This window comes from Asparagus officinalis, chromosome 1, assembly GCF_001876935.1.
Source record: "Asparagus officinalis chromosome 1, Aspof.V1, whole genome shotgun sequence".
Classification (NCBI taxonomy): Eukaryota; Viridiplantae; Streptophyta; class Magnoliopsida; order Asparagales; family Asparagaceae; genus Asparagus; species Asparagus officinalis.
Window position 1 is genome coordinate 17,614,975 of NC_033794.1, and position 72,089 is coordinate 17,687,063.

General features: G+C 38.6%; 3 protein-coding genes and 1 pseudogene across 4 annotated transcripts; 1 reads left to right on the top strand and 3 right to left on the bottom strand.

The window, feature by feature from the left end:
* LOC109819938 (coatomer subunit beta-1-like) lies at positions 2,985–10,717 on the top strand. 2 transcript variants are annotated; one of them, XM_020385944.1, is made up of 5 exons: positions 2,985–3,990; positions 4,194–5,416; positions 7,352–7,861; positions 9,319–9,404; positions 10,254–10,717. In XM_020385944.1, exons 1-5 carry the CDS (start codon positions 3,183–3,185, stop codon positions 10,456–10,458), a joined length of 2,832 nt encoding a protein of 943 aa, XP_020241533.1. In that variant the 5' UTR covers positions 2,985–3,182; the 3' UTR covers positions 10,459–10,717. The 2 variants fall into 2 exon arrangements, with proteins under 2 accessions (XP_020241533.1, XP_020241527.1); XM_020385938.1 differs by having other exon boundaries at positions 2,986–4,196; positions 4,442–5,416.
* Positions 14,600–17,450, bottom strand: LOC109819948. The gene is made up of 5 exons (XM_020385957.1): positions 17,220–17,450; positions 16,872–17,022; positions 16,714–16,780; positions 16,390–16,624; positions 14,600–15,161 (listed from the first exon to the last, which is right to left on the bottom strand). Exons 1-5 carry the CDS (start codon positions 17,282–17,284, stop codon positions 14,951–14,953), a joined length of 729 nt encoding a protein of 242 aa, XP_020241546.1. The 5' UTR covers positions 17,285–17,450; the 3' UTR covers positions 14,600–14,950.
* On the bottom strand, positions 24,998–35,939 carry LOC109819953. The gene is made up of 3 exons (XM_020385968.1): positions 33,874–35,939; positions 25,606–25,696; positions 24,998–25,445 (listed from the first exon to the last, which is right to left on the bottom strand). The coding sequence occupies exons 1-3, from the start codon at positions 35,698–35,700 to the stop codon at positions 25,252–25,254; spliced, it is 2,112 nt and encodes a 703-aa protein (XP_020241557.1). The 5' UTR covers positions 35,701–35,939; the 3' UTR covers positions 24,998–25,251.
* On the bottom strand, positions 36,803–40,583 carry LOC109819961 (annotated as a pseudogene).

A 72,089-nucleotide genomic window follows, 5' to 3' on the forward strand; every position in this document is an offset into this window, starting at 1 on the left:
AGCTGTTCGTGGAGACCTATAGGCAATTTTCGACGCCTACAGAGACCAGAGGTAAATAGAGAGAGAGAGAGAGAGAGAGAGAGAGAGAGAGAGAGGGAGAGGGAGAGAGAATCATTATTGTGAGAGGAGAGAGCATCAGTTAGTATATATAAGCGGGAGGGCCCCACCATAAATAGTCGGGCTTGGGAACCCTGACTATTTGGTCCCTTAGTCGATTGTGCATCTTCGAGTGAGGGGGATTTGCCAAATGATCGGGGTTGGCAACCTCGACCATTTTGGTCGGGCGGTTACCAAATGATCGGGGGTTAGCAACCCTGACCATTTGGTGGGCATATTTGAGGAGGATGTTGGCCCTATGGTTTTGATGATGATTTGTCAAACAATTTATAGCTAATATATTTTCTTGTTTTTGTGTTTTTTTTCTCTTTACAGGAATTCAAAACACAGCAATCAAGAGCTAAAGATTCAAGTTCATGTTTGTACATTCACCTAGGTATAATAGTAGTTTGCTTACATATATCGTATGATTATATTTAAGCTCAATATGTAAACACAACACAAGTTTGACTTTCATAGTTCAATTTTCATGTTCACGAAAAACAGGTTTTCTGAACACTTTTCAAAAACAGTGAGTTTTCATAAACGAAAATTGCATATCTGAAAATTCCTTTTCAAACATGTTTATTTTATCATTTAGAAACTTTTCTCAAAGTTTTACTATTTTTGGAAATGATTTGATATTTTTTATGTATTTTTAAAGTCAGCCAAAAACAGGTTCAAAACCTGATTTCAGCATGTATCAGTTTGGGGTCGACTGCCACGATCGACCGCCAGTAGTTCTTTTTCAATTATGCCTTTTATTAGATCGCGGTCAACCGTGACGGTCGACCGTGGCTTAATCCAGAGACTTTCACGGTTGACCGTCACGGTCGACCGCCTGTGTTTCATCTCACTGTCGACCGCCGAACTGATGATTGCTTTTCCAACGGCTATATTCTGATTTGATTCTCTGGGGGTATTTTGGTCTTTTCAATGTTATTTTGGCTGATGTCTTGAGTGGGTATAAATACCCCATTGCTCTCCTCTTTCAACATCCAAGAGTTTGTTTTACAGTAAGTTTTTAACAAAATATTAAGAGGTGTTTAAGAGTTGTTTAAGCTGATTTTAGTTGTCTGTTTCAAAAGAAGTTTTCTACAACAAGAAGAGGCTTTTAATTCCAATTGAGGATCCTATCATCATCATCATCTACTGTTCATTTTGTTTATTGAGAAGTTTTCTAAACTCTTTCTTATATAGCTTATTAATTCATTTCATAACTTAGCTATATTGAATTGAGTTGCATATTTTCATTCACTGGTATCGCACACACCTTATTGAGCTTATAATATTTCCATACAATATATTGTTGGGTAGTGGTGTGTGATTTAGTGAGATTGAGCTTCATTATGTTCTCATCTGTTATCGAGAACAAATCATTGTATTTAATCATTATTGTGAGTATCACTTGTAATACACTTGTACACCGAGAGAAGTGTGATGCGTGAGACGGGGTCGAATCCAATAGGAGTGGCGTCGGTTGACGAACCTAGGGAGAGGTTGTATCCGAACACTTGATGAGGAGGACACGAGCTAGGTTCCTACACTTAGTGTGTAAAGTGTGATTGCATAGTGTTTGTTGTGTGAGAGTTTTCGGTAAACTTGTAAACCGACTGTGTAGAAGTTCCGGCTTCCAAACCGGATTGTGATAGTGGAGATCTCCTCGAGGTGAGGAGCGGGGACGTAGGTCGTGGTGACCGAACCTCGTAAACATATTGTGTATTTGTGTTTTACTTAGCGTATATTTTATTGGTGCTTATTCATATCATTCTTGTTCATATCCATATCATATAATTTTAGCAAGAACAAATTAATCAATATAATTTTAATTGGTATTTAATCGGGATTAGATTAGCATAAGACCCTAATCACCCCCTCTCTAGGGTCTAACAGAGGAGTTGGGGAAATGTCTGCCAAATAATCAGGGTTGGAAAGCCCGACCATTATGGTCGGGGTTATCAACCCTAAAGAGTTTGGCCCCTAAATCTCGTCGCTAATCCCGCAAGGAATGAGATGTGCTCCTAACCGCGACAAGTTAGGAATTTAATTTTTTTTTTAAATGACCCCGTTTCTAACCATGATGTTGACATGACTAGATAGTGGGTCGATTTCTGTAATAAAGTTTGGAACAGATCAATTTTTGGGATAAAAGTTTAGATTGGATCTGTTTTGAAAATTTCTTCATTTTATACTTGGTTAACAAACGCCTTATTTCTTCAGTCTAAAGGCCGAACCAGTTTTCGATTAAGGGCCCGTTTGGTTGGTTTCCTAAAATCAAAGAAAAGGAAATCGGTACAAGGAAATCAATAAAATAATATTTTTATCTATTTCCATCCCTAAAACTCACCCATAACATCCAATAAAATATTATTTTTATCATCCAACTCATCTCATTTCATCTCATTTCTTACCTTTAAAAATAAACCAAACACAAGAAATGTATCACATCATCCAACTCATCACATCTCATCTTATCTCATTTTTAAAAATCACACACATTATCCAATAATATTATGATAACTCATCTTATCTCATTAAACCTTCATTTTCATCCATTTCCTCAAAAAAAATAAGAAATTGATTTCCTTAAGTATGTGTCACATCATCCAATAATATACCACCAACTCATCCCATCTCATCTATTTTCTTATTTTTAAAAATGAACCAAACACAAACAACCTCAAAACATCATCCAATAATTTACCTCCAATTCATTTCCTTATTTTTTAACCAACCAAACAACCTCAAAACAATATTTTTTTAAATCACTCACATCATCCAATAATAAGGTGACAACTCATCTCATCTCATCTCCTATTCTATAATTTCCTTCTTTTTTTAAACCAACCAAACATCCTCAAAACAATTATTATAGGAAATAGATTTCCTATTCTTTCATTTCCCATTTTTTTTTCCGAAACGAACAGCCCCTAATCCTCAAACGAAATCAAACTCCATCGCCCTTCAATTACTCCCTCCTCCTCTCTTAAATCCCTCTCTCTCAGAGATCCCCAAATTCCCCTCAAAATCCTAGGGTTTCATCGTCCTCTTCCTCCAAAATCCAGATCCAGATCTCGCATCACAAAATGGAGAAGGAAAAATCCTGCACTCTCCTCGTCCACTTCGACAAGGGAACTCCCGCACTCGCCAACGAGATCAAGGAATCGCTCGAAGGCAACGACGTCGAATCCAAGATCGACGCCATGAAGAACGCCATCATGCTCCTCCTCAACGGCGAAACCCTACCTCAGCTCTTCATCACCATCGTACGGTACGTTCTCCCTTCTGAAGACCACACCATTCAAAAGCTCCTCTTACTGTACCTCGAGATCATCGACAAGACCGACTCCAACGGCCGCGTTCTCCCTGAGATGATCCTGATCTGTCAGAATCTGAGGAATAATCTTCAGCATCCTAATGAGTATATTAGGGGAGTTACTCTCAGATTCCTGTGTCGGATCTCGGAATCTGAGATCGTTGAGCCGTTGATTCCTTCAATTGTTTCGAATCTCGAGCATCGGCATCCGTTTATTCGAAGAAATGCTGTGCTGGCGATCATGTCGATCTATAAACTTCCAAATGGAGAGCAGTTGCTTGCTGATGCTCCTGAGACAATCGAGAAGCTTCTGGCGACGGAGCAGGATTCATCCACGAAGAGGAACGCTTTCTTGATGCTGTTCAATTGTGCGCAGGATCGAGCGGTGAATTACTTGTTATCGAATATAGATCGGGTTTCGGAGTGGGATGAATTGCTGCAAATGGTGGTTCTTGATTTGATTCGAAAAGTTTGCAGGTCGAATCGAGGTGAAAAGGGGAAGTATATCAAGATTATTGTGTCATTGCTTGCTGCTCCATCGGCGGCGACGACTTACTGTCAGCTTTTATTGTCACAGAGTGATAACAATGTCAAGCTTATTTTGCTTGATAGGTTGAATGAGCTCAAGAGCTCACATAGGGAGATCATGGTAGAGATGATAATGGATGTGCTAAGGGCTTTATCGAGCCCGAATCTTGATATTCGGAGGAAAACTTTGGATATTGCTCTTGAGTTGATTACTCCAAGGAATATTGATGAAGTGGTTCTTACCCTTAAGAAGGAGGTGCGGCGACGACTTACTGTCAGCTTTTATTGTCACAGAGTGATAACAATGTCAAGCTTATTTTGCTTGATAGGTTGAATGAGCTCAAGAGCTCACATAGGGAGATCATGGTAGAGATGATAATGGATGTGCTAAGGGCTTTATCGAGCCCGAATCTTGATATTCGGAGGAAAACTTTGGATATTGCTCTTGAGTTGATTACTCCAAGGAATATTGATGAAGTGGTTCTTACCCTTAAGAAGGAGGTGGTTAAAACTCAGAGTGGGGAGCTTGAGAAGAATGGGGAGTATAGGCAAATGCTTGTGCAAGCTATTCATTCTTGTGCAATGAAGTTCCCTGAGGTTGCGAGCACTGTGGTTCATTTGTTGATGGATTTCTTAGGGGATAGTAATGTGGCTTCTGCTATGGATGTGGTTCTTTTCGTGAGGGAGATTATTGAGACTAACCCGAAATTGAGGGTGTCGATTATTACTAGGCTTTTGGATACATTTTATCAGATTCGGGCTGCGAGGGTTTGTTCTTGTGCTCTTTGGATCATAGGAGAATATTGCTTGTCTTTGTCTGAAGTGGAGAGTGCCGTATCGACGATAAAGCAGTGCCTCGGGGATCTCCCATTTTACACCGTGGCTGAAGAGGGTGATGGAAATGATGCTTCAAAGGGTTCTCAGCAAGTGAACTCTTCGGTTACTGTTTCTTCTCGTAGGCCTGCTGTTCTTGCTGATGGGACATATGCCACGCAGAGTGCTGCATCTGAAACAATCATCTCAGCACCTGCGATTGTTTCTGGATCTTTGTCTTCAACAGGAAATTTGAGATCTTTGATCCTTAGTGGAGACTTCTTCTTAGGAGCTGTTGTGGCCTGTACTCTGACTAAGTTGGTTCTGAGGTTGGAAGAGGTGCAGCCATCAAGGGCTGAAGTGAACAAGCAGACTGCTGGGGCTTTGTTGATCATGACGTCTATGTTGCAATTGGGGCAATCTTCATACCTTCCGCATCCAATTGATAATGATTCTAATGACAGGATTGTGCTTTGCATAAGGCTACTATGCAATACTGGTGACGTGGTTAGAAAGATTTGGTTGCAATCATGCCGTCAGAGTTTCGCGAAGATGCTTGCAGATAAGCAGTTCCGGGAGACACAGGAAATCAAAGCAATGGCTCAGTTTTCTAATGCACAACCAGATGATCTTATTGACTTCTACCATTTGAAGAGCAGGAAGGTAAGAGAAATACAATCTCTCATGCATTTTGTTACTTTTATTATTATTATTCTCTATGAGCTTTCCATGTGTTCTCCGATCATAAAGTTTGTTTTAATGCCTATACTGGTAAAATGTTGCTTTCTAGCTAGTTTCAAACTTTTGCTTATAACCCAGTAAGGTGTTCCTGAGTAGATCTTGTTATCAGAATTGTAGGATAGTTGCAATATGCACCCACCCACAAAACCAGCAAGGTGAAAATGCAAATGAAACTGGATGGATAATTTGAAACAACGGCCATCCTTCTATAATCAGGTAGCAGGTTCTGAAGATGTCAAATATGTTTGAAGTATCCCTAAAATCATTGAATAAAAGTACTTCAAAGATGTAAACATGGTGAAACTCTCTTCATAGCAGTCTCAAATTTCATTTCATTGTCAGAGGGAGACATGAAAGGAGATGTAATGGACCAGAGGATTTGTCTGAAGATAGGAGTTTGTTGATTTTGCCATGAAACCCTTTTTCCTAAATAATTATAACTAAGTTTTACGCCTCATTACTTCTTTCTTTTTGCTTTTTTGGGGTGTTTGGAAAATTGTTAGTGGATATGGAAGTGCATAAATCACTTTGTTTTTTACAATTGTGAAATTGCGTATATAAAAGCATGCAAGTGAAATATAGTGTTTGGATGCAACAAGAGAATCTTTAAAATAAGAAAAATAAAGATGATCTGGCTGTATTATATATTATATTTTTTTACTTATTACACTTTCAATGATAAATTAATAGATAAAATATTTTATGAAAGAGTGGGCCCCACTTGTCCACTTCCAAGGTGACTTCAGCGCCGTTTCAAGTGCAGTTTTGTTTTCTTTTTTCCATTTTATTTTCACATAAACTTTCAATAAAACAAATACCTAAAGCCACAGGAGCCACAAATGCATACTTTCACAATTCAAATTTTCACTTTCATGCAAACAAACACCCCTTAAGGTAAAAAATGGCACATTGTAGATAGTGATGGTAGGAAGATGGAAGACAATTGGATTTTAGGATTTGGGTTTGTAAATGGGTATACAAATAAGTTATAACAAGTTTGGAGTATTTCGTGGGCTAAAATATTATAAAACCCCCCTTAACTTTCAAATATTGGAAAAACCCCTTAGGTTTAGAGGTTATTGGAAAACCCCATGTAACTTTGAGATTTTATCAGCAAACCTCCTAAATTAAGGGGGTTTCAGATAAAATCTTAAAAGGCCGTTTTCTAATAAAATCTGAAAGTTAAAGAGGGTTTTGTGATAATTGCTACATTTAAAAAAGGGGGGGGGGGTTAAGATATTTTGAAAGTTAAGGGGGTTTCCCAATAATCATCCACAGTTAAGGGGGTTTTCTGATATTTACCCTATTCCGTGTTTGTCCCTTTGTGTACATGCATGGTTATGGCTGGCTTGTGTACATGGATGCTTATGGCTGCGTTTCGCTGACCTACCTAACAACAAACACTATGATCTGAACCCGTCTTATGGAGGGATCACTTTGTTGCACCCTCTTGGGACTCATGATCAAAGATCTTTATGTAGGAGTCGGTGATGCCTGCTAAGTTTTCTTTGTTAGTAAATTTGAAATTTTGCAGTTGTAGCTGTATTCACAATTATTTGTTTATTAGGGATCTTGAATTCTTTCATTTTATTATTATTATTATTATTATTTTACTATTTTTTTTTGCAATGTTTTGTGGCCCTGACCTATTAAATTAAGGTGATCTTTGATGCTTATTTCCTTTTTAATCATTTAAACGTTTTCTGTACTTATTAGGCATATAGAGAAATTATCTCACAAATGTAACCCCAGTTCTGGTTATATTTAATTATTTTGTGCTCTTAAGTTCCCAACAGAAGCTAGCTGCTATAGATAATTTTCATTTGCTTTCCTCTTGAGGATCTTTCTCTTTTGCAGGGAATGAGCCTGCTTGAGTTGGAAGACGAGGTCCATGATGACCTAAAACGTGCGACAGGAGAGTTCACCAAGGATGGAGATGATGCTAATAAGTTAAACCGTATTCTTCAATTGACAGGATTTAGTGATCCTGTTTATGCTGAGGCCTATGTTACTGTCCATCATTATGACATTGTCCTTGATGTTACAATCATCAACCGAACTAAGGAGACACTCCAAAATCTTTGTCTGGAGCTGGCAACCATGGGAGACCTTAAACTTGTGGAGCGTCCACAGAACTATACGCTAGCACCAGAGTCTAGCAAGCAGATTCGAGCCAATATTAAGGTTTCTTCGACGGAAACTGGTGTTATATTTGGAAACATTGTTTATGAGACTTCAAATGTTCATGAGAGAACAGTCATTGTACTCAATGATATACACATTGACATCATGGATTACATTTCTCCTGCCACTTGCACCGACGGAGTATTTAGAAGTATGTGGGCAGAATTTGAGTGGGAAAACAAGGTACGTTTACTCATAATTGCTGTAGTTTTTAAACTTATTTGCAATAATATATGCAGGAAGTTTATAATCTCTTGATGGAGTGGATGAAAAGAGATTATATGTTATAATTTTGCAGTACACTGACTCGTTATTTACCTGTCATTGCAATAATTAAATTCCCAAATTCTCCATCCTGACTCATTTGCATGATATTATAAAATACTTTTTTATAAATCATGTGTGAAGTGTAATCCTAATCAACTCAGGACTAGTTAGGGAGCTGAACTTGGATCCTGATACAAAGATACATGCTGCCAGTTGTACTTTATTATTCTATGTAGTGAAATAATCTCTTACATTGTGCAATCAAAATATGACGAGTTAGAACGTTAATAATGCCATGGCCCAGGCCTGCGAGCTTGTTGGCGCATTGCAAGGAATGGGACCCACTAAATGTAGCACGTTGTTTGGCTCAAACCACTACCAAAATCTAGTAGCCGATGTTACACTTGAACCCCATTACTTACATTATAAAGCCCTAAATTTCTCACACTCCCGCCGATGTGGGACTATCTTGGTGGGGTATTACAAATAAGATGCATAAGCTGAAAAGGGGAAAAAAGAGAATTTTTCATGTAGTTTATAACTTCAAAGTGGGGAGAAAAGTTTGTGCATGTCATGATCGACATAATAGATATTTATTGTTAGACCGTTTCAAGTGTTTGTGGTTGGAACTTCTAATCTGTGTTCTTCAACTCTTCTTATGAGTGGACATCTGATGTCCCAAGCCTTTTGCTATCTTTTATGTTAACTAGTTATGAAGGTTAACAAGGTTGACCCCCTCTTTTAAAGACCTTCATTAGTCTAATCTTCTGCTCACTTATAGCATATTTGCTGTTCCTTAGTTTTGATATTCCTTGTTCAACTCCTGCACCTATGATTTATTCTTGTCCTCCTTGCACTGTTGTACATGATATCATGTAATATGACGTGCTTAATGTTACCCTGCGTCTATCATTCATCATTTATTGTCAGATGAATACATAACTATATATTCCTTTGGCAATTAGGTTTAAATCCATCAAAGATTGAAGATCCAAATATGTTGTCAGACTGGAATTTTGTGTTTGACTATTGTTATCTCGACTTGATTCACCTGTATGATGGTATTTTGCCTTGTTTAGGCTAAAATCTGAGTGATGTATATTTTCGTCACCTCTATTTGCTTCTGTATTCAGCACCAGTGTAAACAGAGAAATAGATTAACATGCGTGAGCATAGTTGCATATATCAAAATATGTAGGTGTATAAGAGCATAACAGTTCCCAATTGGAAAACCATCTTTTCTTTCTTGCTGTTGGATATCATGTGCCGCTGTTACTCCTTTGTTTTATGTTAGTATAGTCTTTGATGCCATTTTTTGTAATATGCCATTTTTGTTTGAGGAGGAATTGATCATATCATGGTGTATATTTCAGGTGGCAGTAAATACTATAATTCAGGATGAGAAGGAATTCTTGAACCACATCATCAAGTCCACAAACATGAAGTGTCTCACAGCTCCGTAAGTATTCTCAACCCCTGGCTCTTATTGTTTAAGGTAGCCTATTTTCAATCATTATAAATTTTTTCAATTCCATTGCAAGGTACTCAAATTATTCAAATAAAGAACTGAAATTCTCGAAATTTGCTCGAGTTTCCTTCTAGTTAACTGCTGCTTTTAAATTACTCTCCCATGATAAATTTTGCAATCTTGCACATGATTAACTTACAAATACCAAAACTCATGATGACATGGCTATCTTTTGCTGGTCATGACGATGCTATCTTTTGCCGTGGGGATGACTGCTGTCATCTATAATATCTTTTTTTATATAATAGTTAGTTCCTTATTAAAAGGAGGATTGACTGTAAATACACCCCATAAAGTATAGTAGTGTAGCCACTTATGCCCCTCTAGACTATTTTATTAGTATTTACACCCCTGAATCATATACTATGTTACTTTTTGCGCTCAAGTTAGATACTTAGATGGCTATTTAGTACTTTTTTCCCATGTTAAACTGGGAACGAAGGATTCCCACATGACATCTCATCTGGAGTTTAGGGTCCCACATGACATCTCAACCAACCAAATGAGAGAAGTAATGGCGTATGGAGCTTAGACGGTGTAAGTGCTATAACATAGTTTAGGCGGTATAGTCTGATCGTTTACGGATGTATTTGCAAATAACGCTTAAAAGAACTATGATCGCCCTAAATTTACGTACTTAAATTCCAACTTTTCCTGCAAACACTCTCGTTTAGTTTACTATGCAAATTATTCCTAAACACTAAACTTTTGATTATTTGAATTGTGGGCACTTGTCCTTTGGACTTTGTGTATTCCCCTTAAAACAATTATCTTCTACAGCTCTGCCCTGGATGGAGACTGTGGGTTTCTCGCAGCTAATCTGTATGCAAAGAGTGTGTTTGGCGAGGACGCTCTAGTGAATGTGAGCATCGAGAAGCAGATCGATGGAAAGCTCAGCGGTTATATCAGAATTAGGAGCAAGACTCAAGGGATAGCCCTCAGCTTAGGAGACAAGATCACCCTCAAACAGAAAGGGGGCAGTTAAAGAGTACAGATGAACCTTTCCATTTTCTTAGTGTTTACTTCTCTGCTCTAGTTTGTTATCTCATATTTTTGCCGGCATTCTGTTATTGAAAGTGGAACTGATTATTTGTTAATTATTTGTTATTTAGGTTTCGAATGCGTAGTCGATCCAGATTATATGTTTGTGACGTTGAGGTCTCGTCTTTATTTAAGGCTGTGTTTGAATTGCGAAATTCATGTTAATGACATCTATGTTGTGTGAATGTAAAGGTTTTAGTGGGTTTTTTCCCCGCGACTGAAAGCAATCCCTAGCCTACCACCCCATTTACTATTTTCCTCCCTTCATCTTTTGGTGATTTTTGAGGGATGTAGCTTTTATGCTAAAAAAGAATACAAAAGAGCGGGTGTTATTACGGTGGGATGGATGATATGAGGTTGACGTGAATGGCAAGTTTGGATGTGAATACCGTCAATATATACCTTTAGTTGCAGTAAACCCCCTCAACTCATTTACTAGCACTCAGCGTTTCTCAAATGTCATCTTTAGAAGGATAAATTGCAAATAAAGCACCTCCTCGTTTTGAATTGACAGGGCTATGCCTTAGTAAATGCGTCAAGGTTTAGATGAGTGGGATTTATGTTCATGCAGGGTGCGAAGAAAAGAATAAGGATCCGTCCCCAAGCAGGAATTAACTGAGATGACTCTGGGTTCTTTTGTAAAAGTTTTGAAAATATTCATTGAAGTATCATCAGTCCATAGTAGCCCAGGACAGAAAACATTTCAAAATTTTCTATTTTTTTAAACCATTATTTGGATTGAATTTGAATCCTTAAATCATCAGAGGTTCACGGACAAAGATTGTGAAATACAGCTTGTATCCACCTTTGATTGTTTTCAATGTGGTACATAATTTATTTCTAGCTTTGATGCACTAAATAGATTAATTTCTTTTTTCTTTGGGAAAATTGTGTCGAGGCCCCAAAATTAGGGACTTCATGTGAACAGCCCTCTTGTATTTTGGTGCATGTGATTCAGCCCCAAAAAGTATCATTTAATATTTCAAGTCCCCCCACGTCAGCAGTACAAAAAAAGACATTATATTTATAAAAAAAACCGAAATTGTGCCCCTATCTTCCCCAGATGCATGGTCCCCAAAAACATGAAAAGTCGCGTCCATTAATGCGATCTGACGGAAAAAATGAAGGAAAATTTCCCGCCTTTTTGTAAACTCTATCATGAGCAATAACCTCTTATGTTAATTCTAACCCGTGCATGTTAGTTCTAACTCACCGCTTGTTAGTTCTAGTTCTAATTCATATTAGTTCTAGGCTCTTGGGCTCTTATGTTAGTTCTAACCTGCGGCATGTTAGTTCTAACTCACCGCTTTTTAGTTCTAGTTCTAATCCATATTAGTTCTAGGCTCTTGGGCTCTTATGTTAGTTCTAACCCACAGTATGTTAATTCTAACTCACCGCTTGTTAGTTCTAGTTCTAATTCATGTTACCTTTAGGCTCTTATGCCAGTTCTAACCCACGACATGTTAGTTCTAACTCACGACATGTTAGTTCTAACAACCGCTTATTAGTTCTAGTTCTAATTCATATTAATTTTAGGCTCTTGGGCTCTTATGTTAGTTCTAACACATGACATGTTAGTTCTAACTCACGACAAGTTAGTTTTAACTCACTGCACGTTAGTTCTAGTTCTAATTCATGTTAGTTCTAGGCTTTTGGGCTCTTATGTTAGTTCTAACCCACAACATGTTAGTTCTAACTCACTGCACGTTAGTTCTAATTCATGTTAGTTCTACGTTCTTGGGCTCTTATATTAGTTTTAACACACGGCATGTTAGTTCTAACTCACCACTTGTTAGTTCTAGTTCTAATTTATGTTAGTTCCAGGCTCTTGGGCTCTTATGTTAGTTCTAACCCACGACATGTTAGTTCTAACTCATCGCTTGTTAGTTCTAGTTCTAATTCATGTTGATTCTAGGTTCTTGGACTCTTATGTTAGTTCTAACCCACGACATGTTAGTTCTAACCCACGACATGTTAGTTCTAACTCACGACAAGTTAGTTTTAACTCACCGCACGTTAGTTCTAGTTATAGTTCATGTTAGTTCTAGACTTTTGGGCTCTTATGTTTGTTCTAACCCACAGCATGTTAGTTCTAACTCACTGCATTTTAGTTCTAATTCATGTTAGATCTAGGCTCTTGTGCTCTTATGTTAGTTCTAACTCACGGCATGTTAGTTCTAACTCACCGCACGTTAGTTCTAGTTCTAATTCATGTTAGTTCAAGGCTCTTGGGCTTTTATGTTAGTTCTAACCCACGACATGTTAGTTTTAATCCACGACATGTTAGTTCTAACTCACCGCTTGTTAGTTCTAGTTCTAATTCATGTTTGTTCTAGGTTCTTGGGCTCTTATGTTAGTTCTAACCCACGTCATGTTAGTTCTAACTCACAACATGTTAGTTCTAACCCACGGCATGTTAGTTCTAACTCACGGCATGTTAGTTCTAACTCACCGCATGTTAGTTCTAGTTCTAATTCATGTTAGTTCTAGGCTCTTGGTCTCTTATGTTAGTTCTAACCCACGACACGTTAGTTCTAACCCACAGCATGTTAGTTCTAACTCACCGCTTGTTAGTTCTAGTTCTAATTCATGTTAGTTCTAGACCCTTGGGCTCTTATGTTAGTTATAATCCACGGCATGTTAGTTCTAACTCACCGTACGTTAATTCTAGTTCTAATTCATGTTAGTTCTAGGCTCTTGGGCTATTATGTTAGTTCTAACTCACGACATGTTAGAACTAACATGATATCCATTAGAACTTATACTAAATCCACTAGAACTAACACAGATATTAGAACTAACATGATATCCATTAGAACTTATACGAAATCCACTAGAACTAACACGGATATTAGAACTAACATGATATCCCTTAGAACTAATACGAAAATAATTTCTTCTTTTTTAAATATAATAATATTATACATAGCATAATTTTTGACCGAGGAATTTATGCACCTAGGAATAATTGTTAGAACCAGCGTCAACTTAACACATTCTAAATTTTTCACATTTTTCCATCCAAACATCTCCCATAATTTTTACATACAGACTAATAAAACTAAAACAAAAAACATCCAAAAACCCCCAAACCCCCAATTATTTCTAGCCCTTGCCGTTCTTCTTTTCCGATCTCGCCATTCTATTGTTTGCCTTTGCATTTCTATAAGGGTTTGAGTGACTTCCTACGCGCGGCCAACCGCAGATGGACCGTCTTTATCCTTCAGCTCGCCGTAATGAACGAATTCGTAGTCGTTAACGGATTCTGCTTCCCTGGACGATATTTTTCTGGCGAAAAACTTAGCATTATTGAAATCCGACGAGAAAATTGAAAATTCGAGAGTTTCGAAGGCTCCTAAGCGGTGGAAGAGAGAGAGAGAGAGAGAGAGAGAGAGAGAGAGAGAGAGAGAGAGAGAGTACTTGAATAGGGAGGGGGCGCAATAACCGAGTTCAATCTCATCAAATGAGCAAGTTCGTAACTTCCACTAGGTTTTTTTTGAAAACCGATACTTTGGGACCTCGTCACAAATACTGTGTGTATTTGGGGTTTATCCACATGAAGCAGAATACAAGAGGTCTCATCACATGAAATTTCCGCTTTTGAGACCCGGACACATTCCCCCCTTTTTCTTTTATTTGAAGAATCAGACTACATACGAGTTTTTATAAACGTTCGTATTTCCTATTCTGAGGAACATATCATTATATTTCTAACGAAATGTTGTGGGCTCAGACCTTACCATTTTTCTTAAAGAAGAAAACGACACAGCATTGCTTAGTTCGAACTAGAAGCGTCTAATTTTTTTTAAACGTAATACTCTCCTTGTAGGAGAATAGATAGAAAACCTATTACATAAGCATTTTGATTCTCCAAATCAATATATCAGTTATTTCTACATGAAATTGACCGAAAATTGTAATATAATTCTTTTTTAAATAAATTTTAATGGAAAAAGGAACTTGCACTTCCAGAACTGTTTGATATCCAAAACTAAGAAACTATTACTGTAATTACAAATTGCAAAAAGCAGTTGCACTTCGGAACATGAACCGCCTTTTGCAAATATGATTTATAACAAGTATCATGGACGCAATCCATCAGCTAGTTTCTCTAATTTGAGATGCCAAAACATCAAAGAAACATCATACACAGTACACAATAAAGTCCAGAAATGTAACGAACTCTACAAATATACATCGATCAGGTTAAACAGAGACTTTGGCACCATAACATGGAACTACAAAAACTATACAAACATTTACAATAGCCCTTGCCCAAATATACAGACCACACTTCCCTGAATTCTTAAGCTAAACTAGAAGCAACAGAAATCGTAGGCACACTTAAATCGATCAATCAGCCAGAGTTATGACTCTTTAACTGAAAGAATGATCAAAGCTATGAGAAGCAGCAGCAAGGACCACAGTACCATAAGTTACTTGACATAAGAATCGTAGGCATCAAAGACAGAATTGGGAATTATAAGAGGGAGCTTATCTATATACATGAAGAGGCACCTCAGGTTTTCTCTCGACACGGTTGACATATCTACAATGTCTCTGTTGTCTGTAAACATCCATAAGTCGCCAGAGTTTACTCTCTTGAGGCTATCACGACAGAATGGACATGACTGTGATCTTGAGTGCCTGTAATAACAAATTCGGTAATAAAGTTTAGTTTGTAACAGGCCATCGACCATAATTAAAAGTAAACGCATCAGTAACAAACTCTCCAATGCGAGAGCTGAAGGCATGTGATTTTGAGCAACATGGTGAAAGACCAATATTCAGTAATAACTAATACGATTATTTACGAATCACGAATTGTACGGGAGTGCATTAACGAGAGTAATTGCAAATATATAGTGTACTATAAGCAGTTAAGCACTTATCCTACTTAGTAACTTAAAAGTCTTTATTTATCAGCACTTAGACCACTGATAGCCAAATGGAGCTCTCTGTTGGCTATATTTATCAATGCATTGCAGAAAGGTCTCTTTAAATTTACGTGTGCTGCAGAGAGACCACCCCATTCCCCGTCACACAACCTACATTACAAGTGCAAATAATGGAAAGATACTGTGTTTGGACCCAGGGTCCTAAGTATTAATAAAAATGTTTGGGGAAGAAAGTGGCTAACCCCTGAGTTCAGAGGATGTATTTGTAATTAAACCTAAACAAGAACTTTTAGTCAATATGTACCAGTAACAAGAAAAGGCATGCCTTCTAAGAATAAGAGATGAGCTTTGTGACAAATTGGGTGTCGTAACTAGATTATAAGCAGTGTACGCCATGTAAAATCAATGAGAATAAACAAGCGTCCAAATTTTTGGGACATACTCCGAGGTGGTCTTTTGCATTGGGGAATGGTGCGGGCAGATTTTTCATTGTGTTACTTAGCTAGGTTGAAATTGAGCCACTGATTTGCTGATGCTAGAAAATGATCTTGGTCGCTTCTCTCTACCCGGATGCTAGAGATAAGTTATAAAATGGCAATTTTCATCTTAATTTGTTCTTCATATTGGTTTAAAATATTACTTTATATGAAAATTAAAGTTCTTATGAGACAGTTGCTTCATTACATAATCAATTACATTACATATACATATATGATACTGAATTTTCCAGTATTCTCGAAAAATGATCACTTTTTTCCAGTTTCAGGTTTTTGGAACTTTAAACAACCTCCACAAGTATTAATTATCCAATTCCAAACAACTCTGCTAACTGGATACGCAGGACACAAGCAATTAAATGCTATTGCATTGCCCGACTCACACAACGCATAGGCAGCCCACTTCACAAGCAATCAAAAAAGTTTAGGAAAAAAAAACAAGAAGATATAAGAAGTTTTATCTGGTGAACAGATACACACCATTCACGATAGCATTTCATGCACATGGCATGGCTGCAGTTGGGTAGCACAACCTTGCTGTTCACTTCCATGCAGATCCCGCATTCTTCTTCACTCTCATCATCTACATCGGATGGTAGCCTCATATCACCACCGTCCCTCCTTCTGTACCTTTCCATGCACACTGCTTTTTGTTTTTTATCTTCCGTATCAGTTATCCCCTTGTGCAGTTGCATCAGGGAGGGGAAAATGACAGCTGACGTTAACATTATGATCAACAATGTGAATTTAAGAGTTTAAAAATTAAATTAAGTTCTTAAGACGAATGCGAGCCGAGTGATTTACCATAAAACTCCTTGATGCTCGCTTTTCTTTCATAGATTGACATGGTCGTTCTTCCGTCGACATAAACCTGCAGATGAAAAGTCCTCAGCCTGCAATACGTTAGGAATCTGGTGCTCGATACAAAAGAGGACAAATCCTCGGGTTAGGGAGATACCAACCTTATACATTAAGATCCTCATCAAACCCAGAGCCCCCGCGAGGCTACAGTCTGTCCACTGGACCAGAAACAGAAAGATTTGGGCAGCTGGGCTGTATGATATACGCATTTGAAGACAAGCACCGTCATATTCCCGCGGGAAATCCGAAGCCCTGCACATCAAAATTAAGGGTCGGCAACAGTGAGACGCTTCACGCTACCAACAAAAAAAAAAACCAATCTCGTTTCGGTAAAAAATTGAAACTTCGCACGGATCAAGAGTAAATCCTTCAGAAATCGTCACTCCAGTGCACAGAAATTCCAAGTAAAAAAAAAAGCAAGAAAAATCCACATCAACTCCAACACTCACAGGGTATTAGCGTGCTGGATATCGGCTTCCAGAGCTTTGAGCGAATCCTTGAACGACCTCCTCATCCTTGGCGAAAGCAGCGTAACCAATGAAATTTCATCCAAAATTTCCCCAATTCAAAACCCCGAGTCCCCTTCTCCCAAAACCCTAATTCCTCTCTCCTCTCTCTCTCTCTTCTCTCTCTCTCTCTCTCTTCGTTGCCTTGAAGAAGAGGGGGAAAAGGACATGACGGCCGCGTGTGGGTTAAAATTCTGAAATGGTAGTTCCACCGGATCGAAACGGACCCAGGTTCACATGGCTTTTTGTGGTTGGGTGCAATTTCGGGTGTCTACGGAGCAAAAAGAGTGTTGCTATGGGGACCTAAAATAAGGGACATGTGAGTTGTCCTTCTCTATTGCATAATGAGTTGAGATGAGTTGGCATGAGCAACTCATTATGCAATAGGGAGGGGACACCTCACATATCCCCTACATTAGTCCCATATTTTGGGTCCTTAAAATGGACGTGTCGGAGTTTGGCGGGGCCCACCTTATCCAGCATCTAGTGTAAATATCTGAGTACTTTATTTATTTATTTATTTTTATAAATAGTCCCTGGATGAGGATGGAAATATGTCCGTAGGGGGATGTACTTGACATTGCGGACTAACGTAATAAAGTTCACTTTTGTGGGGGCGGCCAGCCGCTGTTTATACTTTTTATAGAGGGAGGTATTCCGTCAGGTTAGCTGCTGAGAATTAACAGTCGTATCACGTTCAGAGCGATAAACTCATTTTCTAGATGAACAAATTTTCAAAACAGCCCCAAATGATTTTTTATTTTTCAAAATCGACCTATTTTTTTTTTTTATTAAAATCGACCCGGTCTTTGCCACGTGGGCTTAATGACGTTCCTAAACAGTCGGGGTTGGCAACCCCGACTGTTTAGGAGGGTGTTAAACCCCAATTAATATCCTTAAACCCAAAATTTGCATGTCCTAAACAGTCGGGATTGCCAACCCCGACTGTTTAGGAACGTCATTAAGCCCACGTGGTAAAAACCGGGTCGATTTTGGTAAATAAAAAAAAACGGGTCGATTTTGAAAAATAAAAATCTTTTTGGGGCTATTTTGAAAATTTGTTCTTTTCTAGGTCTGTTATTCGAGGTAAAATGTTATTTCAATTCCCATGCTTCATAGTACGTCATAACATATCTGGCTAAAACTATGGAAATCAATCATTAGGGGGTTTTGCTTTGAAATACCTTCATTTGTTTTTAAACCCACCGCGTTTTAAAATGTACTCTTAAACCCAAAATCTCTAAATGAGTTAAATCTTTAAAATCCAAGCAGTACCGTATTGAATACGTAAAATCCACTATTGAAACTGGAACGCCAGCCCTGTTCCTATCCTCCTCCTCACCATTTCTCAGCTTTCGACTCCACTGACACCAGCATCGCCATGGCCTCATCGGCATTGTTGGCAGCGGCCCGAGTCGACTGGATTTGGGATCCATTTTCTATTGCATTTGATAGGCTGGTTGAGGACTAATCTATGACCAGCCTAATCCAATTTAGTTTACGGACCGGAAGGTTGGAATGTTCATGTTTCCATTATTGCCAAAAAAAATTGGCCGAACAATCCTCGTTAAGTTCTCGCGGAGTTGTTTGCCGAACTAAGATTAATTAATCTCGATTATGGTTCAACTTAACTTGGTTCACTTTTGCCGAACTAGGCATGTTTGGCAACTGATCACTTTTGTGGCTTATAAACCCCCGTAACATGTTTGTCAACCGGCTTATTTTGAATTATAAGCAAAAAAAAAAAGTTGCCCTAACTCGGCTTATTTTTTTTTAGTGGCTTATAAACCATATAGCTTGACCAAGGAAATATTAGGTTTACCCCTCAACATTTGAAATAATCCTAAAGTCTATTCAATGTTTAAATTTAAAGCTATGTTTTTTTTTAAAAGATCATGTTGACAACAATGATGGATTACAAACCACCCGTTTATCAAACACTCTCCTATCGATAGAGACTTATAATCCAATTTTTTCACTAAACCTTTTGGCTTAAAAAATCCACTAGTGGTAGCAAAACAACTTGCAAGACTAATAGTTGCGTGTAGCAAAACAACCTGCCGAGCAACTTGCCAAGACTACTAGTGGTAGCAAAACAAACAGTTGCGTGTAGCTGGCACTGCAAAATATAATTGAGCTACAGTCGAAATGTAGCTGCCATGACAATGGAAATTTAACAATTTCTCTCCTGCTCTACATATTGCATTTAGTGCACTTGCTGAAAGCAAAAAAAACAACACCACCATCCATTATCAACTAGATTATAGAATAAGAACTCACCAATATTTTAAGGAACAAACCATGGAATCAGACATGAGTAGTTTGAAAACTATATGTAAAAAAGAATTGGAATTTTCTTATTACCTATACCACCAAAATTCCTGTTTGATACAACACTTCAACTCTCACATTGCAGGTCTCCACTTACATTGAGTGTTTGGTGCATACATACCCCTTGAATCATGGGTATTTGTAAAAAAAAATAACATGAAATATCAGTATTTGCAAAACCACCCACATCCTCAGCATTGCAAAACTATCTCCAAATCATCAACTTGATGGGGGTGTGTGTGTGGTGTGTGGGGTGGGGGTGGGGGGGGATCCATGCAATTTTGATATGTTAATTTTTAATTGCAATGTAAAAATATCGACTAAATAGTCAAAATTTTACTCACTATATCTAAAAATGTTGCAGCAGGGGGCTACACAGACACAAATTATGTCCACACAAAGTGAATAATAACATAGTACTATGTCATCACAATGGAGACAGAAAACAACACACAATGATTTAACATAGTTCGGTCACTATGACCTACGTACGCGGGCAAGAATAACAGAGAAATTCACTAATCACAAAAGAAAAAAAATTACAAAAGGAGACTACTCTAATATCTCCCCAAACTCACACAAAAAAGAGAACACTGAAGAATTTTTTTTTTCTCTTTTCTCTTTGACTCTCTCTCTCTCTCTTTCTTCTCTCTGTCCCGAATGCATTTAACTCTCAACTTCATAGGTATTTATATTTTCACATATACAAGGGGATTGGTGAAGTAGTGAAAAGGGTTGGTGAAATAGTAAAAGGGGTTAGTGAAATAGTGAGGAGTTTGGTGGGTCAAATACATGATTCAAAGTGACATTTAACAAATCTTACCTTGAGTTTGAATATGAAGATCTTCTCTTCGTTCTTGTTGTCTCGCCGGAAGCTCCTTACAGGCTTAACCTCCGCTTTTTTAAACTCCAAACAATTCGAGACACTGCTCGAACTTGCGCGAATGTATGTACTTCATCATCATCTCTGCTAGATTATCTGCGGCACCAATTTTGTTAATCTTAATGACTTTAATTTCTCTGATAAAATATATTTGATATATGACGCTTCGTCAAATGTATAGCACTCTGGCTGTCACAAAATACCGTAGTAACACATTGGCGTAAACCAAGATTTTCAACCAAACCTCTCAACCAAATGGCTTCTTTCACTACTTCTATCACTACCATATACTCTGCCTCTATGGCAGACAAAATAATTATCAACTGTAGAGTCACCTTCCACCTAATGACATTACCTGAAAGAGTGAATACATAATCTGTCAGGGATCACCCGCATAATCTGAATCTGAATTTGTGTTTTTGTCAATATATAATCTAATATTAGCAGATCCTCTCAAATATCTAAGTACCAAAGTCACAGCCTACCAATGGACATTTCTAGGCTTATCCATATACCGACTCACAACACTGACTACATGTGAAATATCTCAATGGGTGCATACAATAGCATACATAATGCTTCCTACTACACTGGCATAAGGAACACAAAACATGTACTGCTCCTCTTTAGTCTGAGACGATAGATCTGCTGAAAAACGAAAATGAGCAGCAAACGGAGCCTTCACAGGCTTGGCATCAAGCATGCCAAATCTCTCTAACACCTTCTTGATATATTTCTCCTGGGATAAAAATAAACTTCCTTTTCGTCTGCTCCCGTGGATCTCTATCCCTAAAATATTCTTCGTTGCTTTCAAGTCTTTCATCTCAAACTCGTGCTTAAGTTGAGATTTTAACTTGTTGATTTCTGACATGTCTTTAGCTACAATCAACATGTCGTCAACATACGAAAGCAAATATACGAAGGAACTATCATTAAGCCTTTTATGATAAACACGACTATCATATTTACTCCTAGAGTAACCATGCTCAAACATGAAAGTATCAAACTCAAATACCACTGCCTTAGAGACTGTTTCAACCAATAAGGAGATTTCTTTAACTTGCACACATTATTTTCTTTACCTTCAACAACGAACCCTTTTGGCTATGCATAAAATCCTGCTCCTCAAACTCACCATGTAGAAAGACCATCTTCATATCAAGTTGTTCAAGTTCCAAATTAAAATAAGTAACTATGGCAAGCAACAAACTGATTGAAATGCGTTTTACAACTGAAGAGAATACTTCATTGAAGTCTGCGCCTTCCGTCTGACTATAGCCTTTAGCTACCAAACGTGCATTGTATCTTATAGAATCTGTATCGGGAATTCCTTCTTTCTTCTTGAAGACCCATTTGCGGCCAACGATTTTCTGTCCCCTTAGTGGCTTCACTAACTCTCATGTCTGGTTCTTGTGAAGAGATTTCATCTCTTCAGTCATCGCAACAGTCCAATCTGCAGCCTTACTATCATTAATAACCTCCTTGCAGGTAGAAGACTAAGGAATCTCAATCGATTTTGCTAAACTCAAAACGTAAGCAAGTGTGTCGACATAACATTGAGGTGGTCGGATTTACCTTTTTGTTCTCCCGGTGACAACATTATATTGTTGCTCTTGCGGTGTATCAGTATCTAAAGTTAAAACTTTCCACCATCAAGTGTTCAACATGAGCGCCCTCAAGCACTCCCTTTGAAGCAGAGTTGTCTAGCTTTACCTGCTTGCTAGACTTCTTTTCAGTGCATGTAATATCAACAACAAGCTCCTTTCTTGGGTGAAACATGAATTTCTTATCAAAAGTAACATCCCTACTAATAATAAACTTATGTGATTTTAAATCAGAATACCACAATCTATATCCCTTCACCCCAGTAGCACTTCCTATAAAGATATCTTTCTTTGCTCTTGGTTCAAGCTTAACATCATTAACATAAAAATAAAAAGAGCAACCAAATACTTTTAAATGAGAGTAATTAGCAGGGACACCTGACCATACCTCTTCTAGAGTCTTAAAATCAATTAATGTAGAAGAAGATCTGTTTATCGAATAGCAAGCTGTATTGACTGTCTCGGCCCAAAAGTCCTTTAACAAACCGACATTAGAGAGCATGCATCGAGCTCTCTCTCTAAAAGTGTTATGTTCATCATTTCTGTAACTCTATTTTGTTGTGGTGTATACCGAACTATACGATGGCGCACAATACATTCATTCTTGCAGAACTGGTCAAACTCCGTGGAACAAAGTTCCATCCCATTGTCAGTTCTGAAGCGCTTCACTTTCTTTCCCGTTTGCTTCTCAATTATAACATTCAATTGCTTGAAGGTTACAAACACATCACTTTAATGCTTCAAAGAATATACCCAACTTTTTCTGAAATAATCATCAATCACTGTTAGTAGAAAACGAGTTCCACCTTTTAATGGAACCTGAGAGGGGCCCCAAACATCTGAATGGATATAATCTAAAGCACCCTTAGTTTTGTGAACACTGGTAATCTATGGTGTTTGTTGAAAACACAATGCTTACAAAAGTTTAGATTGCTAGTTTTCTGACAACAAAGCAGACATTGTATGCTGAATATATCTAGTCCTCTCTCACTCATATGCCCTAACCGCATATGTCACACACGTGTAGTGTCAATATCTGAATCATGTGAAGATGACACTGCTGCAGCACCTGTTACTGCACTGCCTTCAAGGATATAGATCGTATTTACCTTCTTTCCATTCATCACAACAAGAGAGCCTTTACTAACTCTCAAAACTCCACCTTCAGTCGAAAACTTAAAACCATTTGAGTCAATAGTGCCTAAAGAAATGAAGTTCTTCTTTAACTCTGGTATATGCCGAACATTGCTCAGTGTTCTAAAAATATCATCATGTGTTTTAATTTTAATTTATTTATACCAATAGTCTTGTAAGGCACGTTATTTCCTAACAAGACATTCTCATCATCAATAGACTGCTATGTGACAAACCAATTCCTATGCGAACACATACGATAGGAACAACCCGAATCAAGAACCCACTCATCTTATGAATGAGTATTAACACTAACTGAAATAACTTCATGTAAACTAAAAGACTCTTCAATTACAGTGGCAACTGAAGGTTTTACCTCCTAAGACTTCGATTGAGAATTATCATTTGCTTTAACCGCTAGACAATTAGGTTTTATATGCCCAAACTTATAACAGTAATAATACTCAATATTTTTTCTTGACATTAACTTTGACCTACACATATCAGATTTTTTCTGTACTACCAAACTCCTCACTATTTCACCAACCCCTCTCATAATTTCACCAATCATTTTCACTATTTCACCAACTACCTTATATATGCGAAGCTATAAATATCTATGAAGATGAAAGTTAAATGCATTCGAGACAGAGAGAAGAAAAAGAGAGCTAGAGAGAAAAGAAAACAAAAGTTTTCTTTAAGTGTTCTCTTCTTTGTCTGAGTTTAGGGATAGTCTCCTTTTATAATCTTCTATTTTATGATTAGTGAATTTCTCTGCTGTTCTCGCCCGTGGACATAGGTCATACTGACCGAACCACGTTAAATCCTTGTTTGTCGTTCTCTGTCTCCAATGTAATTACATAGTACTGTGTTATTATTCATTTTGTATAGAAATCTTTTGTGTCTATGTAGCCGCCCGCTGCAACAAACTGGTATCAGAGCTCCAGTGTTATTCTTATAGGCTTCAAGATGTCTTCTGCAAAATACGAAGTGGCAAAATGCAACGAGAGCAACAGCTTCAGTTTGTGGAGAGTCAAAATAAGGGCTCTCGTAGTATAACAATTATTATTCAAAGTCATGTACGGGCATGACAAGTTGCCGAAATCCATGCCCGATAATGAGAAAAAAGAGTTGGAGATGAAGATGCATAGTGTCGTACAGCTCTGTTTGGTTGATGAGATCCTGCGAAAAGTTGTTAATGAAGATACCGCCGCATGTGACTCAAGTTAGAGAGCTTGTACATAACGAAATCTTTAACGAATAAACTCTACCTGAAGCAACGCCTTTTCACCCCTCGCATGAAGGAATGTATGCGAATTAAAGACCACTTAAATCAACTTAACACTATTCTTATGGATTTAAAGAATATCAATGTTAAAATTGACGAAGAAGATCAAACTCTTATTTGTTATGTTCATTACATGAGAATTTTGTCAATAGTATGCTTTATGTTCGAGATACATTTTCTTTGGAGGATGTCTAATCAATTTTACATTCAAAAAAATTAAGGCAAAAAGCGTCTATTGTAGAAGGTGAGATCAAGCTGATGGCTTATTCATCTGTGATCATCCTGAAAAGGATGGTGGCGGGGGAGGAAAATCTAGACATGTCTAGGGAATGGTGAAATAATGAAAAGGGTTAGTGAAATAATGGGAGGAGTTGGTGAAATAGTATAGAGTTTGGTGGGTCAAACACATGATTCAAAGTCACATTTAACAACAAAGTTGATGATTTGTTGACTTGGGAGATATTTTTTTCCAAAATTGATGAGTTGGGAAGTAATTTGCAAATACCTGTGATTTAAGCTGTATATACACAAAAAAAGCCTTACATTTATTATCTCTTCCTCTCTATAATATTATACATGTAAGGGACTGCGTCAGGAACCCTGATTAGCATGTGTAGAATAAACACTTGGGGTCTATACACTCTAAAAACTGTCGCCCCTTAAGCCCTCAGCCTTCATACATAAGCTTTAAACTGCTTATTTCTGGATTTTAACTGGACCCATAGAGGTCTATATCTACCACTTGTCATCATAGCTGAGCTCTGAGACACATGAAACCAGAGCTTCTCTTACCTGAAGATTATCTGAATCCACGGAGAGCACATCTTCAAAAAGACTCTTAGCCTGATGCAGAAGTTTCACTTTCTCTCTGTTGTTCCGTGGACGGAGGTAAGATCGCTGCTGCAGCACTGTGCCCCATCGGTATAGAGCTGCAAGTAGGAAATTCATGTTCAACTTTCGAGTCAATAAGATCATGTGACGCTAAATACCAAATATATGCATGCACAGAATAAAGGACAAGAATATTACGAGGTGACATTGTTTTTTACTCTACAGTTTACTTGGACATAATAGATTGTCTAGTCATACCATCTGTTGCATAAAGGTCACTTCTGGACATCATAGCATCAAATTTATCAATTGCCGCCAAATATATCTTGTCAGCATCAGGAGCAGCTTCCTGCAAATGGAAGTTAATGAGAAGTTGCATAATTGAAGTTAAGAACTATCAAAGAAACATGTACATAAGCCATGAATAATATCGAATCTACAAATCTTTGTATGATGGGTGTTTACTTCCCTTTCCAACTTAATCTTGGAGTCAGAATTGAATCTAACATTTTCTCATGTCTGAACAACTAATGTAAGCAAATGGCAGTTTTATGATATAGAAGGCTATTTAACCTTTAATATTCATGATTACATGCACTGTTTCATATTGATTTCATAATTAATCAAAAAAGAATAAGAGGTTTGACTGCGTAAAAGTAATAGGATACACCCATCATAGAATTTAAGATTCAGATTTTATATTATCATATCATAGAACTGGATTACAATTAAGATACAATCGGATATACTAAAACTACATAAGAATCGAAGGGCTGCTTCATATTTCATATTGCCCAAGGGAAAATCATGTCATCATTCACTTTTTTATCATCTCTGAAATATAGAGAATCACCTTATTAGCATAACTTACAAGGTCAACTTCTCAATACTAATATTCGCAAGTTTATATTTCTGGTTCCTCCATGCTCGAAGGCTACCCAACTACCATCTTCAGCTTAGTCTCACATAATATTGGAAGTAAACTCCAATTGCATACCACAAACTTCTGAATGTAGTCATGAATGACACTGCTCCTTTACTCTGTTAACTTGCCATACATGTATACACATAATTATGGACATTTGGACTGCTCACAATTGTTTTTCACTAAGCAGATGAAAAAGTGGATCATGTAGCAGATTGCTCATAAAGTGTCCTGCTCATAAAGTGTCCTAGATATAGTCAGTCTCTCTCTCATACACATAATTATGGACATTTGGGCTGATCACAATTGTTTTTCACTAAGCAGATGAAAAAGTGGATCATGTAGCAGATTGCTGATAAAGTGTCCTGCTCATAAAGTGTCCTAGATATAGTCAGTCTCTCTCTCATAAAGTGTCCTAGATATAGTCAGTCTCTCTCTCATAAAGTGTCCTAGATATAGTCTCTCTCTCTCTCTCTCTCTCTCTCTCTTGTTGGCCTTCTTGTTTTGATGATGTTTAACAAACAATTTACCACTAATGTTGTTTGTCTAGTATTTGTGTTTTCCTATGTATTGTAGACAAACAACGTCGTTGGAGGTTGGATGGATTGCGCCATAACGACGATATCAAATGGAGGTTGGCGGAATTGTGGAGTGAAGCAACATGCAATTCATAGTTAAAGATCAAGTTCAAGCTTCATCCGCATGTGTACCAAGTTGAGCTACAATGAAGATCAAGATCAAGCTTGGGTAATCTAGTTTAGATTTTATATTATGTGTGTGAAGTACCTTTAGCTCAATATCATATACACACGTATTTGGTTTCTATGTATATATATAGTTATATATATACATGCATGGTTTTGGGTTTTCATGTTTTGAACACTTTTGCAAAATAATGAGATTTCACAATTGGGAAATGCAAATTGGAAAATTCTTTTTGTAACATGTTCAAAATATCATTTGCAAACATTTCTCAAAGTTTCATCAAGTTTGGAATTGATTTGTTATGTTTAAAGGAATTTACAAATTCACGTTTTCGTTCGTGCACATGTTCGTGCATGTTTTACAAAACTGATGAGTTTTCTCAAATGGGAAGTGATATTTGAAAAATTCTTTCTCTGACATGTTTACCTACATGTTTAGAAACTTCCCTCAAAATTTTACTATTTTTTAAGTTGATTTACTGTGCCTACTTGATTTTACAAAATCGTGTATCTCAGCAGATTTTCAGAAACTGTATTTTTGTGTTCAAACATTTATTTCTCTCAACTGGGAAATGATTTTTTAGAAATATTTTCTCTAACATGTTATTCCACATGTCTAGAACCTTTTCACAAAATTTCATATTTTTTGAAGCTGTTTTACTATTTTTAATTGATTTTATAAAACTGATACGCATTGCTACAGTACCCACGGTCGACCGGTACGGTCGACCGCCAAACTCTCTGGACGTTACTCAGCTTTGCATATGGCTGGACGTCTCCTGCGATTCTGACCTTGTTTCCGGTCGACCGCGATTTTCATCGGTCGACCGCTGGAGTCCCAACGGCTATTTTTAGAGCCGTTGCATGTGGTTTTTTGGTTTTTTTGTAAGGGGTTTTGGTCTGAGGTTTTGAAAGCTATAAAAACCCTCTTTGATCTCAGTTTTCAGTCATCTAAGAAATGTTTTAAAAGAAAAGAAAAGTTTAAGCAAGGGTTTAGGGTTTTACAGTTTGGTTGAGTTTGGGTTTCTGTTTACAAAGGAGGAAGTTTTCACTGCAGATTGAGGGATTCATTCTCAATCCCATTCATCCTCTTCTTGTGTTCTTAGAGAAGTTTTCTAACTCTTTTATCTAGCAATTTCTTTATTGATTTTCATATTCTATTATTACTAGTTTGATATTTGAGTTAGATTTTATTTTACTCATTGTTACACACACCCACATTGAGCTTATAGTATTTACATACATAGTATAGTTGGGTGGTGAGAGATTGTAACTTTGAGTTGTGCTTTCATTGTGTTCTCATCCATAGTAGAGAACAATCACTTATTGTATTTGTGCTTTATTGTGAAATCACTTTGTAAACACTTGTACACTGAGTGAGAAGTGTGTGGTGAGAGTCGGGGATCGTCCCAAGAGGAGTGGCGTCGGTTGACGAGCCTAGGGAGAGGTTGTAACCGAGCACTTGAGGGAGACACGGCTAGGTCCAACACTTAGTGGGTGTAGAGTGTGATTGCAAGAGTGTGAGTTGTAGAGTTTTCGGTTAGCTAGAAAACCGAGTGTATAGAAGAAGTTCCGGCTTCCAAACCGGATTGTGTTAGTGGATTTCTCCCCGGGAGTGGGGAGCGGAGACGTAGGACGGAAGGTCCGAACTCCGTGATCATATTGCTTGTTTGAGTGTGCTTTGGCGTTCATTCATATTTATGTTCATATCTTATATCGCCATTGTCATTAGCTCATTATCTATATCATCCACTATCTTGTTTACATTGTTTACCCTTGTGTTCATATATCCTTGCATATATACATCGCTATCTCTTTGCTAGGATATATCATATTGTATATTGCTTATTCTTGCTTATAACTCTTGTATATCTATCTTGCAAGAATACAACTTGTTAATTAATTTTAATTGGCATTTAATCGGATTAGATTAGCATAAGACCCTAATCACCCCCCCTCTAGGGTCTAACAATTGGTATCAGAGCTTGGTGCTCTTTGATTTAAGGTCTAATCGCCTTGAGTTAAAGATCCAAGTTATCTCTTTGTGCTAATCTTGTTTTGATTATATTTGTATCTTGCTTGCATATTTTTACAAATTATGTATATTATGGATATGCATGGTTTAGGCTATGATTCTAGTATTGCTCCTAAATTCAATGTTTTTCCTTATGCTCAATGGTGTTTTAGATTCAAAATATTTGTTCAATCTAAAAATATCGATTTATGGGAAGTCATTGATTGTGCTTATATTGTGCCCACTTTGGAGAAATCCAAGTGGAGCAAACATGATAAAAGGATGTTTACAATGAACAAGATTTTATTAGAATATTTGCTAAATGCTTTGTTAGAATATTTGCTAAATGCTTTTAATTCATCTATGTCTAACAAGTTTGTTCATTTTGATAGTGCTTATACCTTATGAAAATTTATTGAAGCACATCAAGGGGACTTGGAGGCGATCCGACAAGCTTTGGAGGATCCGGCTTCAAGTTCATATGGAGCATCATGCACACGGCCACTAGGCGATAGCCCTAGTGAGGTTTGCAAGTTTGAAACCACTAATGATTTATCTAGTGATGAAGATTTTAATGATTTAAAAAGCAAGCATGATGTTTTAAAATCCGATCATGAGAAGCTAGTGTCCAAATTTGATGTCATTGAAAATGAAAATACTATGCTTAAAGAAAACAATGACTTATTAAATTTGGAAAATGGAAATTTGATCTCATCTATTGCTAGCCTATCTCATGCTAAGATTGATGCCATGTTAGAAGTAGAGAACATAAAGAATGATACAGCTTCTTTTATAAATAACTATTTATGTTCTACTTCTAAAAATGTATATGTGCCTAAAAATAAAGATTTAAATCTTATGAAAAATAGTATTTCATCTTTAGATTTAACTTTGAAAATATGCATTAATAATCATAAGAGGCTTATGGACATGTGTGCCAAGACTAAGTCAAAATCATCCACTCATTATGCACACATGTATAGCAAAACTTATAAGTGTTCTATTTGCGGCCGTCAAGGTCATTTAGCTAAGTTTTGTTATGATGCACACAAACATAAGAATTCTAATGTTCCTTGTGCATCTCATGTAGCTTCTTCATCTTGTACACTTACACATTCACATGCTCATTCTCACAAAGTTCATTATAAGCATGCTAGTGTGTTCAAGTGTGATCATTGTGGTCGTTTTGGTCATTTGACCAAATATTGTTTTGATTTGAAAAGAAAATCTTATTTGACAAATGCTTCCAATAGACCACATGTTTGTAAATGTGGTGTTTGTGGTAGGTTTGGACATCTTGCAAAATTTTGTTTTGATATACAAAAAGCTTCTAAATTACAATATGTTCCAAATAGACCATTGTTTAAGAATGTTTCTCATTTGTAAAATAATTTTAAAAGAAAATCCTTATTTGCAAATGATTTCCGTGCACGAGCTAATGGTCCACAAAAATAAATGGATCTCTTTCATTGCACAAATTACAATCGGAAGGGTCATTTGAATGAATATTGTTTTGACCATGTTAGTGCACCATATGTGCCTAAGAGGGTTCATAACCCTAGGGCTTTGAGCTTTAATGGTAGGGGTCATGTCCCTAAATCTTTTGGTACCAAGAGTTCTTGGGTACCAAAACAAATTTGATTTTCAAACTAAGAATTTTAATGTTTTTATCCTTCTTTATCTTGGTTTTGAATTTTTAATTGATCAAATCCTTTGTCTTCATGATTTTATACTTCTAAAAGATTTTTTATCCATAGTTCATGATTCTAGTACGTTTTGTAATCTTATTTTTGAACTATGAAAATCTTATTTTGATTTGTTCTTTTGAATTCATTATATAGCACAAATAGATAATTCAAATTTCAAATATGCTTTATAATGTATTCTTTATACGGTTTGATCAAGTTTTTCAAAGAAAGTTTTCTTTGTTGATCAAACATTGCTTTTGGACTTAAAATTTGATTTATGATTTCATTTGAGTAATTTGTTTTCTTTTGAAAACTTTTTACATGATTCTCATGTATTCTTTCATAAATCTATTTTATACATAATGTTTATGTTCTTTGATATGAGACATTTGTTTTAAATGATACATTTATATGTGTTCTCATTATCTCTTGAATGTAAGTGATTGTTAGCATATCTTTTATGCTTACTCACATATGTTTGCCATGATCTTCATTTCATACATTCATGAGGCATTTTGATAGGGGGAGCAATCCCTATATCCTTCTATGTGTTATACTCACCCATGCATATTGGTAGGGGGAGCTTTCGCTCTCTTATTCTTTTTGTCCCCTTTTTGATGTTGTCAAAGGGGGAGAAATTGTGAGTATATTCCTTCTTGTTTATATGCATGTGAATTATAAATTATACATTCATTTCCATCATGCATATATTCCTTTTTGTAAATTGTTTGTCATCATCAAAAAGGGGGAGATTGTTGGCCTTCTTGTTTTGATGATGTTTAACAAACAATTTACCACTAATGTTGTTTGTCTAGTATTTGTGTTTTCCTATGTATTATAGACAAACAACGTAGTTGGAGGATGGATGGAATAGAGCTTCAACGATCATATCCAAAGGAGGTTGGCGGAATGTCGGTGAAGCCTTGCTATTCAAAGTTCAAGATCCAAGTTCAAGCTTCATCCGCGAGATTACCAAGTAGAGCTTATTGAAGACCAATCAAGCTTGGGTAATTTAGTTTAGGATTTATATTATGTGTGTTATATACTCTAAGCTCAATTATCTATACACACACATTTATTGGTTTCTTCGTATATATATAGTTATATATATATATACATAAGTTTTGTACTTATGAAGTGTTGCACAGTTATGTATTTTTGACCAGTTTACAAAATAAATTATTTCTCTCAAATGGGAAGTGATATTTAAGAAATTCCTTCTCTAACATGTTCATATACACGTTTAGAAGCTTCCCTAAAAATTTTATAATTTTTGGAGTTAATTTACTGTGTCAAATTGATTTTAGAAAATCGGGTGTTTCAGCAGTTTTTAGAATCTGAAATATCTGTATTCAAATATTTATTTCTCACAAATGAGAAGTGATATTTCAGAAATTATTTTTGTAAAATGTTTATTTACATGTTTAGAAACATCCCTCAAAATTTCATAATGTTTAGAGTTGATTTACTATTTTTAACTGATTTTACAAATCCAGATACGCATAATTTTCAGCATCTGCCAAAAACTGTATATGTCATAAGTCGACTCTAAGTCGACTTATCAGAGAGCCGTTGCACAGTAACGGCTAGTTTTCTGTTTTGTTTGTTTTTGGGTTTTTGGTCATTTCCTTGGGGTTTTGGCTGATGTCTTGGGTTGTTATAAATACCTCATTGCATTTACCTCTCCCTCTCTAACAAGAGAATGGTTTAAAAGATTTTAACAAGGGTTTAAACTTGTTTAGTGTTTGTTTAAGTTTGTTTTAAGAAGCTTTTAAGCATTTGAGTGTTTCGGTTTTGTGATTCAATTCTACAAGAGCTTGAGGAGATCATCTATTGGTGTTTGGGCATTCAACTATTCTCCCTCCAACTCTTGATATATTGAGAAGTTTTCTAAACTCTATTTCTAGCTTTTTTATATATTTGATTATCATTGTTATTAAGCTAGAACTACATTGAGTTTAGTTTTGATTTATATCTCTTTGTTCACACACAACCTATTGAGCTTATTGTATTTACATTCATAGTATAATTTGGGGTTGTGGGTTTGTGACTAAGAGTTGTGCTTAATTGAGTTCTCACCTTGTTTTGAGAACAATCATTTGTCATATTTGTGCTTATTGTGAGAATCACTTTGTAATACACTTGTACACCGAGTGAGGAGTGTGTGGTGAGAGTCGGGGATCGTCCCAAGAGGAGTGGCGTCGGTTGACGTGCCTAGGGAGAGGTTGTAACCGAGCACTTGAGGGAGACACGGCTAGGTCCAACACTTAGTGGGTGTAGAGTGTGATTACAAGAGTGTGAGTTGTAGAGTTTTCGGTTAGCTAGAAAACCGAGTGTGTAGAAGAAGTTCCGGCTTCCAAACCGGATTGTGTTAGTGGATTTCTCCCCGGGAGTGGGGAGCGGAGACGTAGGACGGAAGGTCCGAACTCCGTGATCATATTGCTTGTTTGAGTGTGCTTTGGCGTTCATTCATATTTATGTTCATATCTTATATCGCCATTGTGCATTGCTCATTTCTATATCATCCACTATATTGTTTAGATTGTTTACCCTTGTATTAGTTTTATATCCTTGCATATACATTGCCTATATCTCTTGTTAGGATATATCTTGTTGTTCACATTGCTTATCCTAGCTCACATATCTTGTTGTATTTCATATTGCTAGGATAACTTGTTAATTAATTTTAATTGGCATTTAATTGGATTAGATTAGCATAAGACCCTAATCACCCCCCTCTAGGGTCTAACATCTCTCTCTCTCTCTCTCTCTCTCTCTCTCTCTGACTGAAAAAGATGTAAGGCATATTTCCAATCAATTTTTTTAAGGCTGTAGCATAAGAGTAGGTAAAGCTCAAGATATAAGGATATAAACAACTAGATCAAGCATAAAAGAACAATGAGAAAATTTGACTTAATGGTAATGGAAAAGTGGCATGGTGGCATCATCTTAAAATAATAACAAAAGAAATAATATTTTGTGTCCAAATTAGTTAAAATATATTAATTAGGTAACAACTCTAAGAACTAATGCATGGGTTCATGTTATGGGAACAGTAAGGATATTCTAAAATATGTATACAGAAGTACGAATGGCCAATTCATTCACTTAAACATGATTTTTGTAGGCTTGCCTACTGGCTACAAGTGTGGAAAGTAATCATAATTTGCAATTTTGAACAATATAAATACTTACGGGTCCAATATCTGCAACCAATTGAGCACGGAAGGAGAGAGCAAGACCCCAATTATAAAGTGCTCTGACATCATTCCCATCAATTGACAAGGCGGTTCTATACTTCCGTCCCGCTTCAACAAGAAGCACTTCACATTCTTCACACACTTCAACAAGGGTTGTTTCAACATCCTCTCTACTTAACTCACAAGTGTTCAACTTCTTAGACTCTACAGAGCGACCTTTTCCTTTCAGTGAGGCATCATTTCTTAATAGGAGAGTTCTCAATTCCTTACTAATCTTCAATTTAAGCTCTCCATGAAGAAGATAAGTATTTCCCAACTGACCCACTGCAAGCAAACTCATTGGCCTTATAGCTTCAGCAGCAGAAAGCAATTTTGCAGACTTATAAAGAATGGACTCTGTTGTCTCCTCAGTAGTTTGATGCCTCAAACATTCTCTTGCTTTCTTTAGAAGGTTTGTGGCCTCTTCCATATATCGACTGAATTCTTCATCAGCTGAGATTTTGGAAGTTGATGGTGTCTTGCCTTCCTCACTACCATGTACTGGTTGTTGAGTGGCTTCAACAGATTGGTCTTCGGATTTGAGTATTGGTTCTTTGGTCAGGCTTCTAGTTCTATGCCGATTGGAAGGATTATGAGTTCTATCCGATAACTCAAATGTTTCATCTAACGAAGATGTCTCGGACTCTTTAGTAAAGAAATCCATGCTTTCTGTTGTTCTCTGGTCAATACCTAAATTAGTATAGTGACCAATGTCCCTCTGCATTAACCGGCGTTCATAGTTATGTTTAAACACTCTTCTCCTGAAATTTTGTTGCTCTGAAGTAAACCTAGAGCTTCTATTCATATTATTAAGCTCTTCCTCGTATGAGAGCATATCATTAGCATACCCACTATCTTTAGAACGATAAAATGTTCTACCATGCGTTGATTCTTCAATATTTTGGACAGGATCATCAAGTCTCACTACGGTCTTAATACCCCTACCCTTATCTTTCTCCTCTGCCTTCGGTTTACTTGGTTTCTTGTTAAACATTAATTCCGACCCTTCAATCCAAGCATTCTCTTGATTTTCAGTCTCACTGCCGGAAGCTACTGAATTTAACTGTTCAGTTGCGTTTCCCTTAGAATTATCCTTCACTTTTGGTGTCTCTTGAAACAATGCACCAATATACTGAATAAAATCGAGTTCCTTTCTTTTCTTACTAGATTTCGTATTTATTTTCTTCGTCCTTCCAAATTGAAACGAATCAAAATCCCAATGCCCATTTAGAATCTCACCAACAATCGAACCCCCCACATTCTTCTTCATACACTCGATCACCTCGAGATAACCCTCAACTTTGCTTCTATCTAAAAAATCAAAACTCAGCTCGGTACCTTTCTCCAGTTCACTCATCAAACCATCAAGAAAACTCTCCAAGTCCCTGACTTTCTCATCAGCAACCCTAAACCTAGCCGATCCCGCCAAAAACCCACCAACGAAAACCAAAACTGAAACCGGAACAACAAGCATCGAAGAGAAGCGAACCTTGGAGACCGCTAATGCCGAGAAGAACCCTAGAGAGAAAGTGAAGGCGAGCTTAGAGTCAACGGGCCCCAAAGAGATCAACCAGTCGGTTGAGCTTCTGGAACCATCCAGAAGCTCGAGATCGTCCCACCCGTTGTAATTGGAAGCGTTAACTGAGCAGGAAATTGAGGCGGGTTTTGGCTTTGGGATGGGGTTAGGGTTAGGGTTAGGGCTAGGGCTTTTGAGGGCGAATGACGACGATTTGATGGAGAGAGGGGGGAGAGGGAGGAGGTAGCGGGATGCTAGGATCTCCATGGAGGGAGGTCTTTTTGGAGATTTGGAGGTAAGAGTTTGCCGTTGAACGGGGGATCGTTTGCTGAGGCTGAAGAGATGAGATTCGGACTTTTTCCAGACAAGTGGGTCTATGATCCGGTAACCCCAATAGGGTGAGCAAATGGTCGGTTGGTCGTATCCACTTTTGTCAAAACTAGCTGGATTGCACGTCCAATGCGCGTGGTAAATTTTTTATTTTTTGTAAAAAATTTATATTCTTTTTATAATTTTTTTTATAAAATTATGGAATGTAAGTAATGGATAAAACATATAGACATAATCTAAACATTTAACATTTGAACATTTAAATTACATTTATTGATTGATTGGGCGATAATTCACTGGTTGCATCTATAATTATCGTGAATACATCAAGTTTATTACTCATTGCAATATTTATTACATAATAATTGTTAACATGAATTGGCTGATAGATTATCATGTATATTTAACACCAAGATAATTTAAAATTTAAGTTATTATATAGGATCTTGACCCTTTTTAAGTAATCAGTTTTTTTACTGCACGTTTGTCAACATTAAGAACTAAAATGTTATTGACATAGGAGTAAATTATGGCTACATAAAATATAGAATACCCAATTAAAACAAATGACAAAATATCTTCTCATCTCATTGCACTTTTAGTGTAAAATTTGCATTAATATATCATTTGATAATATATTGCAAAGTTAATTGCAGAATAGACTTCCTTCTTGCTATTGCAATATAATGTCAATCTCATATTTGAAATTACTATATATGAACTAAATTGGAACTTTTCTATGGATTGTATTGAACATTTCCAGCAAGGCAAAAAACAAGGGAAAAAATTGTCCAATGCAAATTATGGAAGCATATTTTTTCACAATCATCCAACATATGCAAACAATATATCCTATCAGACAAATAAATTTTTCTCTCATTCTTATCCATTTGCATCAGATGCACCAGCTTCTCAACACCTTCTGTAGTTATTAGCGACCCTTTTTTTGCTATTTTTACAATCTCAGATTTTCCCATATTGTTTAGTCTAGATTCACCATCCTCCAGCTTAATAGGACCTTCTCGCTTAATAGGTCAAAAGCATATTAAAAATAAATTGTATTGTTGAACAAATAGAATTACAATAATTTGTAAATTTAACAATATATGAAACTTGCAGCAAATCAACTTGACTATAAGAAAACAATTTCAGACGGTGAATACTTATCACAACTCTTAACAATGATATTTCTAATTAACTGAATTCTATAACTTTAAACCGTGTGAACTTATAGGAGCTACATTTGTTTATCTTTTATTCTTGTTTTTTTGAAAGCTCATTGGCTTACATCACAGAAACTTTCACAAACAGAGTACATGGATAGATTGTGGATGGAAATATGACCAAACTCTTTCCTTACAAATTATCTGGGTGCATGAATTGCTTGTTGGTGCGCATTTTAGACTGTTTTCTACTGGTCAAGAAAAACATTTTCATTTATCAAACAATGCAGTATTTTTGTTATTTGAGACTCATAATTCTTTATTACTCTTCATCAATCTGCAGAAACTCTATAAAAAAAACTCTCAAGCCTTCTGTATACCTCACTAACTTACAGGGCCTTTGCAGATGCAACAACATTCTCCACTGTCAATCCAAACTCCCTGTAAATTTTCCCGGCAGGGGGCACTTGCCCCAAATCTATCAATCCCAATAGCTTTGCCCTCCTTCCCTACATATTTCTCCCATCCCATCGTCGATACCGCTTCGATACTAACCCTGGCTTCCACGTTTTCGGGAAGCACGCTCAATTTATATTCTTCAGTTTGCTCCTCAAACAACTCCCAGGAAACAAATGAAACAACTCGAACTGCTTTTCCCTCTTTCCTCAGTTCATCAGAAGCCTTCGCAGCAATCTCAAGCTCAGAACCGGTTGCCATCAGAATAAGATCAGGCTTGTTGTCAGAAGAGTTATCTGAGATTACGTATCCTCCCTTTTCTACTCCTTCGATTGAAGTTCCAGAGAGCTGAGGGAGTTTCTGACGAGAGAGAGCAAGGACCGATGGCCTTTTTCTGTTAAGAAGCGCGACTTTATAAGCCCCAGCAGTCTCAGTGCCATCAGCTGGCCTGAGCATCAAAATGTTAGGCATTGCACGGAAGCTGAAGAGGTGCTCGACGGGATGGTGGGTGGGCCCATCTTCACCGAGCCCGATGGAATAATGGGTCATCACGTAAACGACTCCAGCTTCGCTCAGGGCTGAGATTCTCATCGCGGCCCTCATGTAGTCTGTGAAGACGAAGAAGGTGGCACAGTAGGGGATGAGGCCAGGGCTGTGGAGGGCGATACCGTTGCAGATGGCGCCCATGCTGTGCTCTCTGACACCAAAGCGAAGGTTCCTCTCTTCAGGCGTGTCCTTCTGGAAGTTTCCGAAGGTTTTGAGCAGTGTCATATTAGATGATGCAAGGTCGGCACTGCCTCCAAGGAATCCAGGGATGACTTTTTCGAGCGCGTTAAGGCACTGTTGTGATAGATTTCGGTTAGCATCAGCTGGGCTTTTGGCTGTGTAGGTCTTACCATAGGCAGCTAAAAAAATTGTGTCATTAAATTGGTCTTTTAATTCTTAGCCAAACGAAACACTAAACAACGTTTCTCATAAAATGTTGGTTCAACTTTCCTTAGTCAAATGGTTCTCCATTTTGTTCATCACTTTCCGACGCAATACTTACAAAATTTCTATTAGTGATAATTCTTAGCCAAACGAAACACTAAACAACGTTTCTCATAAAATGTTTTGATAGTTGATAAGTTCTAAAGAACACATCTTGAGCTGACTATACAATTGGAAAATGACAAAAACGTAGATCACAATCACAACATCAAAAAGCCAAAACATGAAGTAGTGACATATGCAAACCAAGCAGATAAATCACATTCTTAAAAATTGAGATAGATTTAGAATCCAATTATAACCTTAAATATCCAGTCAAAAAGGGTATTTCTGGGGCAATATGAAACTTCTGGTAGTTACATTATATGTCAGAGCTTATTATGGCCTATATAACTCCCTTTATGTTTTAAAATATTTATTATTGAACTGTTCTTTCAGACTACTCGTTCCAATTTCCACGCACATTCTTAGTAGCACTTCATAAGGTTGAGAGGTTACTTATAATCCTAACATGAAAAACATTAACTGATGTTGCTTTTAAAAGTGGAATTTGCAAATTCACAGTACTTGCATTTGTCAACTCTTAAACATCTCAAGATGCATAAATCATGTCCTGTCACCTCTTTGATTAGAATAGCTGGCTAATCACAGTTTGTGAGTCTCCCTATTTTAAAATAATTTGGTGAACCAAAGCTTCAATCCATACTCCCAAAATTAAGTAAATACAATGCACTGCTCCTGCACCTGACAAACTCTATGTTTTAGTTAATTTGAAATCTCATACTATTGTTACGCAAAATACCATCATTTCCGGCACTTTCCATCTATTCAAAATATGTCTAGCCGTCATCCTTTACATCCATCTTCTTGCTTGTACTTCAACACTGATTCACTCTCTAATTATGATCAAATTAAATATGATGCATGGTGCCTATGAATGAATATGTATTCAAAATATGTCTAGCCGTCATCATTTACATCCATCTTCTTGCTTGTACTTCATCGTTGATTCACTCTTTAATTATGTTCAAATTAGATAAGATGCATGGTGCCTATGAATGAATTACAGGAAGGACCCCAGAGGAAGCAACCTGAATGGGGAATGCAAGCTCTCCCCACTTGGGGTTGTCAAATGCATCGGCAAGCCTCATTGTCATTGCTCCCTTCTGCAGCATCATCAGGATTCTCGACTAACTTGGTTATAGCCACAACTTATTCACCTCATCTTCAGCTTCCTCCACCGTCTCTATCTAATGCCGCACATCGTCACCTCCGGTTCTCTCCATACTCTCATTCATTATTTTTAGTATCTAAATTTTTTTAATATCCACTATATGCTTATAATACAAACATTCCAAAGTAAATGAAAATGTCATTGAAATCACTATAAATAATTAGATCACAACATAGAGATTCAAAGCATAGAGCGAAGGAAGAATATAAACCTTGGCGGTCTACTAACTGCAGATTGTCTAGCCGACGAAGTAATCAGCTGCAGCTGCAAATCCAAATCCTTGTCAAGCGTCAGGCACCTTGACAGAAACTTCATGTAAGTCTCACAATATCAGGGCATCAGCTTACCATAAGAAAGGCATAAGAAATGGAATTGCTATAATGTAGTGATTTGCATAATTGAATCAACTGTCACAAGCAACATGTTCTTCTGTTATTTTGAGTAGCACATCTGCTTACTCTAAGACCACACTAAACAAACAGTAAGCTTGCAAAATAGCACTTCCACAAATAGCAAAAGTTTCAAAATGAGTAAAATAAGTAGGTGAAGGCGGAGAATTAGGGCAAAATTAGAACAAAATGAGAGGACTTAAGAACTTAAAGGGGTAGGGTGAATTGAGCAGAACTAAAAAAAATCCCCAACAGTAACCCCATTCCACATAACCTTCTAACTTTCAATATTATTTTCAGAAACACCCCAAAACTTCTGACATTATTATCCCTTGTCACACCGTTAGGGGTGTATATTGAAATTATGAGGGGATCAAATAAGCTCAAGAAGCTCAGAACGTACAGTTCCAATCAAAATCACATGTGAGAGCCTAAACACCCATAATTAACATTCCACAATAAGGTTTTTGGGTACAAAGAATTATGTGGCTTGACATGCATGTCCACAAAAATGAAAAAAAAAAGGACTCACAGCCTCAGAGACACATAATAGAGAAAAGGATGGTGAAAACTAAAGGTACGCATGATTCTTTTGTGACTTTAATAAGTTGGTTGTCCTCTGGAGTTCCCTCAGACACTTCAATAAAGATATCCGAAGTATATATTGAGGATGTTTCGTCTCTAATATTGAAGTGTATGGGGGAACTCTGGCGGGCAATCAACATTTTCCTCATAGGTTTGGAATTACTTGATGAATACTACAAACATGTTGCTTATCCCCGGGAGTTCCCTCAAACACTTCGTTATATAACTCGATCTCTCTGATACCAGGGAGGTAGTATTCTACTGAATTGTTTGGGGGAACTCTGGATGGTAATCAAACACAGATGGGGATGTAAATATGCATGCGTGCAGTCGGATGAAAGAAGTTTGTTATAGGTCCATAGCTGCATTTATACGTGTTTCTTTCTTCTTCTTTGCATAAAACAGTATATTTCGCAATGCTTTCATTAAAAAAGAATCTAGAACATTAAGATAATAAAGGACCAGATAATAAGCTATTATAGGATGACCTCTAGAAGAAAGAAATTGAGATTTTTATATTCAGTCTTATTTTTTAAAAAAATATTTTAAAAGCATGCTCCATGTATGTAGTATAAGATGTAATTGAATCAACTGTCACAAGCAACATGTTCTTCTGTTATTTTTAGTAGCACATCTACTTACTCTAAGACCACACTAAACAAACCGGAAGCTTGCAAAATAGCACTTCCACAAATAGCAGAAGTTTCAAAATGAGTAAAATAAGTAGGTGAAGGCGGAGAATTAGGGCTAAATTAGAACAAAATGAGAGGACTTAAGAACTTAAAGGGGATAGGGTGAATTGAGCAGAACTAACACTTAGATCTAGGGTTTTGTATAGAGGATTGAAGAAGAAGAAGAAATACCTTCCTAAATGCCCAAATTCTGAAAATTGTGGAGATGAATGCGTAGGCGTCACATTGATGATTAGGGCATAAATACTCATCTTTGCAAATTGATGACTGGAAGATCCTGGGACGTAGTGAATGCTAATCGATGGACTCTTTGGCTTCGGCGGAGAGGAAGACGACTGGAAGATCGGCTTCGATCGTGGGACGGAGAGAAGATGGACTCTTTGGCTTCGGCGGAGAGGAAGACGACTGGAAGATCGGCTTCGATCGTGGGACGGAGAGAAGGCTAACCGATGGACTCTTCGGCTTCGGCGTAGAGGAAGGTGACTGGAAGATCGTGGAACGGCGAGAAGGCTAACCGAAGGTCTCTTCGGCGGAGAGAAAGGTATAACGGACAAGGGGATTTTCCGATGCAGATGACGAAATTGCTATATGGCTTACAAGGGAGAAATAGGGTATATTTAAAAGGGTTGAAGGTTAATTTGGGAAGGAGAAAGTTTTTCAAAAACTTGCTCTTTTAAAGGTAGAATAGATTTGACCAACGGAACCGAAACCGAACTATTTCATGTCGGTTCGGTGTAGTTCGGTTCGGTTTGTCGGTTCAAGTGTGTAGCTGCTGTCATAATTGTTACAAATTACCAAATAAAAAAACCCAAATTGCCCAAACACAAGCCTACTCGTCCAAATTGCCCCCAGTTACAAATTAATCAGGCCAAATAAAAAAATAAACAAAAAAACGTACAAGAAGAAAGTCATTAAGAAAGAAAGGGACGGCCGAACGGGAAAAAACCCTAGTTTGAGGGAAGAAATCAGCAATTATACGTAATAGAACTTCAAAATGGTCTCAATTTCAACGTGAATACTTAACTCATGTCAGAAAAAATCGTCTTTTTATTCTAAATATCAGCAAAATATTTTTTTAAGTGAACAAAAAAAGAACCCTCTCAAAAGCTTCAAAATCATCCAAATGTCCTCAACTAACCAGTTAATTTAAAGAACGTCATTTTGTAATTTGTAATTTGTAATTTGTAATTTGTAATTTAAAGAACGTCATTTTGTAATTTGTAGGAAATAGAACAAAACCCTAGAGAAAGGGTGAGAGAGAGGCTTACAGTCCCTCCGCGGCCGCCGAGAAGAATGTTATTGAAGAGGTGGCCGTCCCTCATGGCTCCCCGCCCACTCTTCGATTTCAAGAAGAAGAAGAAGAAGAATGAGTGGGAGATCTCTAAAGATTTTGCCTTTGGCTCTCGTAAGTTTTTGAGTAACTTGCTCTCACTCCTTCTCTCGATTTGGTGGTCGGTTCGGGTTGAAAAATTTTCAACCCGAACCGAACTGACTTAGAACTAAAACCGAACCAAACCGTTGATTTTCGGTTGGTTCGGACGGTTTTTCAGTTTGGACCGAATTGTGCACACCCCTAAGCCCCACAGACTCTTCTTAGGATGCCTAAATCAACTACTGTTATTAACTAAAGGAGAACAATGTAATTGATAAAATGAACAGTAGTCAGCCGTATGTTTTATAAAATGAATAATAACCTCTTCTACAACCGATTTTCCTTCTCCTCTACACCCACATCCAAAAATAACCACCTGCCCACGTTTTCTTCACATGCCCACGCTTTCCTTCTCCTCTACACCCACTTCCAAAAAAAAGTTATTTTTCCTTCTCCTATACACCCACAACCAACCTGTATGTTGTTTTTCCTTCTCCTCTACAACAAAATTATTCTTCTGAAATTGTTTCCGAGAAAGAGAATGATGTGAAGGTAAGATTACTCATCTCTTTAATTTCATTTATTTATTTCATTTATTTCGTTTATAGGTGTTAGCTTATAAACTTTATTTGCGTTTTGGGAGTTTCAATTAACTTAGATGTCAATTAACTCAATAAAAACCTCTCCCCCCCTCATGGCCACTGCCGATTCCGCCGACACCCTCGCTGAAGCCCAATCTCTGCCGATCCCAACATTACAGTGGCCACATTCAAAGTCAGCGGCAGCCCTAAGCTCGCGTGCAAAACATCCCCATTTAAAATCTATAGAATTTCCCAAAAACCATGCCAAAATTAGCAGTTACCAAAAAATCCCCATAATCATAGAGCTATCTCCAAAAAATCCCAAAAATTCTGCCGGCTAATTTTCAAGATACAGATCTATTTCCAGAATCACGGGTAATTTCTTCAATTATAAGGGTTTAATCTTGCTTAATTACTTCAATAATTTTTATTTTTCAACCTTGCTAACTTTTTTAGGGGGCAAAATGTCGACCGAGGTTGAAGTTCATCGTTCTCAAAGGTTCTATTTTACAAAATTCATTCTTCAACTACAAAATGCAAGTAAGACTTCTGCATGTCAGTATTCTTTCTATTTTCATCATTTCTAACGTTTTTTCAATTTTTCAGCAAAGCCACCAACACGACTTGGAATTCCCAATTCTTCTATGTTTTATTTATAGGAGGCATTCCTCACTTGCAAAACTCAAACAATTTTTAAGGTAAATTTTTTTAATTATCGAGAATATTTTTTCCTTTTCGATTTCAGGTTTATTAGATCAAAAATTTTTAAAATGTTTTGGTTCAGAAAGAATTGGAGAAAAAAGTTGAGGAGTAGCAGGTTTTGGAGGCTACTGAGTTGAAGGTAAATTTCATGTTTTTTGAGTCCTTTTGTAAGAAAAATGGGCGGTCAAAATAATTGTAGCCCAACATTCATTTCATTAAGAATTGAAATGAAGTACATCTATACTAAGTGGATATAAAAGGAATGCATTTAAAAAAAAGAAAAGGAACAAAAAACAAAGTTTCAACCATAATAAATCAGACTTGATGCTCCATTGTAGCCATTGCAGCCGCCTTTGTTTGCTTCTTATCCTTCTTTCTTACATTCTCTATCCATAAAATCAATGAAAGTATTAATTTCCGGAAGAATCTGTAGAGAGAATTTAAAATTAAAATTAAAGATCCTCCCTAGAAAATAGTTTTAACAACATTGCCCTCTTTCTCCATGCAGTCTGAGGTTGCAGAATACTCATTTGAGTCCATATTTGTCACCTTTAGGAGTAACGTGGGGAACATATGTAAAATTACATCATTTTTTGCGGCACTTTGCATATATAAACTGCATTTTTTCTTCTTAATACTTATGCATGTGAATATCTAAAAGTTTCAGTAAGAGCAAAACCTAGATGCAAGAGTAGATTGTTTGCGGAAAAAGTTGCTGTATTCATTGCTGCATTCATTACAACTTCGATCGTTACAATGAAATAAAAAGATAGCCTTTTTATAAGACCGGTACACAATGAAAACAAAAGAAATACAACTCTTTTCAAACAAACGCAAGATCTGTTTGTCATTTCTTGCTTGCGTGGGTCTTTTACCTGTGACGGGGATGTTGATATCCGTGGACCACCGGGGCACTCAGATCTGGTCCGAGAAAATCGGGCAGAGTTTCGTCTATCCGCGGGGGGATTTTAGAAACTCTGAACCTCGTCGATCTGCGTGAGATCTAGAGGTTTACAGCTCCTATCTCGGATAATCGAGATATTCGCTCTACTTAGTATCACCGCTAAGGGGGCAATACTAAGGAAAAGAAAAGGGGGAATGAAGAAGAAAGCTCCTTTGCTGCAGAAGGCTCGCTCACTCCTCGATCCGGCAGGGCTTCGCCGCTCTCTTAGAAAACCCCGACTCCTTCCTCCGGCAGGGCTTCGCCGCTCCTCTCTGGAATTTCAGATCTCAAAGGCTAAAGCTCTAGATCTGAAATTTCTCTCCCAAAACCAAGGCCAAGAGAATGGAGGCCCTAGGGGCCTATTTATAGGAAAACAAAGGGGGGGTAGGGGCTGGTTGAGGACACCCCCTAGGGGGGTGTCTCGGCTCCAAAACCGAGACACCCCTTGGGGTGTCTCGGCCATGGCCGAGACACCCCCCATGGGGTGTCTCGGCCAAGGCCGAGACACCCCCTTGGGGGTGTCTCGGCCAAGGCCGAGACACCTGGGGTGTCTTGGCTGAACAGTTTATACTCTTGTACTCTTTGGAGTATTGAGGAACAGTTTATACTCTTGTACTCTTTGGAGTATTGAGGAACAGTTTATACTCTTGTACTCTTTGGAGTATTGAGGAACAGTTTATACTCTTGTACTCTTTGGAGTATTGAGGAACAGTTTATACTCTTGTACTCTTTGGAGTATTGAGGAACAGTTTATACTCTTGTACTCTTTGGAGTATTGAGGAACAGTTTATACTCTTGTACTCTTTGGAGTATTGAGGAACAGTTTATACTCTTGTACTCTTTGGAGTATTGAGGAACAGTTTATACTCTTGTACTCTTTGGAGTATTGAGGAACAGTTTATACTCTTGTACTCTTTGGAGTATTGAGGAACAGTTTATACTCTTGTACTCTTTGGAGTATTGAGGAACAGTTTATACTCTTGTACTCTTTGGAGTATTGAGGAACAGTTTATACTCTTGTACTCTTTGGAGTATTGAGGAACAGTTTATACTCTTGTACTCTTTGGAGTATTGAGGAACAGTTTATACTCTTGTACTCTTTGGAGTATTGAGGAACAGTTTATACTCTTGTACTCTTTGGAGTATTGAGGAACAGTTTATACTCTTGTACTCTTTGGAGTATTGAGGAACAGTTTATACTCTTGTACTCTTTGGAGTATTGAGGAACAGTTTATACTCTTGTACTCTTTGGAGTATTGAGGAACAGTTTATACTCTTGTACTCTTTGGAGTATTGAGGAACAGTTTATACTCTTGTACTCTTTGGAGTATTGAGGAACAGTTTATACTCTTGTACTCTTTGGAGTATTGAGGAACAGTTTATACTCTTGTACTCTTTGGAGTATTGAGGAACAGTTTATACTCTTGTACTCTTTGGAGTATTGAGGAACAGTTTATACTCTTGTACTCTTTGGAGTATTGAGGAACAGTTTATACTCTTGTACTCTTTGGAGTATTGAGGAACAGTTTATACTCTTGTACTCTTTGGAGTATTGAGGAACAGTTTATACTCTTGTACTCTTTGGAGTATTGAGGAACAGTTTATACTCTTGTACTCTTTGGAGTATTGAGGAACAGTTTATACTCTTGTACTCTTTGGAGTATTGAGGAACAGTTTATACTCTTGTACTCTTTGGAGTATTGAGGAACAGTTTATACTCTTGTACTCTTTGGAGTATTGAGGAACAGTTTATACTCTTGTACTCTTTGGAGTATTGAGGAACAGTTTATACTCTTGTACTCTTTGGAGTATTGAGGAACAGTTTATACTCTTGTACTCTTTGGAGTATTGAGGAACAGTTTATACTCTTGTACTCTTTGGAGTATTGAGGAACAGTTTATACTCTTGTACTCTTTGGAGTATTGAGGAACAGTTTATACTCTTGTACTCTTTGGAGTATTGAGGAACAGTTTATACTCTTGTACTCTTTGGAGTATTGAGGAACAGTTTATACTCTTGTACTCTTTGGAGTATTGAGGAACAGTTTATACTCTTGTACTCTTTGGAGTATTGAGGAACAGTTTATACTCTTGTACTCTTTGGAGTATTGAGGAACAGTTTATACTCTTGTACTCTTTGGAGTATTGAGGAACAGTTTATACTCTTGTACTCTTTGGAGTATTGAGGAACAGTTTATACTCTTGTACTCTTTGGAGTATTGAGGAACAGTTTATACTCTTGTACTCTTTGGAGTATTGAGGAACAGTTTATACTCTTGTACTCTTTGGAGTATTGAGGAACAGTTTATACTCTTGTACTCTTTGGAGTATTGAGGAACAGTTTATACTCTTGTACTCTTTGGAGTATTGAGGAACAGTTTATACTCTTGTACTCTTTGGAGTATTGAGGAACAGTTTATACTCTTGTACTCTTTGGAGTATTGAGGAACAGTTTATACTCTTGTACTCTTTGGAGTATTGAGGAACAGTTTATACTCTTGTACTCTTTGGAGTATTGAGGAACAGTTTATACTCTTGTACTCTTTGGAGTATTGAGGAACAGTTTATACTCTTGTACTCTTTGGAGTATTGAGGAACAGTTTATACTCTTGTACTCTTTGGAGTATTGAGGAACAGTTTATACTCTTGTACTCTTTGGAGTATTGAGGAACAGTTTATACTCTTGTACTCTTTGGAGTATTGAGGAACAGTTTATACTCTTGTACTCTTTGGAGTATTGAGGAACAGTTTATACTCTTGTACTCTTTGGAGTATTGAGGAACAGTTTATACTCTTGTACTCTTTGGAGTATTGAGGAACAGTTTATACTCTTGTACTCTTTGGAGTATTGAGGAACAGTTTATACTCTTGTACTCTTTGGAGTATTGAGGAACAGTTTATACTCTTGTACTCTTTGGAGTATTGAGGAACAGTTTATACTCTTGTACTCTTTGGAGTATTGAGGAACAGTTTATACTCTTGTACTCTTTGGAGTATTGAGGAACAGTTTATACTCTTGTACTCTTTGGAGTATTGAGGAACAGTTTATACTCTTGTACTCTTTGGAGTATTGAGGAACAGTTTATACTCTTGTACTCTTTGGAGTATTGAGGAACAGTTTATACTCTTGTACTCTTTGGAGTATTGAGGAACAGTTTATACTCTTGTACTCTTTGGAGTATTGAGGAACAGTTTATACTCTTGTACTCTTTGGAGTATTGAGGAACAGTTTATACTCTTGTACTCTTTGGAGTATTGAGGAACAGTTTATACTCTTGTACTCTTTGGAGTATTGAGGAACAGTTTATACTCTTGTACTCTTTGGAGTATTGAGGAACAGTTTATACTCTTGTACTCTTTGGAGTATTGAGGAACAGTTTATACTCTTGTACTCTTTGGAGTATTGAGGAACAGTTTATACTCTTGTACTCTTTGGAGTATTGAGGAACAGTTTATACTCTTGTACTCTTTGGAGTATTGAGGAACAGTTTATACTCTTGTACTCTTTGGAGTATTGAGGAACAGTTTATACTCTTGTACTCTTTGGAGTATTGAGGAACAGTTTATACTCTTGTACTCTTTGGAGTATTGAGGAACAGTTTATACTCTTGTACTCTTTGGAGTATTGAGGAACAGTTTATACTCTTGTACTCTTTGGAGTATTGAGGAACAGTTTATACTCTTGTACTCTTTGGAGTATTGAGGAACAGTTTATACTCTTGTACTCTTTGGAGTATTGAGGAACAGTTTATACTCTTGTACTCTTTGGAGTATTGAGGAACAGTTTATACTCTTGTACTCTTTGGAGTATTGAGGAACAGTTTATACTCTTGTACTCTTTGGAGTATTGAGGAACAGTTTATACTCTTGTACTCTTTGGAGTATTGAGGAACAGTTTATACTCTTGTACTCTTTGGAGTATTGAGGAACAGTTTATACTCTTGTACTCTTTGGAGTATTGAGGAACAGTTTATACTCTTGTACTCTTTGGAGTATTGAGGAACAGTTTATACTCTTGTACTCTTTGGAGTATTGAGGAACAGTTTATACTCTTGTACTCTTTGGAGTATTGAGGAACAGTTTATACTCTTGTACTCTTTGGAGTATTGAGGAACAGTTTATACTCTTGTACTCTTTGGAGTATTGCCGTTTTCAATCGGCTTACCCTAGCGTTATAACGCCGGCTTCAACCAAGGTCTGGATGTTATTCTTGAGAGCAAAGCATTCCTTGGTGGGGTGGAGGATCCTTCTGTGGTACTCGCAGTACGTTGGATCCGCAGAATCGCCATCTTCCTCTTGATGCGTGATGGGCGGGAGTTTGATTTTGTTGTTTTCGAGAAGGGTCTCGAAAATAGCTGGAACGTCTTCGTCTTTGAACGAGTACTCGTTTTGGAGCTCCTCGTCTGAATTCTCCTGTTGTTCCCAGGACTGCTGTTGTGACGTTTGATCATCGTCAATAACCGTTGCAGGTACGTCCTCTTCATCATGAGGTACGAGATCCGAATCCAGAGGGTTAACCATCGGTTGGTTTCTCTCGACCTTCCGCCTTCTGATGAAGCGTTCAGCCTGTTCTCCTCGAGCCTTCAACTCTTTCCAGGTATTGAGCGGCTCTATTCCCATCACGTCCAAGATGTCAATGGACAAGTTGTTCTGACAAGTCTGCAAGAGGAATTCCTCCGTGACGGGGTCCCTGCAGTTCATTGCCTGATTGCGGAAGCGTTTGATGAAGGCATCCACCGACTCTCCGCCTTTTTGTTTCTCGTCGAAGAGTGTCCTGATCGACACCTCGGTGTCATCATCGAAGAAATGGGCGAGAAACATGCCTTCCAAGTCCTCCCAGCTGTTGATGCTTCCGGGCTTGAGACGGCGGTACCAATCGAAGGCAGGCCCGCGAAGGGTGCCAACGAATGACCGAACCATCAAGGGTCCGTTGCCAGAGATCACCCCCAAGTGGGACTTGAAGTAGATCAGATGTTGAGTGGGCGAGCCCTTTCCGTTGAACGGCGTGAAGTTGATCAGGTTGAACTTCGCCGGATACGGGATCGAATCCCACTTTCTCGGGTAAGGACACGGAATGCCGGTCCTCTTCACCTCTCGAGTAGACATCAGGGCTTCGATTTTTCTTTCGAGCTCCTTCATCTTTTCGGCCTGATCTCTATCCTGTTTTAGATAATTATCGAGAGGAATAATACGGCCACCCCCAGTGTTGTCATCACTGGTGGGTCCACCCCCAGCGCTGTTAATTTTAGTGGGGCCACCCCCAGTATTCTTGGGTGGTGCGTCGGCCATGATGATTTCGTCCACCTTTGGATTGCTACCAACTGCGGCGTTCCTTCACCTCTCGAGTAGACATCAGGGCTTCGATTTTTCTTTCGAGCTCCTTCATCTTTTCGGCCTGATCTCTATCCTGTTTTAGATAATTATCGAGAGGAATAATACGGCCACCCCCAGTGTTGTCATCACTGGTGGGTCCACCCCCAGCGTTATCATCACTGGTGGGTCCACCACCAGCGTTGTTGTTTTTAGTGGGGCCACCCCCAGTATTCTTGGGCGGTGCGTCGGCCATGACGATTTCGACCACCTTCGGATTGCTATCAACTGTGGCGTTCTGGGTGCGACGGTTGGACTCGACTAGCCGGTTTGACAAAGCTCGGATTTGTTGATCGTGCATTTGTCTCATCTCTTGCATAGCCATTTCCATTTCAAACTTGAAGATTTCCTTCTGTTTAGCCAGGGCCTCTTCAATGATTTTGGCTATCTGATCTGTATTGACCATGAGCACCTCTCGAGCTTGTCCTATGCTAGACGTTGTCTCGTCAGAAGCGAGAGCGGAATAGGAATCCGAGAGTTCATCATCGGAATGTACTCCCTCATGGATCCCACAGTAATTGTCATATCTGACGGCTTCTAGCTGAAGCTGAGCTGTTCCCGAATTGACCCTGCTTCCTGGAGAGGAATTAGGGTCGGAATCACTTGAAATGATTGGGGATTTTCCTTTGTTGACCGTGTTGATGGTAACTTCTGGGAGTTCGTCATCTCGATCAACCGATCCTCTTTGGTGGGAACGCCTTGATTTGGGCTTTGTCGGTCCATCGGAGATTCCCTCGAATATCGAGACCCTCTGTGGAGCGGTCTTGGGGCAGCTACAGGTTGATAATATTGCCCTGATGAATTTGGTACACGGACAGTGAGAGTCCGTTTCCCGGGTGTTTCTTTTTCGAGATTCATTCGCACCCCCAGCCTGATAGTACAACTCACTGACTTTGCAGTCGGAGTAACCTATCGGCTGCTCACATGGGTTCTCAGGTATAACGCGTTCGTCTGTCCGAAGCGTCTTCTTCTGAGTAAAAATTGCCTTGTTGGCCTCTGCAAGAGTCGCACGTTTGGAATCACTCTTTTGTGAGGGTGAAACGCTCTTGGTCCTTTGCACGCACCGCCGAGCTGGTTGTTGCAGAGTTCGATTTGTTAGGAGATCGTGTACGACCCCCAGTCTGGATGTTGGCTCGAAGCTCCTTCAACGATCCCCAGCTTTCCTTGACAAGCGCTTTTCCTCGATTCTCGGGTAGAGCATCGATACGGTTGTTCAGAGGATTCCTAGACTTGGGGAAATCCACGCTGCGGTGGGGCTTTACCGAAGGTTCGGGACCTGAAATGGACGAAGGTTGGAGAGCAATATTACCTGCTTTTACCTCAGGCGTTGTTTTGGCCTTCGGCATCCAAACTCGTTCGGATCTCGGCGATCTCTTAACGGCCTCTCCCTTTAGCATTTCTCGTGCTTTCTGGACCAGGGCTCGGGCATGCGCACGCAAGGCGCGGCGCTTCTGGATTCGCTCCTCGAGAGTAGAACGGGTTCTTTTGACATGAACCCATTTGTCCGTTTCTGATTCGGAGGAGGGGCTGGTTGTTTGCCGTGGTTGCTCTTGGCGTTGCCTGGATTTTAGATCTACGTTATAGCGGATCCCATCCATTGGCTCCAAAGCCTCGGCCAGCTGACGAGCAAGACGCTGACGCTGTCTTTGTCGTGCTCTCTTTGATAATGCCGGAGCGTCTTCAGAAGTCATCTCCTCGGCGGAAGAGGAATCCGGATCTGCGATCTCGACCAGGTTGGACGACGTGGGGACGTCGCGTGGTGCAAGTGCAGAGGCGGCAACGGGGTCTTGGATTTTTGAACCGAAGGACCTGCAATCATTTATGAAAGAGGTTACCTTTCTGTACCCGTTTGGAGAGGCGGATCTGGAGGAGGAGGAAGAGAGGCCTTCTTTGAACTGTTGTTGACCGAGCTCGTGTTCTTCATTCACCCGGATCTTGAGTGTCGGCTGCGTCACGACGGCGTCGGTTGCGATGCCGTTGGCTCCCACTGTGGTCGCCAGCTTGTTTGCGGAAAAAGTTGCTGTATTCATTGCTGCATTCATTACAACTTCAATCGTTACAATGAAATAAAAAGATAGCCTTTTTATAAGACCGGTACACAATGAAAACAAAATAGATACAACTCTTTTCAAACAAACGCAAGATCTGTTTGTCATCTCTTGCTTGCGTGGGTCTTTTGCCTGTGACGGGGATGTTGATATCCGTGGACCACCGGGGCACTCAGATCTGGTCCGAGAAAATCGGGCAGAGTTTCGTCTATCCGCGGGGGGATTTTAGAAACTCTGAACCCCGTCGATCCGCGTGGGATCTCAGAGGTGTAAAGCTTATGTCTCGGCTAAAACGAGGCACTAGCTCTCCTTTGTATCACCGCTAAGGGCAACACTAAGGGAAAAGAAGGTGGGGAATGAAGAAGAAGACTCCTTTGCTGCAGAAGGCTCGCTCACTCCTCGATCCGGCAGGGCTTCGCCGCTCTCTTAGAAAACCCCGACTCCTTCCTCCGGCAGGGCTTCGCCGCTCCTCTCTGGAATTTCAGATCTCAAAGGCTAGAGCTCTAGATCTGAAATTCCTCTCCCAAAACCAAGGCCAAGAGAATGGAGGCCCTAGGGGCCTATTTATAGGAAAACAAAGGGGGGGTAGGGGCTGGTTGAGGACACCCCCTAGGGGGGTGTCTCGGCTCCAAAACCGAGACACCCCTTGGGGTGTCTCGGCCATGGCCGAGACACCCCCCATGGGGTGTCTCGGCCAAGGCCGAGACACCCCCTTGGGGGTGTCTCGGCCAAGGCCGAGACACCTGGGGTGTCTTGGCCTCAAGAATGGTCCCCCCCCCCTCCTTTTGGCTATAAATAGGCCCCTAGTGCCTCATTTGAAGGGGCTCTTGATTTTTGGGTGAACTCCAAGGCTGAATTATCTTAGCCAAGGATTGCCTTCTTCAGAAGCGGCGAAGCCCTGCCGGAGCGAGGAGTCGGAGTTTTCTAAGAGAGCGGCGAAGCCCTGCTGGAGCGAGGAGTCAGAGGATCCACATCAGCCCCCCTCTTCATTCATCTCTTCCCCTTGGTATTGGCCTTAGCGTTGATACCAAGAAGAGCTAGTGTCTCGTTTTAAGCCGAGACATAAGCTTTACACCTCTGAGATCCCACGCGGATCGACGGGGTTCAGAGTTTCTAAAATCCCCCCGCGGATAGACGAAACTCTGCCCGATTTTATCGGACCAGATCTGAGTGCCCCGGTGGTCCACGGATATCAACATCCCCGTCACAGGCAAAAGACCCACGCAAGCAAGAGATGACAAACAGATCTTGCGTTTGTTTGAAAAGAGTTGTATCTATTTTGTTTTCATTGTGTACCGGTCTTATAAAAAGGCTATCTTTTTATTTCATTGTAACGATTGAAGTTGTAATGAATGCAGCAATGAATACAGCAACTTTTTCCGCAAACAAGCTGGCGACCACAGTGGGAGCCAACGGCATCGCAACCGACGCCGTCGTGACGCAACCAGCACTCAAGATCGGGGTGAATGAAGAACACGAGCTCGATCAACAACGGTTCAAAGAAGGCCTCTCTTCCTCCTCCTCCAGATCCGCCTCTCCAAACGGGTACAGAAAGGTAACCTCTTTCATAAATGATTGCAGGTCCTTCGGTTCAAAAATCCAAGACCCCGTTGCCGCCTCTGCACTTGCACCACGCGACGTCCCCACGTCGTCCAACCTGGTCGAGATCGCAGATCCGGATTCCTCTTCCGCCGAGGAGATGACTTCTGAAGACGCTCCGGCATTATCAAAGAGAGCACGACAAAGACAACGTCAACGTCTTGCTCGACAACTTGCCGAGGCTTTGGAGCCAATGGATGGGATCCGCTATAGCGTAGATCTAAAATCCAGGCAACGCCAGGAGCAACCACGGCAAACAACCAGCCCCTCCTCCGAAGCAGAAACGAACAAATGGGTTCAAGTCAAAAGAACCCGTTCTACTCTCGAGGAGCGAATCCAGAAGCGTCGCGCCTTGCGTGCGCATGCCCGAGCCCTAGTCCAAAAAGCACGAGAAATGCTAAAGGGAGAGGCAGTTAAGAGATCGCCGAAATCCGAACGAGTTTGGATGCCGAAGGCCAAATCGACGCCTAAGGTAAAAGCAGGTAATATTGCTCTCCAACCTTCGTCCATTTCAGGTCCCGAACCTTCGGTGAAGCCCCACCACAGCATGGAATTCCCCGAGTCTAGGAATCCTCTGAACAACCGTATCGATGCTCTACCCGAGAATCGAGGAAAAACGCTTGTCAAGGGAAGCTGGGGATCGCTGAAGGAGCTTCAAGCCAACACCCAGACTGGGGGTCGTACACGACCTCCTAACAAATCGATCTCTGCAACAACCAGCTCGGCGGTGCGTGCAAAGGACCAAGAGCCCGTTAAGGTTTCACCCTCACAAAGGAGTGATTCCAAACGTGCGACTCTTGCAGAGGCCAACAAGGCAATGTCTACTCAGAAGAAGACGCGTCGAACAAACGAACGCGTTATACCTGAGAACCCATGTGAGCAGCCGATAGGTTACTCCGACGGCAACGTCGATGAGTTGTACTATCGGGCTGGGGGTGCGGATGAATCTCGAAAGAGAAACACCCGGGAAGCGGATTCTCACTGTCCGTGTACCAAAATTATCAGGGCAGTATTATCAGCCTGTAGCTGCCCCAAGACCGCTCCACAGAGGGTCTCGATATTCGAGGGAATCTCCGATGGAACGACAAAGCCCAAATCAAGGCGTTCCCACCAAAGAGGATCGATTGCTCGAGATGATGAACCCCTAGAAGTGACTATCAACATGGTCAACAAGGGAAAATCCCCAATCATTTCAAGTGATTCCGACCCTAATTCCTCTCCAGGAAGCAGGGTCAATTCGGGAACAGCTCAGCTTCAGCTAGAAGCCGACAGATATAACAACAATCGTGGGATCCATGAAGGAGTCCTTTCCGATGATGAATCCTCAGATTCCCATTCCGCGCTCGCCTCTGATGACACAACGTCTAGCATAGGGCAAGCTCGAGAGGTACTCATGGTCAACACAGATCAGATAGCCAAAATCATTGAAGAGGCCCTGACTAAGCAGAAGGAAATCTTCAAGTTTGAAATGGAAGTGGCTATGCAAGAGATGAAACAAATGCACGATCAACGAATCCGAGCTCTGTCGAACCGGCTAGTCGAGTCCAACCATCGCACCCAGAACGCTGCAGTCAACAGCGAGCCGGAGGTGGTCGAAATCGTCATGGCCAACGCACCACCCAAGAATACTGGGGGTGGCCCCACTAAAATTAACAGCGCTGGGGGTGGACCCACCAGTGATGATAGCGCTGGGGGTGGACCCACCAGTAGTGACAACACTGGGGGTGGCCGTATGATTCCTCTCGAAACTTATCCAAAACAGGATATGGGTGAGGCCGAAAAGATAAAGGAGCTCGAAAGAAAAATCGAAGCCCTGATGTCTGTTCGGGAGGTGAAGAGGACCGGCATTCCGTGTCCTTACCCGAGAAAGTGGGATTCGATCCCGTATCCGGCGAAGTTCAACCTGATCAACTTCACGCCGTTCAACGGAAAGGGCTCGCCCACTCAACATCTGATCTACTTCAAGTCTCACTTGGGAGTAATCTCGGGCAACGAGCCTTTGATGGTTCGGTCATTCGTTGGCACCCTTCGCGGGCCTGCCTTCGATTGGTACCGCCGTCTCAAGCCCGGAAGCATCAACAGCTGGGAGGACTTGGAAGGCATGTTTCTCGCCCATTTCTTCGATGATGACACCGAGGTGTCGATCAGGACACTCTTCGACGAGAAACAAAAAGGCGGAGAGTCGGTGGATACCTTCATCAAACGCTTCCGCAATCAGGCAATGAACTGCAGGGATCCCGTCACGGAGGAATTCCTCTTGCAGACTTGTCAGAACAACTTGTCCATTGACATCTTGGACGTGATGGGAATAGAGCCGCTCAATACCTGGAAAGAGTTGAAGGCTCGAGGAGAACAAGCTGAACGCTTCATCAGAAGGCGGAAGATCGAGAGAAACCAACCGATGGTTAATCCTCCGGATTCGGATCTCGTACCTCATGATGAAGAGGACGTACCTGCAGCAGTTATTGACGATGATCAAACGTCACAACAGCAGTCCTGGGAACAACAGGAGAATTCAGACGAGGAGCTCCAAAACGAGTACTCGTTCAAAGACGAAGACGTTCCAGCTATTTTCGAGACCCTTCTCGAAAACAACAAAATCAAACTCCCGCCCATCACGCATCAAGAGGAAGATGGCGATTCTGCGGATCCAACGTACTGCGAGTACCACAGAAGGATCCTCCACCCCACCAAGGAATGCTTTGCTCTCAAGAATAACATCCAGACCTTGGTTGATGCCGGCGTTATAACGCTAGGGTAAGCCAATTGAAAACGGCAAAACTCCAAAGAGTACAAGAGTATAAACTGTTCCTCAATACTCCAAAGAGTACAAGAGTATAAACTGTTCCTCAATACTCCAAAGAGTACAAGAGTATAAACTGTTCCTCAATACTCCAAAGAGTACAAGAGTATAAACTGTTCCTCAATACTCCAAAGAGTACAAGAGTATAAACTGTTCCTCAATACTCCAAAGAGTACAAGAGTATAAACTGTTCCTCAATACTCCAAAGAGTACAAGAGTATAAACTGTTCCTCAATACTCCAAAGAGTACAAGAGTATAAACTGTTCCTCAATACTCCAAAGAGTACAAGAGTATAAACTGTTCCTCAATACTCCAAAGAGTACAAGAGTATAAACTGTTCCTCAATACTCCAAAGAGTACAAGAGTATAAACTGTTCCTCAATACTCCAAAGAGTACAAGAGTATAAACTGTTCCTCAATACTCCAAAGAGTACAAGAGTATAAACTGTTCCTCAATACTCCAAAGAGTACAAGAGTATAAACTGTTCCTCAATACTCCAAAGAGTACAAGAGTATAAACTGTTCCTCAATACTCCAAAGAGTACAAGAGTATAAACTGTTCCTCAATACTCCAAAGAGTACAAGAGTATAAACTGTTCCTCAATACTCCAAAGAGTACAAGAGTATAAACTGTTCCTCAATACTCCAAAGAGTACAAGAGTATAAACTGTTCCTCAATACTCCAAAGAGTACAAGAGTATAAACTGTTCCTCAATACTCCAAAGAGTACAAGAGTATAAACTGTTCCTCAATACTCCAAAGAGTACAAGAGTATAAACTGTTCCTCAATACTCCAAAGAGTACAAGAGTATAAACTGTTCCTCAATACTCCAAAGAGTACAAGAGTATAAACTGTTCCTCAATACTCCAAAGAGTACAAGAGTATAAACTGTTCCTCAATACTCCAAAGAGTACAAGAGTATAAACTGTTCCTCAATACTCCAAAGAGTACAAGAGTATAAACTGTTCCTCAATACTCCAAAGAGTACAAGAGTATAAACTGTTCCTCAATACTCCAAAGAGTACAAGAGTATAAACTGTTCCTCAATACTCCAAAGAGTACAAGAGTATAAACTGTTCCTCAATACTCCAAAGAGTACAAGAGTATAAACTGTTCCTCAATACTCCAAAGAGTACAAGAGTATAAACTGTTCCTCAATACTCCAAAGAGTACAAGAGTATAAACTGTTCCTCAATACTCCAAAGAGTACAAGAGTATAAACTGTTCCTCAATACTCCAAAGAGTACAAGAGTATAAACTGTTCCTCAATACTCCAAAGAGTACAAGAGTATAAACTGTTCCTCAATACTCCAAAGAGTACAAGAGTATAAACTGTTCCTCAATACTCCAAAGAGTACAAGAGTATAAACTGTTCCTCAATACTCCAAAGAGTACAAGAGTATAAACTGTTCCTCAATACTCCAAAGAGTACAAGAGTATAAACTGTTCCTCAATACTCCAAAGAGTACAAGAGTATAAACTGTTCCTCAATACTCCAAAGAGTACAAGAGTATAAACTGTTCCTCAATACTCCAAAGAGTACAAGAGTATAAACTGTTCCTCAATACTCCAAAGAGTACAAGAGTATAAACTGTTCCTCAATACTCCAAAGAGTACAAGAGTATAAACTGTTCCTCAATACTCCAAAGAGTACAAGAGTATAAACTGTTCCTCAATACTCCAAAGAGTACAAGAGTATAAACTGTTCCTCAATACTCCAAAGAGTACAAGAGTATAAACTGTTCCTCAATACTCCAAAGAGTACAAGAGTATAAACTGTTCCTCAATACTCCAAAGAGTACAAGAGTATAAACTGTTCCTCAATACTCCAAAGAGTACAAGAGTATAAACTGTTCCTCAATACTCCAAAGAGTACAAGAGTATAAACTGTTCCTCAATACTCCAAAGAGTACAAGAGTATAAACTGTTCCTCAATACTCCAAAGAGTACAAGAGTATAAACTGTTCCTCAATACTCCAAAGAGTACAAGAGTATAAACTGTTCCTCAATACTCCAAAGAGTACAAGAGTATAAACTGTTCCTCAATACTCCAAAGAGTACAAGAGTATAAACTGTTCCTCAATACTCCAAAGAGTACAAGAGTATAAACTGTTCCTCAATACTCCAAAGAGTACAAGAGTATAAACTGTTCCTCAATACTCCAAAGAGTACAAGAGTATAAACTGTTCCTCAATACTCCAAAGAGTACAAGAGTATAAACTGTTCCTCAATACTCCAAAGAGTACAAGAGTATAAACTGTTCCTCAATACTCCAAAGAGTACAAGAGTATAAACTGTTCCTCAATACTCCAAAGAGTACAAGAGTATAAACTGTTCCTCAATACTCCAAAGAGTACAAGAGTATAAACTGTTCCTCAATACTCCAAAGAGTACAAGAGTATAAACTGTTCCTCAATACTCCAAAGAGTACAAGAGTATAAACTGTTCCTCAATACTCCAAAGAGTACAAGAGTATAAACTGTTCCTCAATACTCCAAAGAGTACAAGAGTATAAACTGTTCCTCAATACTCCAAAGAGTACAAGAGTATAAACTGTTCCTCAATACTCCAAAGAGTACAAGAGTATAAACTGTTCCTCAATACTCCAAAGAGTACAAGAGTATAAACTGTTCCTCAATACTCCAAAGAGTACAAGAGTATAAACTGTTCCTCAATACTCCAAAGAGTACAAGAGTATAAACTGTTCCTCAATACTCCAAAGAGTACAAGAGTATAAACTGTTCCTCAATACTCCAAAGAGTACAAGAGTATAAACTGTTCCTCAATACTCCAAAGAGTACAAGAGTATAAACTGTTCCTCAATACTCCAAAGAGTACAAGAGTATAAACTGTTCCTCAATACTCCAAAGAGTACAAGAGTATAAACTGTTCCTCAATACTCCAAAGAGTACAAGAGTATAAACTGTTCCTCAATACTCCAAAGAGTACAAGAGTATAAACTGTTCCTCAATACTCCAAAGAGTACAAGAGTATAAACTGTTCCTCAATACTCCAAAGAGTACAAGAGTATAAACTGTTCCTCAATACTCCAAAGAGTACAAGAGTATAAACTGTTCCTCAATACTCCAAAGAGTACAAGAGTATAAACTGTTCCTCAATACTCCAAAGAGTACAAGAGTATAAACTGTTCCTCAATACTCCAAAGAGTACAAGAGTATAAACTGTTCCTCAATACTCCAAAGAGTACAAGAGTATAAACTGTTCCTCAATACTCCAAAGAGTACAAGAGTATAAACTGTTCCTCAATACTCCAAAGAGTACAAGAGTATAAACTGTTCCTCAATACTCCAAAGAGTACAAGAGTATAAACTGTTCCTCAATACTCCAAAGAGTACAAGAGTATAAACTGTTCCTCAATACTCCAAAGAGTACAAGAGTATAAACTGTTCCTCAATACTCCAAAGAGTACAAGAGTATAAACTGTTCCTCAATACTCCAAAGAGTACAAGAGTATAAACTGTTCCTCAATACTCCAAAGAGTACAAGAGTATAAACTGTTCCTCAATACTCCAAAGAGTACAAGAGTATAAACTGTTCCTCAATACTCCAAAGAGTACAAGAGTATAAACTGTTCCTCAATACTCCAAAGAGTACAAGAGTATAAACTGTTCCTCAATACTCCAAAGAGTACAAGAGTATAAACTGTTCCTCAATACTCCAAAGAGTACAAGAGTATAAACTGTTCCTCAATACTCCAAAGAGTACAAGAGTATAAACTGTTCCTCAATACTCCAAAGAGTACAAGAGTATAAACTGTTCCTCAATACTCCAAAGAGTACAAGAGTATAAACTGTTCCTCAATACTCCAAAGAGTACAAGAGTATAAACTGTTCCTCAATACTCCAAAGAGTACAAGAGTATAAACTGTTCCTCAATACTCCAAAGAGTACAAGAGTATAAACTGTTCCTCAATACTCCAAAGAGTACAAGAGTATAAACTGTTCCTCAATACTCCAAAGAGTACAAGAGTATAAACTGTTCCTCAATACTCCAAAGAGTACAAGAGTATAAACTGTTCCTCAATACTCCAAAGAGTACAAGAGTATAAACTGTTCCTCAATACTCCAAAGAGTACAAGAGTATAAACTGTTCCTCAATACTCCAAAGAGTACAAGAGTATAAACTGTTCCTCAATACTCCAAAGAGTACAAGAGTATAAACTGTTCCTCAATACTCCAAAGAGTACAAGAGTATAAACTGTTCCTCAATACTCCAAAGAGTACAAGAGTATAAACTGTTCCTCAATACTCCAAAGAGTACAAGAGTATAAACTGTTCCTCAATACTCCAAAGAGTACAAGAGTATAAACTGTTCCTCAATACTCCAAAGAGTACAAGAGTATAAACTGTTCCTCAATACTCCAAAGAGTACAAGAGTATAAACTGTTCCTCAATACTCCAAAGAGTACAAGAGTATAAACTGTTCCTCAATACTCCAAAGAGTACAAGAGTATAAACTGTTCCTCAATACTCCAAAGAGTACAAGAGTATAAACTGTTCCTCAATACTCCAAAGAGTACAAGAGTATAAACTGTTCCTCAATACTCCAAAGAGTACAAGAGTATAAACTGTTCCTCAATACTCCAAAGAGTACAAGAGTATAAACTGTTCCTCAATACTCCAAAGAGTACAAGAGTATAAACTGTTCCTCAATACTCCAAAGAGTACAAGAGTATAAACTGTTCCTCAATACTCCAAAGAGTACAAGAGTATAAACTGTTCCTCAATACTCCAAAGAGTACAAGAGTATAAACTGTTCCTCAATACTCCAAAGAGTACAAGAGTATAAACTGTTCCTCAATACTCCAAAGAGTACAAGAGTATAAACTGTTCCTCAATACTCCAAAGAGTACAAGAGTATAAACTGTTCCTCAATACTCCAAAGAGTACAAGAGTATAAACTGTTCCTCAATACTCCAAAGAGTACAAGAGTATAAACTGTTCCTCAATACTCCAAAGAGTACAAGAGTATAAACTGTTCCTCAATACTCCAAAGAGTACAAGAGTATAAACTGTTCCTCAATACTCCAAAGAGTACAAGAGTATAAACTGTTCCTCAATACTCCAAAGAGTACAAGAGTATAAACTGTTCCTCAATACTCCAAAGAGTACAAGAGTATAAACTGTTCCTCAATACTCCAAAGAGTACAAGAGTATAAACTGTTCCTCAATACTCCAAAGAGTACAAGAGTATAAACTGTTCCTCAATACTCCAAAGAGTACAAGAGTATAAACTGTTCCTCAATACTCCAAAGAGTACAAGAGTATAAACTGTTCCTCAATACTCCAAAGAGTACAAGAGTATAAACTGTTCCTCAATACTCCAAAGAGTACAAGAGTATAAACTGTTCCTCAATACTCCAAAGAGTACAAGAGTATAAACTGTTCCTCAATACTCCAAAGAGTACAAGAGTATAAACTGTTCCTCAATACTCCAAAGAGTACAAGAGTATAAACTGTTCCTCAATACTCCAAAGAGTACAAGAGTATAAACTGTTCCTCAATACTCCAAAGAGTACAAGAGTATAAACTGTTCCTCAATACTCCAAAGAGTACAAGAGTATAAACTGTTCCTCAATACTCCAAAGAGTACAAGAGTATAAACTGTTCCTCAATACTCCAAAGAGTACAAGAGTATAAACTGTTCCTCAATACTCCAAAGAGTACAAGAGTATAAACTGTTCCTCAATACTCCAAAGAGTACAAGAGTATAAACTGTTCCTCAATACTCCAAAGAGTACAAGAGTATAAACTGTTCCTCAATACTCCAAAGAGTACAAGAGTATAAACTGTTCCTCAATACTCCAAAGAGTACAAGAGTATAAACTGTTCCTCAATACTCCAAAGAGTACAAGAGTATAAACTGTTCCTCAATACTCCAAAGAGTACAAGAGTATAAACTGTTCCTCAATACTCCAAAGAGTACAAGAGTATAAACTGTTCCTCAATACTCCAAAGAGTACAAGAGTATAAACTGTTCCTCAATACTCCAAAGAGTACAAGAGTATAAACTGTTCCTCAATACTCCAAAGAGTACAAGAGTATAAACTGTTCCTCAATACTCCAAAGAGTACAAGAGTATAAACTGTTCCTCAATACTCCAAAGAGTACAAGAGTATAAACTGTTCCTCAATACTCCAAAGAGTACAAGAGTATAAACTGTTCCTCAATACTCCAAAGAGTACAAGAGTATAAACTGTTCCTCAATACTCCAAAGAGTACAAGAGTATAAACTGTTCCTCAATACTCCAAAGAGTACAAGAGTATAAACTGTTCCTCAATACTCCAAAGAGTACAAGAGTATAAACTGTTCCTCAATACTCCAAAGAGTACAAGAGTATAAACTGTTCCTCAATACTCCAAAGAGTACAAGAGTATAAACTGTTCCTCAATACTCCAAAGAGTACAAGAGTATAAACTGTTCCTCAATACTCCAAAGAGTACAAGAGTATAAACTGTTCCTCAATACTCCAAAGAGTACAAGAGTATAAACTGTTCCTCAATACTCCAAAGAGTACAAGAGTATAAACTGTTCCTCAATACTCCAAAGAGTACAAGAGTATAAACTGTTCCTCAATACTCCAAAGAGTACAAGAGTATAAACTGTTCCTCAATACTCCAAAGAGTACAAGAGTATAAACTGTTCCTCAATACTCCAAAGAGTACAAGAGTATAAACTGTTCCTCAATACTCCAAAGAGTACAAGAGTATAAACTGTTCCTCAATACTCCAAAGAGTACAAGAGTATAAACTGTTCCTCAATACTCCAAAGAGTACAAGAGTATAAACTGTTCCTCAATACTCCAAAGAGTACAAGAGTATAAACTGTTCCTCAATACTCCAAAGAGTACAAGAGTATAAACTGTTCCTCAATACTCCAAAGAGTACAAGAGTATAAACTGTTCCTCAATACTCCAAAGAGTACAAGAGTATAAACTGTTCCTCAATACTCCAAAGAGTACAAGAGTATAAACTGTTCCTCAATACTCCAAAGAGTACAAGAGTATAAACTGTTCCTCAATACTCCAAAGAGTACAAGAGTATAAACTGTTCCTCAATACTCCAAAGAGTACAAGAGTATAAACTGTTCCTCAATACTCCAAAGAGTACAAGAGTATAAACTGTTCCTCAATACTCCAAAGAGTACAAGAGTATAAACTGTTCCTCAATACTCCAAAGAGTACAAGAGTATAAACTGTTCCTCAATACTCCAAAGAGTACAAGAGTATAAACTGTTCCTCAATACTCCAAAGAGTACAAGAGTATAAACTGTTCCTCAATACTCCAAAGAGTACAAGAGTATAAACTGTTCCTCAATACTCCAAAGAGTACAAGAGTATAAACTGTTCCTCAATACTCCAAAGAGTACAAGAGTATAAACTGTTCCTCAATACTCCAAAGAGTACAAGAGTATAAACTGTTCCTCAATACTCCAAAGAGTACAAGAGTATAAACTGTTCCTCAATACTCCAAAGAGTACAAGAGTATAAACTGTTCCTCAATACTCCAAAGAGTACAAGAGTATAAACTGTTCCTCAATACTCCAAAGAGTACAAGAGTATAAACTGTTCCTCAATACTCCAAAGAGTACAAGAGTATAAACTGTTCCTCAATACTCCAAAGAGTACAAGAGTATAAACTGTTCCTCAATACTCCAAAGAGTACAAGAGTATAAACTGTTCCTCAATACTCCAAAGAGTACAAGAGTATAAACTGTTCCTCAATACTCCAAAGAGTACAAGAGTATAAACTGTTCCTCAATACTCCAAAGAGTACAAGAGTATAAACTGTTCCTCAATACTCCAAAGAGTACAAGAGTATAAACTGTTCCTCAATACTCCAAAGAGTACAAGAGTATAAACTGTTCCTCAATACTCCAAAGAGTACAAGAGTATAAACTGTTCCTCAATACTCCAAAGAGTACAAGAGTATAAACTGTTCCTCAATACTCCAAAGAGTACAAGAGTATAAACTGTTCCTCAATACTCCAAAGAGTACAAGAGTATAAACTGTTCCTCAATACTCCAAAGAGTACAAGAGTATAAACTGTTCCTCAATACTCCAAAGAGTACAAGAGTATAAACTGTTCCTCAATACTCCAAAGAGTACAAGAGTATAAACTGTTCCTCAATACTCCAAAGAGTACAAGAGTATAAACTGTTCCTCAATACTCCAAAGAGTACAAGAGTATAAACTGTTCCTCAATACTCCAAAGAGTACAAGAGTATAAACTGTTCCTCAATACTCCAAAGAGTACAAGAGTATAAACTGTTCCTCAATACTCCAAAGAGTACAAGAGTATAAACTGTTCCTCAATACTCCAAAGAGTACAAGAGTATAAACTGTTCCTCAATACTCCAAAGAGTACAAGAGTATAAACTGTTCCTCAATACTCCAAAGAGTACAAGAGTATAAACTGTTCCTCAATACTCCAAAGAGTACAAGAGTATAAACTGTTCCTCAATACTCCAAAGAGTACAAGAGTATAAACTGTTCCTCAATACTCCAAAGAGTACAAGAGTATAAACTGTTCCTCAATACTCCAAAGAGTACAAGAGTATAAACTGTTCCTCAATACTCCAAAGAGTACAAGAGTATAAACTGTTCCTCAATACTCCAAAGAGTACAAGAGTATAAACTGTTCCTCAATACTCCAAAGAGTACAAGAGTATAAACTGTTCCTCAATACTCCAAAGAGTACAAGAGTATAAACTGTTCCTCAATACTCCAAAGAGTACAAGAGTATAAACTGTTCCTCAATACTCCAAAGAGTACAAGAGTATAAACTGTTCCTCAATACTCCAAAGAGTACAAGAGTATAAACTGTTCCTCAATACTCCAAAGAGTACAAGAGTATAAACTGTTCCTCAATACTCCAAAGAGTACAAGAGTATAAACTGTTCCTCAATACTCCAAAGAGTACAAGAGTATAAACTGTTCCTCAATACTCCAAAGAGTACAAGAGTATAAACTGTTCCTCAATACTCCAAAGAGTACAAGAGTATAAACTGTTCCTCAATACTCCAAAGAGTACAAGAGTATAAACTGTTCCTCAATACTCCAAAGAGTACAAGAGTATAAACTGTTCCTCAATACTCCAAAGAGTACAAGAGTATAAACTGTTCCTCAATACTCCAAAGAGTACAAGAGTATAAACTGTTCCTCAATACTCCAAAGAGTACAAGAGTATAAACTGTTCCTCAATACTCCAAAGAGTACAAGAGTATAAACTGTTCCTCAATACTCCAAAGAGTACAAGAGTATAAACTGTTCCTCAATACTCCAAAGAGTACAAGAGTATAAACTGTTCCTCAATACTCCAAAGAGTACAAGAGTATAAACTGTTCCTCAATACTCCAAAGAGTACAAGAGTATAAACTGTTCCTCAATACTCCAAAGAGTACAAGAGTATAAACTGTTCCTCAATACTCCAAAGAGTACAAGAGTATAAACTGTTCCTCAATACTCCAAAGAGTACAAGAGTATAAACTGTTCCTCAATACTCCAAAGAGTACAAGAGTATAAACTGTTCCTCAATACTCCAAAGAGTACAAGAGTATAAACTGTTCCTCAATACTCCAAAGAGTACAAGAGTATAAACTGTTCCTCAATACTCCAAAGAGTACAAGAGTATAAACTGTTCCTCAATACTCCAAAGAGTACAAGAGTATAAACTGTTCCTCAATACTCCAAAGAGTACAAGAGTATAAACTGTTCCTCAATACTCCAAAGAGTACAAGAGTATAAACTGTTCCTCAATACTCCAAAGAGTACAAGAGTATAAACTGTTCCTCAATACTCCAAAGAGTACAAGAGTATAAACTGTTCCTCAATACTCCAAAGAGTACAAGAGTATAAACTGTTCCTCAATACTCCAAAGAGTACAAGAGTATAAACTGTTCCTCAATACTCCAAAGAGTACAAGAGTATAAACTGTTCCTCAATACTCCAAAGAGTACAAGAGTATAAACTGTTCCTCAATACTCCAAAGAGTACAAGAGTATAAACTGTTCCTCAATACTCCAAAGAGTACAAGAGTATAAACTGTTCCTCAATACTCCAAAGAGTACAAGAGTATAAACTGTTCCTCAATACTCCAAAGAGTACAAGAGTATAAACTGTTCCTCAATACTCCAAAGAGTACAAGAGTATAAACTGTTCCTCAATACTCCAAAGAGTACAAGAGTATAAACTGTTCCTCAATACTCCAAAGAGTACAAGAGTATAAACTGTTCCTCAATACTCCAAAGAGTACAAGAGTATAAACTGTTCCTCAATACTCCAAAGAGTACAAGAGTATAAACTGTTCCTCAATACTCCAAAGAGTACAAGAGTATAAACTGTTCCTCAATACTCCAAAGAGTACAAGAGTATAAACTGTTCCTCAATACTCCAAAGAGTACAAGAGTATAAACTGTTCCTCAATACTCCAAAGAGTACAAGAGTATAAACTGTTCCTCAATACTCCAAAGAGTACAAGAGTATAAACTGTTCCTCAATACTCCAAAGAGTACAAGAGTATAAACTGTTCCTCAATACTCCAAAGAGTACAAGAGTATAAACTGTTCCTCAATACTCCAAAGAGTACAAGAGTATAAACTGTTCCTCAATACTCCAAAGAGTACAAGAGTATAAACTGTTCCTCAATACTCCAAAGAGTACAAGAGTATAAACTGTTCCTCAATACTCCAAAGAGTACAAGAGTATAAACTGTTCCTCAATACTCCAAAGAGTACAAGAGTATAAACTGTTCCTCAATACTCCAAAGAGTACAAGAGTATAAACTGTTCCTCAATACTCCAAAGAGTACAAGAGTATAAACTGTTCCTCAATACTCCAAAGAGTACAAGAGTATAAACTGTTCCTCAATACTCCAAAGAGTACAAGAGTATAAACTGTTCCTCAATACTCCAAAGAGTACAAGAGTATAAACTGTTCCTCAATACTCCAAAGAGTACAAGAGTATAAACTGTTCCTCAATACTCCAAAGAGTACAAGAGTATAAACTGTTCCTCAATACTCCAAAGAGTACAAGAGTATAAACTGTTCCTCAATACTCCAAAGAGTACAAGAGTATAAACTGTTCCTCAATACTCCAAAGAGTACAAGAGTATAAACTGTTCCTCAATACTCCAAAGAGTACAAGAGTATAAACTGTTCCTCAATACTCCAAAGAGTACAAGAGTATAAACTGTTCCTCAATACTCCAAAGAGTACAAGAGTATAAACTGTTCCTCAATACTCCAAAGAGTACAAGAGTATAAACTGTTCCTCAATACTCCAAAGAGTACAAGAGTATAAACTGTTCCTCAATACTCCAAAGAGTACAAGAGTATAAACTGTTCCTCAATACTCCAAAGAGTACAAGAGTATAAACTGTTCCTCAATACTCCAAAGAGTACAAGAGTATAAACTGTTCCTCAATACTCCAAAGAGTACAAGAGTATAAACTGTTCCTCAATACTCCAAAGAGTACAAGAGTATAAACTGTTCCTCAATACTCCAAAGAGTACAAGAGTATAAACTGTTCCTCAATACTCCAAAGAGTACAAGAGTATAAACTGTTCCTCAATACTCCAAAGAGTACAAGAGTATAAACTGTTCCTCAATACTCCAAAGAGTACAAGAGTATAAACTGTTCCTCAATACTCCAAAGAGTACAAGAGTATAAACTGTTCCTCAATACTCCAAAGAGTACAAGAGTATAAACTGTTCCTCAATACTCCAAAGAGTACAAGAGTATAAACTGTTCCTCAATACTCCAAAGAGTACAAGAGTATAAACTGTTCCTCAATACTCCAAAGAGTACAAGAGTATAAACTGTTCCTCAATACTCCAAAGAGTACAAGAGTATAAACTGTTCCTCAATACTCCAAAGAGTACAAGAGTATAAACTGTTCCTCAATACTCCAAAGAGTACAAGAGTATAAACTGTTCCTCAATACTCCAAAGAGTACAAGAGTATAAACTGTTCCTCAATACTCCAAAGAGTACAAGAGTATAAACTGTTCCTCAATACTCCAAAGAGTACAAGAGTATAAACTGTTCCTCAATACTCCAAAGAGTACAAGAGTATAAACTGTTCCTCAATACTCCAAAGAGTACAAGAGTATAAACTGTTCCTCAATACTCCAAAGAGTACAAGAGTATAAACTGTTCCTCAATACTCCAAAGAGTACAAGAGTATAAACTGTTCCTCAATACTCCAAAGAGTACAAGAGTATAAACTGTTCCTCAATACTCCAAAGAGTACAAGAGTATAAACTGTTCCTCAATACTCCAAAGAGTACAAGAGTATAAACTGTTCCTCAATACTCCAAAGAGTACAAGAGTATAAACTGTTCCTCAATACTCCAAAGAGTACAAGAGTATAAACTGTTCCTCAATACTCCAAAGAGTACAAGAGTATAAACTGTTCCTCAATACTCCAAAGAGTACAAGAGTATAAACTGTTCCTCAATACTCCAAAGAGTACAAGAGTATAAACTGTTCCTCAATACTCCAAAGAGTACAAGAGTATAAACTGTTCCTCAATACTCCAAAGAGTACAAGAGTATAAACTGTTCCTCAATACTCCAAAGAGTACAAGAGTATAAACTGTTCCTCAATACTCCAAAGAGTACAAGAGTATAAACTGTTCCTCAATACTCCAAAGAGTACAAGAGTATAAACTGTTCCTCAATACTCCAAAGAGTACAAGAGTATAAACTGTTCCTCAATACTCCAAAGAGTACAAGAGTATAAACTGTTCCTCAATACTCCAAAGAGTACAAGAGTATAAACTGTTCCTCAATACTCCAAAGAGTACAAGAGTATAAACTGTTCCTCAATACTCCAAAGAGTACAAGAGTATAAACTGTTCCTCAATACTCCAAAGAGTACAAGAGTATAAACTGTTCCTCAATACTCCAAAGAGTACAAGAGTATAAACTGTTCCTCAATACTCCAAAGAGTACAAGAGTATAAACTGTTCCTCAATACTCCAAAGAGTACAAGAGTATAAACTGTTCCTCAATACTCCAAAGAGTACAAGAGTATAAACTGTTCCTCAATACTCCAAAGAGTACAAGAGTATAAACTGTTCCTCAATACTCCAAAGAGTACAAGAGTATAAACTGTTCCTCAATACTCCAAAGAGTACAAGAGTATAAACTGTTCCTCAATACTCCAAAGAGTACAAGAGTATAAACTGTTCCTCAATACTCCAAAGAGTACAAGAGTATAAACTGTTCCTCAATACTCCAAAGAGTACAAGAGTATAAACTGTTCCTCAATACTCCAAAGAGTACAAGAGTATAAACTGTTCCTCAATACTCCAAAGAGTACAAGAGTATAAACTGTTCCTCAATACTCCAAAGAGTACAAGAGTATAAACTGTTCCTCAATACTCCAAAGAGTACAAGAGTATAAACTGTTCCTCAATACTCCAAAGAGTACAAGAGTATAAACTGTTCCTCAATACTCCAAAGAGTACAAGAGTATAAACTGTTCCTCAATACTCCAAAGAGTACAAGAGTATAAACTGTTCCTCAATACTCCAAAGAGTACAAGAGTATAAACTGTTCCTCAGAACGAGTTTCGGTTTTCGAAAGGCTCAGTACCGAAACGCCGAAGACAAGGCCTAGGCGTTTCCGACGAAGAAGAACGGTGGTTGAAGAGGGAGAATTTCCGAGGGTCACCACCAATATGACCAGCAGAGGGACATCGGCGCGAGATAATCTCAAGTCAATTCTGAAAGCATCCCGGCCTAGGACCCGTTTGCAGTCTGGAACCATCAAGCGAGCAACCTATGGTAGGGTTCGAACAAGGCTCCCTTCAGAAGATAAAAGGAAAGAGTAGGAAACCAACCTCGTTCAGAAGGGTCCTCGTGATCTTCAAGATCTCCGCCTGAAGCCTCATCAGCAGAATGAAAGATCTTATTTCCCTCTTCGTCAATCCGACGGGTCTTGGAAAGAGTAAAAAACTGACCTCGTTCAGAACAGTTCTCGTGATCTTCAAGATCTCCGCCTGAAGCTTCATCAGCAGAATGAAAGATTTTCTTTCCCTCTTCGTCAATCCGACGGGTCTTGTGCCGTGCCCTTTGTGATCGATCATTTTCCCAAATCATACGGGAATCAGCCTGAGAAGCCTCCTCAGCCTCTAGCTCTGCAATCGGCTTTACGGGGACAGTTTTATTAGCTGCTAACAACCACTTGCAGCTTAGAAAGGTGAGATTCAACTGCCGCTCAGAACTTGGGAGACTGAACTTAGCACCAGTACAGCCCGTCACGGTCCACAAAGGGTAGGTATGGCTCTATGAAACACTGATTCCTCACCCGGAAAGTCAGATAACCCGGCCTGATGTTCACCAGCCAGTTAAAGCAGCCGACGTCTAAATGAGTTCGATACCCCCTCGGCTTTTCCTCATCAATCAGACACTCGCCGTATCGGCCGGAGAACTGCGGGAAAAAAGCGGAAAACATCCAACACTTGTGGACCTGTAGTTGCTGTCTGACGTCAGGGAATCCTCGCCCCTCCCACTTGCCATTCTCAAACAACTGTAGTAGGGGAGCGGAGGGGTCTGTGGCATACGGTACTGACATCATATCGGAACGATGAAGGACGAACCAAGCCATCAAATAAGTGTACGGAAGCTCCACCTTAATGGTAGGAATCTGAGTCGGTGGTCCACTTTCCTTCCGTGTAAAAGCACTAGAAATCTGTCGAAGCCCTCGATGAATGTTAGCCACCATCACCGGAAGAAGCGAAAGTTCCTTTTTGTAGGCAAGCTTAACCGCTGGGTAGAGCACCTCCAATGGCAAGATATCACTAGACTGATATGGGACCACGCATTTCTTTAACCAATTAGCGAGGTAACCGGCGAGAAGGGTCATCGGTCGAATCGGCGCGGTCGCATGCCACAAAAATGTCTTAAACTTGGTCCATATAGGAAAACCACCCTCAAGACTGCTAATGGTATAGGAATGAGCATCAACCTTCTTCAGTAGACTATTAACCCCTGAAGGAGTGAGTGGTGCCCTGAAGGAGTGAGCTGTGCCAGCTCACAAATAGCCTCGCCAGAATTGCTCTCTAGATTCCTGAACAAATAAGACGCAAACTGTTTCTGGCTCACATGGGATTTAGCCCTCTTCGCTAAAGGTTCAGACTGCGCCAAAGCGATATGATAGTGACATGTGAGGTCCCATAAAGTCTCGTAGCGGTCGGGCATGCGATCCTTCAGCTGACTCAATTCTTGGTTGGAGGGAAAATATTCCTGATATAACATCTGTCCCATGGGCAAACCAGAAATCCTGTGCATCTCATGGAGGGCCAAGCCCAACTCCCCTTGCCGTGTCAGAAAAGTGTTCGAATCCGGGTTGTAGAGCTCGCACAAAGCGA

Excerpts from the sequence above, each read along its gene's own strand:
- LOC109819938 (XM_020385944.1), top strand. The coding sequence starts at position 3,183 with ATGGAGAAGGAAAAATCCTGCACTCTCCTCGTCCACTTCGACAAGGGA. Across the intron at positions 3,991-4,193 it reads TCAGCTTTTATTGTCACAGA|GAGGTGCGGCGACGACTTAC; the intron begins GTGATAACAATG and ends ACCCTTAAGAAG. Across the intron at positions 5,417-7,351 it reads ACCATTTGAAGAGCAGGAAG|GGAATGAGCCTGCTTGAGTT; the intron begins GTAAGAGAAATA and ends TCTCTTTTGCAG.
- LOC109819948 (XM_020385957.1), bottom strand. The coding sequence starts at position 17,284 with ATGAGGAGGTCGTTCAAGGATTCGCTCAAAGCTCTGGAAGCCGATATC. Across the intron at positions 16,625-16,713 it reads GAGCATCAAGGAGTTTTATG|CTGTCATTTTCCCCTCCCTG; the intron begins GTAAATCACTCG and ends TGTTAACGTCAG. Across the intron at positions 15,162-16,389 it reads ATGAAATGCTATCGTGAATG|GCACTCAAGATCACAGTCAT; the intron begins GTGTGTATCTGT and ends TTGTTATTACAG.
- LOC109819953 (XM_020385968.1), bottom strand. The coding sequence starts at position 35,700 with ATGGAGATCCTAGCATCCCGCTACCTCCTCCCTCTCCCCCCTCTCTCC. Across the intron at positions 25,697-33,873 it reads TGGTTGCAGATATTGGACCC|GAAGCTGCTCCTGATGCTGA; the intron begins GTAAGTATTTAT and ends TTCCATTTGCAG. Across the intron at positions 25,446-25,605 it reads TGACCTTTATGCAACAGATG|CTCTATACCGATGGGGCACA; the intron begins GTATGACTAGAC and ends TCCTACTTGCAG.